Here is a 72089-nt window from a genome sequence, read left to right as displayed (position 1 = left end):
ATGAAGCTTACTGCTACTTCCGTAAACTTCGTTGATGTTGACTGCGCATGCTCTGAACATGTCCCAGTCGGCGTGGTCGAAAAGTGCGTCCTGTAGCGTAGCTTCTGATTGGGCAGACCACCGTTTCACCTCCCTTGTGGTTACTTCTTCCCTCTGTATGTTTTGTATATGTATAGCTTGGAGGCGAGAAAGAGATGATTTATCCAAGCTGGTAAACAGGGAATTACAATAATCTAAACGCGATGACACAAATGCATGGACAATTTTTTCCAGTTCAGCTAAGGAGACCATATGTCGCAGTTTAGAAATATTCCTTAAATGAAAGAAACAGGAACGAGACAGAGATTTTACGTGTGAGTCAAGGCCCAAAGAAGAGTCAAATATTACTCCAAGATTTCGAATATTTGGCTTAGCAGAAGAACAGAAAGGGGCAAGAACCTGACTGATTTTAGAATATAGATCAGGAGGAGCTATGATCATGGTCTCTGTCTTGTTCATGTTTAAAACAAGGTAATTGTTAGAAAGCTAATCAGAGATTTGAGTTAAAGCCTGGACTAGGGTGGACAGCCTATCCAGCTGATGAGGCTTAAAGGACATATACAGCTGAATGTCATCAGCATAGAAATGATAAGACAGGTCACTAAAAGACTGAATAATGCCAGCTAAAGGAAGCATATAAAAAGAAAATAATAATGGACCCAAAACTGAACCCTGTGGAACCCCGCAGGTTAGGGCAGCAGTGTTAGAGGAGAACCTATCAGTCCCAACAGAAAAGGTCCTGTCTGATAAGTAGGAAGAAAACCAGTCTAAGGCAGTGCCAGATATACCAGCAAAAACCTTCAGCCTGTTGAGTAGGATTTTGTGGTCAATGGTATCCAAGGCTGCGCTAAGATCTAGCAAAATGATCACGGAACAATTTCCTGCATCAGATGTCATTAGTAGATCATTATAGACCCTTAAGAGAGCGGTCTCCGTAGAGTGCTGCTTTTGAAAGCCAGACTGAAAAGTGTCAAAAATCTGCAATCGGCATAGTAAGGACCTGAACTGATTTTCTACAATTTTTTCTAGTAATTTACTTATAAATGGCAATCTTGAGATAGGACGATAACTACTAGGGGAGGTAGGATCTAGATTCTGTTTTTTTAACAGAGGCGTTACCTCAGCATGTTTAAAATAGGACGGAATACAGCCTTGCCTCAGTGAATTGTTGATGATGGATAGTAGTGTGGGACCAATGCTGGTGAGAGTCCCAGACAGGACAGAGGGAGGTAATATATCTAAGGAGCATGATGAGGATTTCATTTTACCTATTACTGCAATTAAGTCATTGAGTGTGACTGGAGAAAAAGAAGTAAATGACCCGGGACAACAAGGGGCATCGTCATAAGGGGAGGCACTTTCCCCAAAAGTAATGAGGGGAATTATCAGGGGACAATATCACTTGTGGTTTCAAGGTAAATAAAGACAAGTTTGCTAAAAGAGCAGAGCAAAATCCAAGCATTTTGGTTTTATAGGTTAATATTTTAATTCAGTTATATGAAAAAATGTGAGCTTAACATGCATTAGGCCCTAAGCAGTGGCCTAATGCATGTTAACTGATGTTATAAAATATCAGAACTATTTTTTTAATTGACTTTTTAGCTTTTCTTGATGGAGCCTGTGTTATATTTTGGTGAGTACGTATTCAGATTGATAAGATTTCAACCTGTTTACATGCTCCAAGTCACCAGTGAGCTAAAACACCAGGTAAAGTTAAAGTTACATTTTAAACACCTGCTAAATGTGCAATAGTTTCACAAACTAAACAGTGTGAAGTATTTTAGCCTTTGTTATCCAGTTTCCATTTGGCCGTGCAAAACAGATTAAACAGACATAAAGGCGGCACAGCCAGGGCGCCTGGGCATACCAACCAGCAGCACAGGAAGACATAGCTCCACAGGTTGCACATACTGAACTATAAATTATTTTAACTAATTAACTGTATTTTCCACTTGCCCAATTCTGCCCAATAGGAGACCAAGGGGCAAAGGCAGAGCCAACAAACAATCCTGCCCCCTGCAATTTCATCCCACAGACCCATTTTTAAAACTATGAAATCACTGTCATTTTTACTTTCCACTATTATTAGTAAACACAACAGTTTTCTGGAGACTTGTCTTTCTCTAAAGTACTTTGTGCCAGCTTTGGTTGCCTAGATATGCTAAAGGCTATATATAAAATAGATGCTACAGACAACACAAAAATGTTAAGACATTTTTCATAGTGCATGTCTGAGCTTAAAAATAATAATAATTAATTAAGCATAATTCAGTGACCGTTCCTATCATGCTAGTATCGACTAGCTACCAGCATTGGTAATAATACAATAGATATTTAGATCCATTCACCTCTACCATACTAGCAAACACCACAAAGGCCAGATCACACTGGGCACAAGTAGTAGCCTATCCCAGTTTCTGAAGGGTCAGCCCCCCGTGACATGCAAGCTCATGTGGTACAAGCCCCCCATCCCCAAAAGAAGCAAGGGAGGGGGAGAAGGGGCACCCAACAGTCACCCCCAAAAGCCCCAGATACCATCCACTGGAACCGGCTCAACCCCAGGTCTGCTTGGGCCCCAGAACCTTCTACTCAAGAAACCTGCTCTTGATCCTGATATTATTGCAAATTACAGGCCTATTTCCAAACTGCCTGTTATCTCAAAAATTCTTGAAAAGGTAGTTTACAAGCAATTAATGTCCTTTTTAGAATAACACGGTATTTTAGAAGTTTTCCAATCTGGTTTGAAAGCTTTACATAGTACCGAATCTGCGCTTTTAACAGTTTTTAAAGATGTGTTTTTAGCAACTGACTCAGATGACTGTGTTATTATCGTGCTTTTAGATTTAACTGCTGCCTTTGATACAGTGGATCATAATATTTTAATTTCCTGTTTAGAGCAGTTGGTGGGTGTTAGGAGTACTGCACTGCAGTGGTTTAGATCCTATTTGGCAGAGCGAACTTTATCTGTGAAACTTGGGGAGTTTGTATCCTCTGCTGCTTCTCTTCAATGTGGGGTCCCACAGGGTTCGGTTTTAGGCCCGCTTCTTTTCTCCCTATATCTCCTACCCCTTGGCTCTATTTTCAGGAAACATGGGATTTCTTTCTACTGTTATGGTAACGACTCCCAGATTTATTTCCCACTTAAAAAGATAAATGGCTTCTCAGTAGACCCTGTGCTCAGATGCCTTGATGAAATAAGGGCCTGGATAGCTTTGAACTTTTTACATTTTAATGAGCAGAAAACAGAAATGATGGTTTTTGGTGGCGCTTCTGAGACCACTACTATAGATCTTGGTTCACTGGCACAGTATATTAAACCAGTCATCACTAATCTGGGAGTTAAAATGGAGGCAGATCTTAAACTTGATATCCAGGTCAGAGCTGTTGTAAGATCTAGCTTTTTTCATTTGAGGCAATTAGCCAAAATAAAGCCCATCTTATCAAAACAGCTTTTTGAGACAGTACTCCGTGCTTTTGTTACATCTAGGCTGGATTATTGTAACACACTTTATTGTGGGGTTAGTGATGCATCCATTAGGCGTCTGCAGGTTGTGCAGCACGTCTTTTAACTGGAACAAAAAAGTCTGAGCACATTACCCCCATTTTAATTTCACTCCACTGGCTACCTGTACATTTTAGGATTGTTTTTAAAATTCTCTTATGGTCTGCCCCCCCCCACACACACACACACACACCACCTCTTGGAGCTACTTCAACCATATACACGTTACCGTTCCCTTAGGTCAGCCAATCAGCAGCTCCTTAAGGTACCAAAAACTAAGTATAAATTTAGAGGTGATCATGCTTTTGCTGTAGCTGCTCCAAAGTTGTGGAATGATCTGCATGTTAGGCAGGCCTCTTCTCTTTCTGAGTTTAAAACTCTTCTTAAAACATATTTATTCACTGAAGCCTTTGTTTAAGGGGGTTGACTCAACTTGTTTTAACATGTTTTATTTTATTTTAGTTATTTAGTTATTTTTTTTATTTTATCTTATTTTTATTTTATTTTTACTTTGATTATGCTATTTGCATATGTACAGCACTTTGTTTTATGTTAAAGTGCTTTATAAATAAAGATGGTATGGTATGGTATGGTATGGTACACAGCACCCCACCCGCACACCCAGGCAGAACACGATGAACAGTATAGCACCCATCAGAACCCAAGGGTCCCCCCAAGGTCAGAAGTAATAAGGAAATAAATTAACTTCCTGTGTGGAAAGACCCTGGGAGGGATAAGAAGATCTAATAATGCAAAACACATTTATACCAATAATGTCATTAATGTTAACTGTACACATAATATGTTACTTAATGTTACATCTGTACAGAGTGGAATTTAATGACAGGCAAAATCAGAATTATAGAATTACATTAAATGAGTTAAGAACAGAGACTCTTTCAGCTGATATGTGCTCAAAAAGGAAAGTCAACCAGTGATAAAATGCAACTGTTTATCATTCCAGTTACAAAGTGTAGTTTTCTTGGTGATGGCTACATTTGCCAGTTGGGTTTAAACTTCTGGGAGACAAGTAACAATAATGAGTCAGGGACTGAAAGTAATCTATAGACTGTACAGAGATGTAATTATTAAATTTTATTTATGGGAGAAAGAGTTGATGTATTTCTTATAAATGTGGGGTTAGGGTTAGGGTGTAACGAGCGGTGAAGCATAGAAAATGTTTTCCTGATTGTGTTCTTTAGTTGTCAGCAGTGAGTAACATTTCAGTCTCTTCTAACTAAATCTGCAAACCAGGTTTGTGGCTGACATGAGCTTATCTTTAAAGAAGTGACAAAGGTGTGCAATTCCTTTTGGTTCCCAATCGAACCCACAGTTGTGCGTTGCAGTCCATTTGTAATGTATGGTTAGCTGTTAGCTAAACAGTAGTACAAAAACTAAGTGTGCCCTTCACATTTTTCTGAAAAAGTAAAATGAAAGATTTTTAGCTTTTGTGTGACTTTTCCAGAGAAACTCAAAGGCAGACTGTCAAACAAACAATGGAAAGGAAAACTGAGGATTTAAATGCACTAATAAGGGAGGGAGATAATAAGGGACGGAAAACAGGTAGGTGGCTAATCATGGGAGAAATGACAAAGGAATCCAAACCAAAAACAGCGTCAGACAACAGACTAACAAAGTAAAGAACTAATCACAGAGTAAACGACGGATGAAAACTTGTCAAGGCAGCATGGGGAACACCAGGCGAGCATGATAACTGAAAACAGGATAGAAACTATAACCAGGGATTCTTTCACATTCTGGATTCTGACATATCGAACTTCTGAATGTGTTGATGTAGTGTTCAAAGTCAAACATCAGCTTTAATGAACTGGGATATTCCTCTTTGTCTACTATTATAACTAAATTAGAACCTATAAGATAATTTCCTTCTGATTTTAGTAGATAAGTTTCCTGTAGGTGGAAACTTTGTGGATTTAATATGTGACATACTTTAGAAATGTTTTTCTTTTTGCCTGTGAATAAATACTACATAATAATACAAAATAATAAATACTACACACACTCTCTGATAATCAGCTATGTACCACAGGCCTTTAAGCTGGCAGTAGTTAAACCTTTACTTAAAAAGCCATCTCTAGACCTAGAGATTGCTGTCTTAGTCTATAATTAGCTAAGACAGCTAATTATAGGCCAATCTCCAACCTTCCTTTCATATCAAACATCCTTGAAAGAGTAGTTGTCAAACAGCTAACAGATCATCTGCAGAGGAATGGCTTATTTGAAGAGTTTCAGTCAGGTTTCAGAGCTCATCACAGCACAGAAACAGCTTTAGTGAAGGTTACAAATGATCTTCTTATGGCCTCTGACAGTGGACTCATCTCTGTGCTTGTCCTGCTAGACCTCAGTGCAGCGTTCGATACTGTTGACCATAATATCCTATTAGAGCGATTAGAACATGCTGTAGGTATTACAGGTACTGTGCTGCAGTGGTTTGTATCATATCTATCTAATAGACTCCAATTTGTTCATGTAAATGGAGAGTCCTCTTCACACACTAAGGTCAATTATGGTGTTCCACAGGGTTCAGTGCTAGGACCAATTCTGTTTACATTATACATGCTTCCCTTAGGCAGCATCATTAGAAGACATAGCATAAATTTTCACTGCTATGCAGATGACACGCAGCTCTATCTGTCCATGAAGCCAGGTAACACACACCAATTAGTTAAACTGCAGGAATGTCTTAAAGACATAAAGACCTGGATGGCTGCTAACTTTCTGCTTCTTAATTCAGATCAAACTGAGGTTATTGTACTCGGCCCTGAAAATCTTAGAAATATGGTATCTAACCAGATTCCTCTCTAGAAAGAGAGACTAGAAAGAGAGAGCAGATTTCTCCTGTTTTGGCTTCCCTTCATTGCTCCCTATTAAATCCAGAATTTAAAATCCTGCTCCTCACATACAAGGTCTTAAATAATCAGGCCCCATCTTATCTTAATGACCTTGTAGTACCATATCACCCTATTAGAGCACTTTGCTCTCACACTGCAGGCTTACTTGTTGTTCCTAGAGTATTTAAAAGTAGAATGGGAGGCAGAGCCTTCAGTTTTCAGGCCCTCTTCTGTGGAACCAGCTTCCAGTTTGGATTCGGAGACAGACACTATCTCTACTTTCAAGATTAGGCTTCAAACTTTCCTTTTTGCTAAAGCATATAGTTAGGGCTGGACCAGGTGACCCTGAATCCTCCCTTAGTTATGCTGCAATAGACGAGGCTGCCGGGATTCCCATGATGCATTGAGTTTTTCCTTTCCAGTCACCTTTCTCACTCACTATGTGTTAATAGACCTCTCTGCATCGAATCATATCTGTTATTAATCTCTGTCTCTCTTCCACAGCATATCTTTATCCTGTCTTCCTTCTCTCACCCCAACCGGTCGCAGCAGATGGCCCCGCCCCTCCCTGAGCCTGGTTCTGCCGGAGGTTTCTTCCTGTTAAAAGGCAGTTTTTCCTTCCCACTGTCGCCAAAGTGCTTGCTCATCGGGGGTCATATAATTGTTGGGTTTTTCTCTGTATGTATTATTGTAGGCGACTGCTGTTGTGATTTGGCGCTATATAAATAAAATAGAATTGAATTGAACTCCAGGAAAACAGAATAAAGGGCATCAGAAAAGAAAGAGAATTTTGTTACGTGTGTGTAAACAGCACAAGATCTACATGTGTGTCTGTGTAGCAACAGGTAACATGCTATGTGTGTGTTATCATTGGATTGGTTTTCCCTGCTAAGCAGAGCTGGTCTTCACTGTGTTTTTCTGAAGGCAATCTGATAGTAGTGCATGGTTGTTTGTGTCAAACACCTGTTACAATGATGAAATAACTCATCGTTCGATGCCGTCAAGCATTTAGTACTGCACTGATTTTCTGAAATGCAAATTTGTGCATTTCCCCATTCAAATATGACTGATTGACACCTGCAGACATTGATCAGTGATTGTCTGAAGAAGCAACACCCACAGAAGAATTTAGGCCACCACCCAATGACTGATGAGTGCAGAAACAAGCAGTGAAATAGAATATGGTTAAAGACAACTGTTGGAGATGTGCTTCAGGCTAATGCATTCCAACTCCCAAAGTGACAGGAGAATAGCAGGAGCCACAATGAATTTATTTGCTTCTCCTTAAACACAGACCCTTTGTGGGTTCTATTTATGGCATCAACAGCGAGGGACCATTTCACAGCTGCCCACTGTTACAAACCTCGCTGTAAGGAATACCATATGTCTGCATATGAATAATGGGAAAACATGTAATTACATCACTTAGGTTCTCTGGGATACACCTTACAGTTGTGTTTAAATTATTTCTCAGACGCCCTCTGCTTGACATTTCTGTGTGGAAGCAGGAACCCCATCAGGCTCCCTCTCTAAAATAGATAAATAAATAAATAAAAATTGGGGGCATTTTTTCCCACCAGCTTTTACCTTACTACTATCAGCTCAAACCCAAGGTGTCCTTTTCTCGTTTACTGACAGACCAGAGGCCTCGGATGATTAATCACTGCTTAGACACACCAGTTCACACTAGCTGGAACAACAGCAGCTCCTAGCTCCTTCACCTCTACCAAAGTTAATTAACATCAGTGTCTCACTCTTAATTACATTACCACTTTCCAAGGTGTACATAATCATAAAAATATCTCACTGAGCCACTTGCTTTTCACCCATTTACAAATGTAGACTGCCTAAAGTAAATTATTAAGCAGGTCATGTGACCAGAAAATCAGTGAGTCAGGGTGTAACATCTGAGTGTCTGCGAGGGTTTGTGCTGATTCTGACAAACATCCTCACAAATACTTACAGGTTGTCTTTGGAAGATGGGTGGAGCCTTGCTTATGTCTACAGATAGCTTTTGAGGGTCCTGACTTTATTAGTTTAGCTTTTGTTATCTTTGTTTTTAAACCAGGCCTTAATAAGTTTCCAAGAATTTCTGGTAAAAATTAAATTAAATTTTATTTATAAAGTGCCAAATCATAAGAACAAGCTTTTTACATTGTAAGGCAGACCCTACAATAATACACCGGTGAAGAAAGGACAAAAGACGTGCTTTGGAAGAGAGATAGTGTCTGTGTCCTGAATCCAAACTGGAAGCTGGTTCCACAGAAGAGGGGCCTGAAAACTGAAGGCTCTGCCTCCCATTCTACTTTTAAATACTCTAGGAACAACAAGTAGGCCTGCAGAGCGAGAGCAAAGTGCTCTAATAGGGTGAAATGGTACTACAAGGTCATTAAGATAAGATGGGGCCTGATTATTTAAGACCTTGTATGTGAGGAGCAGGATTTTGAATTCTGGATTTAACAGGGAGCCAATGAAGGGAAGCCAAAACAGGAGAAATCTGCTCTCTCTTTCTAGTCCCTGTCAGGACTCTTGCTGCAGCATTTTGGATAAACTGAAGGCTTTTCAGCGAGTTTTTAGGACATCCTGATAATAATGAATTACAGTAGTCTAGCCTGGAAGTAATAAATGCATGAACTAGTTTTTCAGCATCACTCTGAGACAGGATATTTCTAATTTTAGAGATGTTGCGCAAATGGAAGAAAGCAGTCTTACATATTTGTTTAATATGTGCATTGAAGGACATGTCCTGGTCAAAAATCTGTTTTCATGGATAGATAGAGTTGGGCATCATATGAAACCTGACTGAAACGCTTCAAATAAGCCATTCCTCTGCAGATGATCTGTTAGCTGTTTGACAACTACTCTTTCAAGGATGTTTGATATGAAAGGAAGGTTGGAGATTGGCCTATAATTAGCTAAGACAGCTGGGTCTAGAGATGCTTTTTAAGTAAAGGTTTAACTGCAGCCAGCTTGAAGGCCTGTGGTACATAGCTGACTATTAGAGATAGGTTGATCATATTTAAGATTGAAGCATTAATTAATGGCAGGACTTCTTTGAGCAGATTTGTAGGAATGGGGTCTAAAAGACACGTTGATGGTTTGGAGGAAGTAATTATTGAAGTTAACTCAGAAAGATCAATTGGAGAAAAAGACTGGATAGTCATATTTTGGGGGGTTTAATAAATTGGTCCATATTTCTAGAAATGAGAGCTGCTCCATCCAAAGTGGGATGGATGCCGTCTCTCCTAACAAGACCAGGTTTCCTCCAGAAGGTTTGCCAATTATCTATGAAGCCCACATCGTTTCTGGGACACCACTCAGACAGCCAGCAATTTAAGGAGAACATGCGGCTAAACATGTCACTCCTGGTCTGATTGGGGAGGGGACCAGAGAAAACTACAGAGTCCCACATTGTTTTGGCAAAGTTACACACCGATTCAATATTGATTTTAGTGACCTCCGATTGGCGTAACCGGGTGTCATTACTGCCGACGTGAATTATGATCTTACTGTATTTACGTTTACCCTTAGCCAGCAGTTTTAAATTTCCTTCAATGTCGCCTGCTCTGGCCCCTGGAAGACAATTGACTATGGTTGCCGGTGTCTCTAGCTTCACATGTCTGAGAACAGAATCGCCAATTATCAGAGTTTGACCCCCGGCGGGTGTCCCGCCGAGTGGGGAAAACCGGTTAGACACATGAACAGGTTGGTGGTGTACCTGGGGCTTCTGTTTAGGACTATGCTTCCTCCTCACCGTCACCCAGCCATCATTTCTGGCATCATCATATTAGTATTTGGAAACCAGATATGATGAGTGAATAGAAGACCCCACATAGCAAAATTGGTATGGCACAGATCTGGCCTGCACATTTGCAGACACACTGCTGGCCCAGAACAGTTTCAGCTCTGGCTGCAGTTGTCAGCCTAATGTGTACCTGTAATCAAGCCATGCAATAACCACATGTGGCGGAATATGATGAAACTCTGTTCAGACAGTGAATAGGCTGATTCTTAAATAGCGCTTTTCTACTCTCCCAGATTACTCAAAGTGCTCTATACAACATGCCACATGCTTCCAATCACACACACTTTCTCTAAACTGAGTGCTTCCTAACTAAGAGGCAGGAGGGAGAGCCAGGGATCGAAACAGTAACCTTCCAATCAGTAAGTGACCTGCTCTACCTCCTGAGCTACTGCCACCCACTGGTAACTATCAGTAGACCCTCACTAGGTTTTGGATAAAGTGTACACTCACAAACCTGTCAAACCTGCATTGGAAACGTTGGCTACCATAGCAGTATAGTATTGCAACATGGCATTTGGGTCTTCTAACTAAAATAGGAAACTAGGAACATAAACAGTGCCATCTACACCATGTTTTCTTTTTGTCTGTTAATAATCATGTGGATCTGCACCTGATCATTTGCAGCTAGCAGGTTGTTAATGCTATCCATCAAATCTAAAAGCAGCATGTTAATACATGGAGATCCTGAAGGCTGCTCCAAAAATGATCAGATTATATTTTAAATATTTGTTCAGTTCTCTTCCAAACCCCAGCAGCTGTCTATTGTAGATTTTCAGTAATTAAAAATAAAAGTGTTCTAACATCTCACCTGTTACACATTTATTCAGACATACATGTGTACTATGTTTATTAATAGAAAGATGAAGCTTGTGTTTCTGTCATGTAGTGACTGTGCTTACCTGTATGAAGCTTATTAGACATTATGAAACAGATACGTAAAAGCAAATTCTGCCAAAGTGCTTAAGACATTTTTTTAAATTATCTTTTTTTTCTTAAAGAAATGTACTACATAATGAGTATTTTTTTTTATGTTATGTGTAATTTCCATTGCAAATATTAAGTTAAATTAATTGGATCGTTCTTCCAATTGTAGAACGACCGCGTTGCGTTCTCGGGAGGTCCAGACTCCATGTGAACTTACGAAGTCCAGACTAGCGAGAAAGCAATTATGGACTCGTGTACTTGAGTATTTAGAAACGGCCTAAAAGTCTGCAGTCTGTGAACAAACCTCAGCTAACGCCAGCTAACAATGTTAGCTCGGTGGCATATATCCTTCAGTAATGGAAATAAAAATCACACAGCAATTGTACATCGAAGATACTGAAGTTTTGCCCATCCCATTCTTCTTATGAAGTGGTGTTGGAAATGCATTCCTGCCCGTGCACTGCTGGCTCTGTTGTGCTGGCTCCGGGTCCATTTTGTAACTGACGCCACCAGCATTAACAGGACGCTTAGAGCGTCTTATTACGTGTTTTGTTTGGGTTTCCAGTAATCAGAATCAGAGAAACTGTATTAATCCCAGATGAAAATCGAGTTAAAAAAATTGAAAGAAGGGCCACAGGTAGTACTCAAACCCGGATCGGCCGCTCTCAGGCATGCGATACACGACTGAGCTAAACCTGTGCCCGACTGTGTTTAATCACCAAAACTGGAGAAGGCATAGAGAGGGGACAGCCTAACATATGAAACAGGAAAAGACCGCCGTGTAATCCATTTATTTCAACAAACTAACTGTATTCTGAATACCACCTATTTAAATGGTAACTGTAACAGAATACAGTTACTCATATTTTGTATTTTAAATACGTAACACTGGTACATGTATTCCATTACGCCCCAACACTGCTCCCCAGTATATCTCTGACATGCTGAAGTCTAATGCTTCTTCCTGAGCTCTTACGTCTTCAGGTCAGAGGTCACTGTTGGTCCCACATACTCGGCTCTAAACACGTGGGGATCGGACTTTTCAGGCAGAGTCCATTGTCTTTATGCTGTGCAGACTCCACTGACTCCTTTAAAAAGCAGCTGAAGACATTTCTATACAAACAAGGTTTTAATGAATTTTCTCACTGTTTCATATTTTTATTTTCTTTATATTTCTGGTTTTATTGTAAAGCACTTTGTGATTTTTATCTGTGAAATGTGCTATATAAATAAATCTTAGTTACATTACATTACATGGTCTGTGGTGTTGCTAAGTTGCTGTGTTTCTAAACACTTACAATAATACCACATACAGCTGGTGGTGCAACATCTTGGAGGGATCTGTGGCAACGGGGCTGAAAACACCTGAATTCACACATTAGGAGTTTTGGCCCAATAATTTGAGATTATTGGTATACACACTCAGTAATCTAATGCAATATCTAGTGATTAATCTTTTACTTACAGTTTTGTAAATACATTCATTACATATTCATGTAATATTTTTGGTGGTCCCCGAATCCTATACTGCCAACACGTAACAAACTGGCTTCAGTAACAACTATTGGATGGATCGCCATTATGATCTACTCAGTAACAGTCTTTGTGGACCGTAATAGTCCCCTGATGTTTCATCTTACACAATCACTGTGTAACAATGTCCACCTTAATTTTCTTTACACTTAGCATTGCAGTGTCATGCAAACATTTTTTTTAAAGGGACTGGTGCACAGGACTGATAATCCAGTGTAATCTGCCATCTCCAATAGCCAAACAGCAGAATACTGAATCAGTAACAGGCCAGCCTGATGGGTATTGATTGAGCTTACTTTGTAGCCGCCTGGTGTCATTTGCACATGACTTAATGAAGGTAAACACTGTGGGCGGTGGTGTGTAATAGCATTGCTTCTCCTTCGGTAGATACAGATTTATCAACATCTGTGCACCGTTTCCTTCAGACAGCTGCAGGGATTTAAAGATCTGAAATGTTTCATCTTTTTTAAAGCAGGTCTCTGTACGAGAATCGTTTGTACAAATATATAGATCAGTGCACACGGCTATACCGTGAAACCTCAGATGTGAACGCTGAGTTTCAAGGTCAAGAAATGTTCATGGTGTACAAAAACTGTCAGAGTTATCGGACCTGTACAGTTGTGTTTACTGTAAAAAAAAGAAGCTTTCTTGTTTGCGTTACATGAGCTGAAGAGCAGTGCAGGAAACATATTCCTGTTAAAGAAGCCATTTATATTACTTTGATAAGTCATTAAATCTGCTGTTGACTTTGGTCAAAGCTCGGTCATAATACTGAATGTGTGGAAACAGTTTTTTGGTTATAGTAACTCATCCATCAATTAGAGTGCCATAGCTAATTCAAACCTCGTCTCTCTGCGTTCATAAGACCACTGAGGGTGGTTAAACTGGGGAAGATTATAGAATAACTTCACTCTAATCAGAAATAACCAACAGCTCTGACTTCTGCCTGCTGTTCAGGAATGTTCGTTAAATGTGACTCCTGGCGACTGCCTGCTCTAAAAATAGACCCCGCTCGCTCCCGTACTGTGAATATGAGATTGCCATATCACTACCTGTTCCCATAACAATTAATCAAGTGTAGCTCAGCTATCCTCAAATGATATTAGCCTTTCCCCAGAAATCAGAATGGCTGACTCCATTGTGAGGAAATTGCCTTTTGAGAAATGGCTGCATCCCCCACCACAATATCTGAGTTTATCCTCAGAGTACTGGAGGATAGTTTGCTTTCTGCAACAAGGCTAGACTGTGTCGGCACATTCTGGTAGCATTTTTAATAGAGGGAGGCCTGTTCATGCAGAATGGTGTTATTTCAAGCTGAGGGATACATGTGCGCTGGCAGCTTGTTCCCAATCATCAGAGGGGAAAATTCCCCAATGAAGCAGCACTCAATACCCCTTTGAACAGATGAAAATAGTGAGCCGAAATGCTTGTTTTGATCCATACTCCCAATTTGGTCTAAATTGAAATGTCTTGCCATTCATGTCCATAAAGCACTCAGCCATAGTTTACACAGAAATATTTTTCCCTGAAAGGACTTCATACAGAAGAACAAGGTCGTTCTGTGTAAGTCGGAAAATCTCGCATTTACTTGTTCCTCACAAAACTGAGGTAGAAATAGAAAATCAGCGTTGCTTCTTGAAACACAAAATAGTTGTGGTCAACAAAAGAGCAATGCCCTTTGTAGGAATGTTGTCTCCTGACAAGCATCTGCACATAATCACTATCATTCAGTGCTTTTCCCATCACCGTGTGCATGCTCCTGCACTGTTTTAACACCTGAGCACCAGTGATGTTGCCATGGAAAGGGTCATGAAACAGAGCTCTGCTACCAGAACCAAATGTGGTTCTCTGTAATGGACTGCTGTGTCCGTCTACATCTCACAAAGCACCATTATCTAATAAAGCATGTTTCTGCTCAAGTAAAAAATCATTCTGAAAGTAAACAGAACCAAATTATCAATACAGAAAGTGAGTGACATTTTCCCATTTTTTAAGCATTCGCAGTAATCTAACCATAACCGTGTGCTTATTACAGATCATGCATACAATATACAGTACATGATAAAAAGTTTGATCACTGTGGATTCAGTATAACACGTGCTTTTGGAGCATTAGCTGGGACTATTAGGTAAGGTTTCTTATGCTCTGTTACCAACAAACTCACTGAGCACACAGGAGACATGTTACTAAAGCTTGATTGGAGAAGGAAGTGTGATATGCAATTAAATATCCTTTTATCCTAAATAAAAGAAACATGGCATAAAGATGGCATATGCACTCTGTGCACAGTTATTAGGCAAACTATTCTGAGGATTTGTTTTATAATTGAACAGTAGTTCTATTTGTTACTCCGAAATGCTGATTAAAGTCAAACCTGTATGTAATGGAGACCAGGGGTTCCATTACCTTGTTTGTATTTTTATTAATTGATTGATTGGGAATTAAAAAGTATAATAAAGAAAACACACATTAGTTCTTATGAATTCTTTATTAGGTTTATTTGATGTAGGATTAAATTGACAGCTTGTAAAGGTAGTGATGTGACGTTCTGTATCGAGGCTTCAAAGCTTGTGTCGAGTAATGGAGGGGGCGTTTCCGCGATGCGCGTATCGAGGCTTGCTTCATTTATGGGAGGAGCTGAAAATGTTGACGTCCGAAGCCTCGCTGCCCGGCTGTACCACGTGACTGGTTCAGGAAGTGGTTCAAACTTTGCTGCAAGCTATGACAGCGATATAAACCCCTCAGACTTCATTCATAATGTGGGTGTTTGATGGAGAGTTGCGGTTAGTGAGAGTTTGGAGGTTTAGGAGAGTGAGGAGAGAAAGTCAGGAGAGAATGGAGCCAGCTAAGAAGAGGAGGATGTCCTCCCCTGTGTGGGAACATTTTGATCTTATTCCTCCCAACAAGGTATGTAAATTTCTACAGAAGATGTATTTTCATAATACTGATGGTGCAATACAATTTATGTTAAGCTGTCTTTACTTTTGTACAAGGTGAAGTGTTTGCTATGTGCCAGGGAGCTGGGATATAACAGCAACACCTCATCCATGCTTAGGCACTACAGAGCTTTGCATGAGAATAAGGGGAACACCGATTGTGGAGCAAGACAGGGTGAGCCATCAAATGCCATGATAATATAGCATGCCGTAATGTTACTAAATGATATAACAATATTATACAACTGTAATAAGTTACGTGGGTGATATTTATATTTGTGCTTTGTTTTTATTGTCTTTCCTCAGGAGAACAATCTCAAATAGATGAAGACCTGGTTAGCATGGTGATTGAGGACTCCCAGCCATTTAGCATTGTGGAGGACAAAGGATTTAAAAGATTTGTTAAATCATTAAATCCTAGCTATGTTCTCCCCACTAAAAAGGCCATAAGAGCAGTGAAACTTTAGCTTTTACAGAATAAAATGTGAACAGGCAGGACTGAGGCTCAAAGCCTCAGTGTGTAGCTGTCCATACCCCAACCACACCTCACCTCACAGTAAATGATCATTTCCATTTTAAGCATTTCCAAATAATCATTTTCCATACTGCCAGTATAAATATACACAGCATACTGCCATCACTACAATATACATGTTTTACACACTCCTTTTGTTGTTGACATTTACAGGCTGTGTGCAAAATGCCACACGCTTCAAATTCATGCCAACTAATATTTTTACGTCCAGTAGATGTCCTACTAAAACAAATGAAGCTTCAAGACGCTTTGTGCTGGGGTGAACCAATTGGATGAAAAGCTTCAGTGCTTCATGAAGCTTCATCTGCCCATCACTACGTAAAGGTGAAGAGACAAGGGGACTGGCCATCCTACCTGTGTCAGGAAAGAGCCAAAGTTAGAGCTGCTTACATTTAATCATTTGTCAGTAACCTAAACATACGTGTAAAAAGAGAATTGGTAAAAGTACTCACCTGTCCCAGTTGCTTCTTGCAGGATGTGGAGCAAAAGAGTGAAAGCAGCTCAATCACCTGCTTAAGAGCCCCTGGAGCAGACCAGTGTGCCAGGTTAGGGGAGTCTGGTTAAGAAGGGTTTTAATTTAGATAGTAATGGTTGAAGCTTATGTTATCAATTTGTTTATAGTATGTATTGGAAATATGTATATGTTTGTTATGTGCTCTAATGTTATTGTATGTTTGTTTGCGTGGAGGGTTATGTTTTCATGTTGATTAGTTAACCCCCATACTTGGGCTAGTCCAGATGCTCACCTGAATAGGTGGAGTATAAAAGGAAGCCATTTTGTTTTTAGTTGGTTGACGTTTGTGCTGTTAACATGTGGCTTCTTTAATAAAATGCCCGTCCATGGATATATTTTATTCCAGTCTCACGTCATATTATTGGAAGGAACCTACGACCGCCGGCCAAAACTGACACTGTATATTAAAGAATGTAAAAGTGAGGTTTTGGCTCTGCATGCACAATGACTGGGCAACAATTAGTGTAATTGTTCCGATAAATGACAAATGCTCTGTTCTTTCACACAAGGCTGAATGGGTGAGGGTATCTTCAACCCCCCAAAATCCATCCAGCTCATCTTTAATAACACCAGCTCATACAAGTACCCCACTTTCACCTAGTAGCCACCCACATGTTGCCACCTGCGCCCTCTGTATTCCTCAAGTAGGAAAGAAGGAAGTAGGGATCAGCCCAGCAACCAAGCCTCGTTGCTACAACATCCCAGCCAGCTCCTTACCAACCTTCCCACCTGGGCAGCTGCACAACACCAGTCTCCAGGGTCGGCTGTCTGCTCTGCAATTCCCAATTTTCAATTTTGAAAATTGCAAAAATTTGTCAGGGATTTGGGAAGGACATTCTTGAGGCTAAATGTTAGGCTGCTTTACCCATTATAGACCCAGTTTTGGATCTTTATCCTGATGGAACACCTAATTGTGTCCCATCGTCCACATTTCATAACAACAGATGTAATGCTACTGTTATCATTTTGCATTGGATCTTCTTTGGAACAGGAATGATATCTGAGGTTTTCCAAAGACTGGGGGCGGTCTGATTATGGTGTTAGCTCCTCTCCACGGGTGTTTAAAAGAAAACCCTGAAAATCTGCTAGTCTGAGGACTACTTAGGCAGACATGTTTAAACCAGTACGTGTTGTGGATTAGTCAACAGTCTGTCATTATCACCATGTTCATTAAAAGACATAAAAAGGAATCCAATTCCCTAATGAATTGTACTGTGAAATCGCCAGTCCGAAACCACTCTTAACTGGGTTCACGTTCATTAGACCTTTCATTAGAGTCTTTGGGTACTCCAGGCTGGAGTTATATGACTTTGTTCTGGAATCACTGATAAATGACTCAGAAGGTCCATCTCTCTCAGAGACTGAGCATGTTTGACATATCTGAGCTTGAACAAGGGTCAAATTTTACTTTGTGAGGGAAGGACGGACTCGTGATTTGGGAGTAACCTTAACCAAACTTAACCATAACACTGTCAGGCTGTGACATGGATTTATTTATTTGAATCATATGTGTTCCCATAAAGTGGTTCTATGGTGCATTGCAGAGGGCGTGGACAAATGACATTACATTTTCCATTAAATTCAATCTCTCATTGAGACTAGTTTCAATCAGTCTCTCTGCAGAAGTAACACATGATCCTGAGGTCTGCATTTAACAAACTAAATGAAAATCTGCAGCACGAACTGTTGGGATTTTCAAATCATTCATAAAGTGATTAGTTTCAATTTTATTTATATTTGGTGCCAAATCAGGACAACAGTCACACTTTAAATTGTAAGAAAAAAATTCTACAATAATACAGAAAAACCCCAATAATTAGTCGATCCAGTTAGCGAGCACTTAGTGACAGTGGAAAAGAAAAACCTTTAAAAAAACGAAGCCTTGGGCAGAGAGAGACACACATCAATAATAATTAATGAAATAATGAAAAGTGATATATAAACCTAACATGTGAATAGAGAAAACACAGAGCCTTCAGCTTCCATAACGCTCTGACCCTGCTCCTGATTTGAATTCAGGAGACCAGCAGCTCTGCTATCCACGTTTGCTCCTGTTAGAGTTTTTCCTTCTCACTGTTTCAACCTGTGCACATGTCACAGGTGTGAAAGGGTGTGGAAACGCCATGGAGAACATTACACTGCCTGTAATACCATTGTGAATGAAAGCTTTTGTGGTGGGTCGGTAATGGTCGGGGGTCGGTTGTATGTATGTATATATATATATATATACACAAAGATGGCTGCAGGCTAGGCCATGGCACCTCAGCTGCCACTGGGTATCAGGATAATCATATATAGTTAATGTAATGATAGTTTTTGATGATAAAAATTGTATTTTGACATTTTGTTTATCTTTTCATAAACAAATCTCTATAAAATCACAGATACTATAAATACATGTTATTTTAATTGCACATGTTAAGTCACAGTCTGTGCAAAGCCCTGATGTTCAGTGCAGTTTCCACACTGCAATCATAAACAGCAGAGTTTCTAAAGCAGTCACATATTTGGTTTCTGGGACACTGGGAGTGCATGGGCCAGAGTTTTCTTCATCTTCTTTTTTCATGTTCAATTATTAGACTTTAATATCATTGCATCATGTTTTCTTGTATCCACACAATTATTTATTTTGTAGGTTTTAGCTGCTTTCATATAAAAGCACCATGTTGCCATCTCCATCTGTCTGCCTGCAGAGGGTCTCTGATCCCTTTGGCCTAAATGTGTTGAGCTGCATGTTAATTTAATAAAACAAACAGGAGCATGTATATAGTTACAAAGACTTTTTATTAGATTTCTTTCAAAGGAACCTGTTTAATGTGTAAGGCTAATGCACATTTAGCATCTCCACACTTAACTGACAGCAAAATGGAGCTGAAAACCAAATGAAAGAAAACATGAGAGGTTGTCAGCACCCCAGGCGCCATTCAGCAGTAAATAGTGACTCTGACAGTAATTGAGATGCATCAAAATGGCTCTGTAAGTGATCTGTCAGAGACTGGATATGGGAGTGTGTGTAGCACAAAGGGACACGGTGCAATCCACCTGACTTCTCGGTTGGCTTTCTGAATGCAAGGGAGCATCTCGGCAGTTTGCAATATTCCAGCTAAATTAGTTTGCTCTTCTCTCTGGGAAGCCAAATCTATAAAGCAGCTACTTTGGCATTTAGAAAATCCATTTACCATGATTGAAACTATCCAGCTGAAACCACTACAGTCAGTCTTTTCATTCCCAAGAGCTCGTACAGCTTACATGTGATGCTTTCAAATAATCTGGAAAGAGAAGCAATCTCCATATCATGCATGTGGCACTGAGCCATCGACTTACTCTGCCATCAGTTTTTGATTATTTTTAGCAAGTTTCACCTGTTTCTATTATCAGTTTAATGTCATGTGTTTTTAAGATTAATCCTACCAAATGAGATACCCGAGAGCCCGGAGCTATATGCACTAGCTAAACAGGGAGAGTTCCCTCCTCACATGGATGGTTTGATATTCTTTACATTTTTCACGTCATTTTGATATGTATTTAACTGCAATGACAAGGGCACCAACTAAAACATAAAACATGTTGATTTCAGTTTCAGTTCATTTACAGTGAGCTTTGGTTTCTGTAAGCGGACACAATGAAAGTGAGCTACATTTGATTTGATCCCTGTGGTTATAAACTCTGTTCTCATTGGGTGATGTTTCAGAAAGTGGTTTTTAAAAACCTTCCTGAATCACACTTTGTTTTTTAAGTACCAGGAGGGAAGGATAACTCACACTACAACACTCAGTGTTGTTGGTCTGTAAATAAGGAAGAGAAAGAAGCAGTGTGTGCTGATGTACGATCCCCAAGGTAACTTATGATGTAGACTGTTGTACATCAAATTGGAAGAAATCTGTAATTTAGTCTGCATCTTATAACTCTACGTACCCCTAATCAGAAGCATCACAGCTGTTATTATGTGGTGGCTTTTTGCTGGCTGAGGGCCTGATAGATACTGTTTATAAGCTACTGATAACCATTATTTATAAAGTGAGTGCAGTTCCAACAGTGTTGAATTTAAACAGTAGGTCAGACAAAGCATTTCCAATGACAAAGACAGACACAGTGTCAGGAGGCACGAATAACTACAGACTCTTTATCAGAAATTTAAGATTCTCGTTTTAGAGTCTCTTTTGTTTTTTTACATTTCAGGTTTTGAGTTATTCAGAGGTTTTTGTATTCAAGCAAGTTTGTCAGAGAGACCATCAAATTTATGAAACATGTTACTTTGTTTGTACCATCATGCGTATATTTAGAATCTCCATAGAGTTTGCATAGTATTTGTATACTGGGCCTGCCTCATTATTCTATGAGAGGAAACATGTTTCAGAAGCAGAGAAAGTGGTGATTTCCACAGGAATGATAACATTTATAAATAAATAAATAAAAAGACAGACTTTAGCTGAAATAATGAGAGTGCTGAATTTCACCAGAACTTCCTGCGGTTCAAATAAAAAGGAATCAAAGGTGAAATAAAAAAGAATAACAGACAACAAGAAACAGAAGAAACCAGTGGAGGACGAGTCGATGTAGCCTAATCTGTCAGGCAGGGAGCACTCTGACTGCACAACAATAATGTATGTGTGTGTGTGTATTTCACTCTAAAGAAATACGCCAGAAATATGTGGTTGGATGATTAATGCGGTCAGTAAACACTGCTGTAGGAGAGAAGACCAAAGCTTTGGCACTGCACTTAAAACTATTGGCAATCCTTGTTATTTGTTCCTTTTGAATAAATTGTCTGTCAGTGAGCAGTGATCACAGCCGTGCTTACATTCAGCTGCACAGCACCTGTGTGATTCGCTTTAATACTTTCAGGTTTACGGCAGGTTGAGTCCTGATGGTTCCTCAGTGTTTGGTCTTATCACACATCACTATAACCTCAAACTTATGTACAAAGTGATGATGTCAGAGCTCAGCCTTATTCAAAATTTGTGGACTGTGTTTAAAAGTAAGATCATTTAAAGAAGCGCTCAAGTATCCCAACACAGTTGTGTCAGTAGCTTGTTGATGGCTACAGAAAGCTTCTGATCACAGACATTTAACCAAATATTAGTGGAGTTGTATGCATATTTTTGACTCATGTGCCTGTGTAGATTAACAAGTATGAGTTCAGACTTCTGCACCCAGTTCTTCTTTTTTACAGACTTCCCCACAAAGTGAAGCAGACAATGAGAAGTAGTAACAGATGAGAAACAACGGGAACTACAAATGTCAAGATTATGAAACTTGAGCTGAACTTAACCACAATGACAAGCTAGAGTGCCAAGAGTGCGCTGTTTTGTCCTGTTTTATTACCGTGTTACACCAATTAAAAACAAAGCCAACAAAATACACCAGGAGCAACAGACTCATTGCTGTTGCCAGGCAACACAAACTGCAGGAATCCTCAGGTAAAAAGTTAAATCTCATGACATCCAAAATAAACAAGCAAATGTTAGTTATTCAGCGTTATGGACAGACCTCGTGTAGCTGTAAGTTGTGTAGACTCCTTTGACTTCACAGTGACCTCTGTCATTTATTATTTATTAGAGGTGTGGGATGCACAACTCTTGGAGTTGGTTCCTTACTTAATGCAAGCCCTGCAGATGTAAATTAAAGCATGATCCCAAAACTTCACGCCTCATTTCTCATCTCATACATTCTGTTGTGCCAGGGGCAGCTGCTGCCAGTTTACAAGTCTGCACCAGCAACATTTACTGGTGCAGTCCCACAACAATTTGTGCAATTTATCTAAAAATATACACAGGCACCCATTAACCACCTAAAGAAGGTCCCTGTTGAGATACATGTCCAGGTGAGGTCCACCTAACCATTATAGTAACTGTTGCTAATGCAACATTTCAAATGCTGCATTATTATTGGACTCACTGTTATTCTGATTTAGTCCATATACATTTACTGAGTAAATATTATAACTTAATTTATAAATTGCTCCTTTGGAGTATCAATATTTTTCATGTTTCCAATGGTGCTATATTTGACAGCACGAATCAGGTACTAATGAAATACTCACCTGTTTACTGTCTACGAGTACTTAAACATAGGTACAGCAGAAGGAAACAAGGCTGTAGGGAACAAGGAGGAGGAAAGGAGAGATAAATTATAAATAACCTCAGGTAAACAAAACAGGGGCCTTAGTTACAGGTGCACATCACACGCCACATGCTTTATTCTCACAGTAAGTTCTGACCGTGATGCACTGAGGAAATAACAGACTGATCTTAGAGTATATGTTTCACATTTCAAGGACACATGTTCAGATTTTAAGAGAGTTGAGAAAGTCAGCAGAAACCTCACTGAGAGCTAATAAACTCCAGTTTTAATATCTGAAATAAATGATCATTAATGTGAGTACCTGACAGGTTAGTTCCCCAAAGAACAGACAGACAAAAAGCTTGATATCAGACAGAACTGTCAAATCAATACAGTCTGACTGTGTCAGCCCAAGGCAAACACAGGAACAGAGAATTCAGTCTGTGTGTGTGTTTAACCCAACCAGTTAGATTTTAGTGGTTTAAAAATAACAAAGTAGGTTTTCATGCCTACACAGAACCAAGTCTTTCTAATAATAAATATTAATATTACTTTTATTATTAGTAGTAAAAAAATAAATAAATAAAAAAACATAAAAATGACTGAAAAGGATAAGCATGAATGTCCACGCCCGCAGCTGCATGGATGTTGCATGAACTTAGCCTCAGCTTTGGTGTGCAATGGTAAAGGTGTCCCAGGTAGAAAATGGAAACTTGCCAGTTCATAAAAACCGTGTGGTGAGTATAAAACAGGCACACAATCACAGCTGATGGTACAGCAGATACCTTACTGTGATCGGAGCGCCATTGGTAGTTTGTCTTTGTCAGTATGAAAGCACTAAATGGATCTGCTGATATTCAGAATAATGGAAAACACCCATGAACATCTAATGATTCATTCCAGTTTTCATGTAGTTTCAATAAACATGTATGCTGTACAACAAGAACAGTTCAAAGAAACCATCCAAAGCCCACAGTTACCACAGTTCATGGTGTGTGTGTGTGAAAACTTCTGACCACAACTGATTCTGATTCTGTTTTATTTTAAGCCAGTGTCTGTTTGTGGTTTGAGGATTATCTTGAGAAACAGGTTGCTGTCAAGTGCTTCAAATGTTATTTTTCAGTAATGATAACAAAAGAAAAATCATCTCAGCTGATGGCCTTATCTACAAGGTTAGTACCATTAGGTATTACTGGGGGTGCGTGCTGTTTTTGATGCATCTCTTTCACGGGGAATGAGAGTAAACAGCTGCCACATCCAGATTAACACTCAGCACATGACTCCTCTGCCACTAAATTGGATTAGTAATTGCAACTTTCACTGTAGCAGAGAAAGTACATGATTGCATTACTACGACACTACTAATAACCTCTCAGAGTGGCCTCAGTGGATTATGTGGTAAATATGGCAGATGAAACGGAAGCTGACAGCCTTTCCTTTCTTCAACTGCCTGATCACTTTTTTTATCCTGGAGTTTAGTGCAGTTTGACTCATCATGTCCTTCATGGTCTTCTGATGTTATTATCCTTGAGTTTTTTCTTTCCATGACTCTCTTACATCACAAATGAGGTTAACTGCAGAGATCTCTGAACTCCAGCAACACAGTTAAAGAGTTTGTTCGTCCACTGTTTGTGTTTCCTGTCTTCTACTCTTTCATGTAGGCTGACAGCATTGTGCATCTGGCTGCACTCTCTGTGGACATCTTCACCTTCATGCACAGTTTCCTGGCGGATTTTCATATTTTATAACTTCTGGTTTCTTTCCATGTTTAAGTTTAAAGCACTAATGTGCAGCCATGACCTCAGAAATAAACAGAAGCACCACAGCACACAGCAATAATTACCCAGTGTGCTTTTTTAACTCCTCTGTGTGCGATATCTCAAGAACAACTCTTACTGCAGCATTAATCTACTGTCTCACTTGCCACATTGTTGCATTTGACATTATATTTTTACGTCCCTTACAGGTTTATACAACCATCATCATCATCATCTGATAACATGTCTGACTGGAGTAAACACACTCATTTATATGCAGAAAAAGAGTCATTTGACCTGTTAAGTACAGTCCTGGGTACTCTTTGTGTTGTTATCATCTTTTTTGTGCCAAATCTTGTCAACAGGGGAAAGGTCAGGACTGCAGGCAAGCCAGTTCAGCAACCAGACTCTTTTATTACGAAGCTATAAGGTTATAATTTCACATTGTCTTGCTGAAATATGCAACGTCTTCTGTTAACAAAAATATTTATTTAGATGGACGCATGTTGCTCTTAAACCTGTATACTCTCTCCTTTTCACAAAGTGTGGCTCCATGTGTTTGCAGTTTTTCCAACAGGTGCTCTTTCTGATGCAACCCCACAGGGATTTGTCTCTTCCCAGGAATAAATCTTTCACTTGTTAGGCAGAAATGACATCACTAAACTAACGAACCACATGGCTGCACTCCACTTTAGTCTGAAGGATGCAGAGTTCATGTTTTCTAAGAGAAGTTTAGATTCATCCAACCATAGAACAGATTTCTTTTCAAATTTCCATGACATGACTGTTTGTGATGCAACTAAGAGCCTGAACATCCTGAGCATCCAAGAATTTTGATCTTGTCCCTAGCGGCAGAAATTTTTCCAGATTCATGGAATATTTTGACATGTACAGGAGATGAAGAGGTAGTCTGTGAGGAACATAATTCTGAAATTGTTCCACAATTTGTAAATGCGGTTCTCTGGGGATTGTTGAACTTTCACTATCCATACTTTATTATTTATTCCCAGGTATGTTACTGACATGTGTCCCAGTAACCAATCTAACAGCAACATGTTTGTCTGCTTGTTTCTTTTTATTACCATTTTTCAAGCTTGTGATGACTCCTCTGGGACAGTCAAACTTCTTCACACTCCACTCTGACTCCTGTTCATCACGTATGTTGGGGAAGGTGGTGAGGAAGACAAACTCTGTCTGTTAAGATGATAAATCCCAGCAGGCTCATTAGCTTGCTAATGCTATCTCTGTTTGCACACTATGTGCAAACGATCTCTGACCTCAGACCAGTGAAAGCCCAGGCAGCAGCAGCTTGTTAGTCCCCCATCAGCACCTTGTTGAATCCATGCAAATTAAGGCAGTTCTGAAGCTAAATGGGATCCAACCTGCTACTAACAAGGTGTACCTAATAAAGTGGGCAGTGAATATATATACTGTAGATAGTTAAAAGTGAAGTTGTTCAGCAAACAAGAGAATACCAATTAGGCATGTGTGCAAGTATTTGTTATTCAATGTTGTTTTTGTAGGTTTGCACTTTGTGAACTTGTAATTAAGTCTGTGTGCACCGAGTGCATATAAATGTCTGCTCTTTAAATAAAGAGTTTAGATGAAGTATTGTGAAAAGGGTTTTCACCTCTGCTGTAGGAAATTCATGTACCTGTACCTGAACATCAGCAACAGTCTAAAGGTAAAGGTTGGGGCTTTTTTCCCCAAGAGTGTTAAACAGTCAGAGCTTCATCCCACAGAACAATGAAAGCTCCTTCAACTAATTAACCAGTGATATGTGAAAACATCTCTTTAACTTCTGTGTGGTATGGGCTTTTAGCTCAATTCATAGCAGTTCAAACATTTAAAATCCATTTAAAGCAGTGTCGAGTGAAAATGAAACAAGAAACTGTGCAAAGACAGACGGTGGGGAGGGGCTAATTGGTGATCTAAATGGCCCACAGGTGTCAGTGTGGTTGGCTGGCTCTCACTGCGACCTGTCCCGAGTGTATCCCACCTCTTGCTCCATGGTAGCTGGAATAGGCTCCAGCCGGCCTGCAATCTGCAAATGAAGAACGAAGAAAACAGATGGATGGATGGATTCTGCACATAGGCAAATACAACCTTTAAACACGTGTGGAAACCCAAACCATGATCTTTTTTTAAAAACATAACCTGCAGTTTTACCCCTAAATGCCTTAAGTTTCCACCGTGCACAGAGATTACAATACACATTCAGACAGACAGTATTTCCCATGTGTTCACACAATGGTAGTGGACGCGATGATTATGTGTGCCTATGCCAAGAGGCACACATATTACTATTAGGGCGACCGTGGCTCAGGGGGTTGGGAAGGGCACCTGTAACCGGAAGGTCGCTGGTTCGATCCCCGGCCTCTCTGTCCTGGTCGTTGTGTTCTTGGGCAAGACACTTTACCCTACCGCCTACTGGTGTTGGCCAGAGGGGCCGATGGCGCGATATGGCAGCCTCGCTTCTGTCAGTCTGCCCCAGGGCGGCTGTGGCTACAACTGTAGCTTGCCTCCACCAGTGTGTGAATGTGAGCGTGAATGAATAATGTCATTGTAAAGCGCTTTGGGTGCCTTGAAAAGCGCTATATAAATCCAATGCATTATTATTATTCGTCGGATTTATTCTTCTTCTTCTTCTTATTATTATTATTCTCCATCACGCCCCGCAGTTTTGAGAAAAGCTTCATATATGTTACCTCATTTTGTGCGGCTGGATCAGGAATGATATGCTATGACTTTTGGTGTTCATGCCTATTATAGTTTTTTAAATATTTAGATTTTAGTGCAAATTTAGGCCAATTTCCATAGAAACAGACTTTATTTGTGGTGTATTGGCTCTCTCTAGTGGTATACTGGGAGTAGTACGTCTGAAAATCTGTATGCTTGTTACAAAACTCCATATCCCATAATTCATAGCACCCCTCTGCCGAGTTAAACAATGGCGGACACCACTTCGTTTTAAACGTCTTTTATTCGTGTTTCTAGGTCACAAAATAAACTTTTAAGATATTTTCAGGCGAGAATGTAGGTGTGTAAACTTCAAATATCTGCTCGTTTTATCAAGACATCCCATGTCTTGATAGCCGGCTAGCTAGCTAGCGCCGCTAGCATAGCTAGCTAGGTAGCGCCGCTAGCGACCCTTCGTGAAAAAGAACCCGGACTTGTCTTGCAGTGAGGCGCCTGAAACGTTTCACCACCCGATCGCTCGCCAACAGTCTGTTTTAGCTGGACTTATTTTTCGTTTATATGGGCCGATGATGCTGGTCGATGTGGAAAAATTAACTGAGTTGTTAGATGGTGGAGCTACAACCGAGGGCAGCAGTGTGTGACAGAAAGGACATGCCGCAAACGAGACATAAGAGGCAGTGAGGCGACCGCCGATCTACCGGTGGTTGCTAACAGGCAGGAGCGTGAGTTGAACTGAATTTCAGGTAAGAAGTTATGAACTGCACTCTATTTGGGTCAGATTCCACATTCAGAGAAAATATTACGATTTATTCTGTCTTTATGAAGCCTCCCCTGTCATTCTCTGGCCTGTTGCAACTTCAATCATGAAACTGATCAACGATCGGCTTTTCGCTCTTGTTTATCGCGCTAAACACAGCAGCATGTTTAAGCTTGATCAGCTGTTGTTAGAATTCATTTGCTTTTAATTTCTAGTATCAGCTGATGTTTGCTGGGGCACAGCTGTAGAAGCGGCTGGTTGAAACCAGGAGATGACCTTACTGAATCATCAGAGCTGAACTGGTGATGGAGAAACAGGTTTACCTTTTTTTAGGTGACATGAATGAGTTGAAGGAAGTTATGAACTGTTTCTAAGAGAAATAAACACCAAGCTCCTTTTTTATTTAGCTGACAGCTGGTAACTGTGCAGGGGCGGATCTAGCAAAGCTTTTGCCAGGGGCCAGGTACGGCATCTTACAACCAAAGTTTGTATAATAATACACAAGATTGGCTGTAGACCATTGTTAATCATTCAGAACACTGTGTAAAATGACAAAAACAAAAAGTGAATGCAAAAGTGCATAAATATTTATTTTACGTGGTTGATGTGTGTGGCGGGCGTGGTCTGCAGTGCCGCTGCAGGGAAGTGGACCCACCTGAGCGGCATCTGCAATCACGCCTCTCTGGCGTAGTCTGTGCTCTCTCGGCTGTTTTCTTGGTGTGTGTCGGGCTGTGAGTTGAAAAGCTACAGCCGGCTGTGTGGGTAAACCAACCATGTGTGAAAAGTGGTCCATAACATAATGCTTCAAAGCGTGTTCATGCAAACATTGTCGGGTCTGCCGTGGTACAATGGGACTTCTGCTCATGAACCTGTGTGCACAGCGTCTGCAAATCGGGGCTGTACAAAGTCACTTCATCTTTACACAAAACTGTAAGCTGTCATCTGTGAGGCGCGAGCGGTGTTTGTTTTTACCATAGTTCATGGTGGAGAATGGCTGCTCTGCTGAGTTTTGCTCTCTGTAGCTGTATGAATGGCAAACTACACTGATTACCAGCGGCATAGGCACACATAAAATTTCTTCTGAAATTTTCCCTTTCTAGTTACCATTATAACCCATTGTATTTCATATTTTTAAGCCTTCAACATGCCACCATGTTGTTTTCTTGGAGCCCCAAGTTACTTTGTTTGAACAAGGAGGTAGAAGCTACCACTACCAAGCTTGGTTAGCAATCTGCACGAGTAAACTACACTGGCACAACACAGCGAGTCGCTCTGTGAACTGGAGCTACCTATGCCAGCATGTGTGTGTATGTGTGTGTGTGTGTGTGTGTATCCATTTTTTCTCATTTGTATCTAAAGACTTTTCTTCTTATGATGTCTCATGTAACTTTTTTTTTCAGATAATTGTGACTAAATATAGTCCCAGCCCCTGTGAAAGACAGTAAGTAAGGCTTTATCGAGCTGAAGACAGACAGATGGAGAAACTGCACATAGTTTCCTGGCAAAACCTGTTCCAATAATGGCAGAAAGCCACACACACAGACTGGGATTTACTTCTCAGGATGAATTTCTGGTCTCCTGGTGTGAAGTTCTGCCTCATCTACTCTGTGATGAATCCATCACCGATTTCCAGGCTTACTGCTGTCTTCCGAATTCATAGAAAGACAACATTAGCATAAATGTGCAGGAACTTTAAATTGACACAACAGTGCTCTTTGCACACCAGGAAAAAGCTCTCTCCAGTGTGATATGATACCAAACCTCCATCCCACATAAGACACACCATGGACAATGTGATATTTTTGTTCAGTAAATGAGCTGTTAATAATTCGCTTGCATGCTTTTTCTTTTTTTGAATCCAGCTTGATAACGATGCATCCATCAGCTCTATCAGCTGCCAGAATGCGGACGCATTAGTAACACTACTGCTGATTTTTTTTTTCCATTTGGGATTTGTGATGAGGCCTCCCACTGCTTCTCTTTAAAGCAGCATTTCCCAGCCATGAAGTCACTCTCAGTTGGAAAAGCCTTTTCCAAATCCACAGTGGAGCTCAGTAAAGATTTAATAAGAATGCTTATTTTATGTCCTTTATCATCCGTTTTCAGGCTGCTGATGGCCAGCCACTGAAGATTGTTTACTATTTGAGGGTGTGAAACATGTTATCTGGCAGCCTAATGGAGCATTTGCAGAATTCATGCAATTATTCGGTGTCCCTGTGCACTCGCTGTTATCTCAAGGCGAGATGCTTTAAAAGTTGTGTGAGGAGCCAGTACAGCTCCCTGAGCCGCAGATGCTCAGATCAGGTTGCTATAATGGGGCGCAGAAGCTAAAGACAGCATTCCTTTGTTATCAGTGAGCGTGAGAACATTGTCTTCTGAGAGGATGTGGCTGCTGTTATCTTTGTCACTTGACACACAGGAACCAGCTGTGATACATCACCCCGCTTTATCATCATGCTTTTCAAACATAGTGGCCAAATCTGGCCACATTGCAGCTGCGAACAACATGATACTGTTTTTGCAACAACACAGAATCAGATAGCCACAGCTGACAGCTAGTGATTCATTGCAAAAACTTGCACGCTTATTATCTTTGACAAAGATCACGGAAAACATAACATATGTCTAGGTTCACATGATTTCAATCACCTGATCGTGCTGGAACCATTTATCAGACAACAGGACACATTTTTTACATTAATAACAGCAGAATAGTCGTGGCGCAGTGGCTGTGGAGACTACAATGCGTCCCTGAAATCACGGGTCATTAAATGCTGCTTTGTCTGATGCAGGTTGGCGTAGCTTCCACCTTCTCGGCCAAGAAAAGAACAGAGTCCACTGTGGCCTCCACCTTCTACAGCAGGGAGACGACGTTTTTCACTGTAAGATAAGCAAACTGTGTCTAATTTTCTTTGCAAATGTATAATTGTAAAGAAAGCCACAGGATTATTCGAGCTGGTGCCACAGTTCAAAATATGAATCATCATGTTCAACCTTTAAAAACTGAATTAATATAGAGGCCATAAAACTGTGCTACGTTAGCAAGACTGCTGCTCAAAGGTTTCACAGTAACAACAAGAGTGCAAAGAAAAAACATACCAGTGTACCAGTGACATTGTGGCGGTGCACTAGAGGGCTCCACTCACACCCAGTGTTGAGGAAGTGTGTTGCTGTGTTTTGTGCCGCGATGTGTTCGGTTGATGTGAGAAGAGGAATAAAGCAGGAGTGAGAACTAAGAGCTCTGTGTCGTCTGTTTACCTCCACAATGTGTGCATTTTTTCAGCATGGAGGTAAATCGTGTGTCACACATGTCAGTAAATCAGTTTGCACACTTCTATCCTCCTCACTGTACTGCTTTTGTATTTTTTTTTTTTTAGCTAAAAACAACTCCCAGAAATACATCGTACGTATGGAACAATAAAGACATTTAGTTCTGCACACTGTACAAGCCAAGAAGAAAAACCAAGAACCAGCCTGTCATAGTTAAAACATGGTTTCTCTGACCTGTCTTAGCATTGCCACTGGTAGAACTACAAACTGAAAGAGGGCATATATACAAAACTCTGAAATAGATAAATTAGTTTGGGACACTGTTTTCTGTCAGAAACAGAAAACTAGCCTTTGGTTACACACGTTTCATACAGGTAAACACACAATGTTGTTACACACACTCAGCATCAAATTACACACAGTTCTGGCTTAGTGTAATAGTTTGGGCATAAGACACTTTGCTGGCTCATATGTAAGTAGTGGCATTAACTACATACTCTCAGTGATGAACTTGAGTTTTGATGTGTGCTCCTGCTCTGTTTGGCTCAGTGGGAAACTACTGCCTCTTCAGGTGAGGCCCAGGTAAACGTGTCTGGTTATGTGACTATGAGCCTGCTGCGCTCTGGTGCAGATTCACATGCACTGAAGCTGCGGGGAGCCCAGACTGGCTAAAATTTTTTGAAAAGAGCAAAATTCTGTGTGCAACAGTGGGAAGAAGAATGAGAGCACCTGGTGGAGTGGCTTTAAATGTATCCAGATCAACTCTGAAGCCAAGACAAACTTATTTTAAATCGCTGGAGATTTCCAAAATAGTACATGTCCCACTTTCTGTAGCCATATGCTCTGATGTAAATCATTATGCACAGTGATTGAAGCCTATCAGTGGTTTATCCAAAACTAAACAGCTTAGACTGAATATTTGTTTAAATTCTCAAATATTATGAACTCACTGTGTCAAAAAAATTAAAAGTTGGTAGTTCTGCTAATGTTGTTCTGAAAGGATGAGTCACAAGAATTTAATGAAATATAGCAAAATAAATAAAATGATCTTTACTTTCTTTTAAGTTATCTAATCTAATCTAAGACCAATGTCACTATGGCTGACCTACATTTTAAAACAAGCATTCTTACCTGTAGACAATATTCAAAAAATTCATATTTTTTTATATGGAGCCCTTCATGATAACAGTCAGCTGAACGCTCTTTATATTTTTTTCATAAAGACTCTGCAGTACCAGACAAAACCAGAACCAGAGATGATCAGATAATCCCCTCTGAGCAAGATCTCTCCTTTAACCCAGAGAAAGCCAGCAGAACCAGGCTCAGGGAAGGGAAGCTGTCTTCCAGGTCCCAAAACATGAACGTTAGCTTAACGAGTGTTATCTTTCCACGTCAGGCTGTATTTGTTTAATTAAAATGAAATGAATGATTAAGTATGTGTTCCTTATGTGTACCACCTGGATCGAATAGAGCTGTACAGACAGATGTTCACACCAGATTATACAGTGTAAATATAAAGTGCAATTGTAGAGAGTTGAGAAAGCTTTCTAGTAAAATCTGGTATCAGAAATAAACTGGGGAAAACAGCCCCCCCCCCCCAAAGGTTATTGTTATGATTGTATTTTTGTACCTATCATCGGTTTTTTATCTACTTTTAACCGGATTATTCATCCAGAATTGCTGTGCGTTGCTGACCTACAGCAGACAAGAGATTCTGGACATCTGGATTCATAACTGCAACAGTTTTATCGCCGATCTCCGACTCATCCCAGAGATCTCCAGAACACCGGAGGCTGCCCACTCTCCCCGGCCGGGCGGAAGTGCACGCAGACGGCACCGAGAACGTAAACAAAGGCAAGGTAGGCGCGGAGGGCTACGGGCTAAGCTAAAGCTAACACCACATCGGCTGCCTTTACCCAGTATTTTCCTCGCCAATGTCCGTTCTCTGGCAAACAAAATGGATGAGATACGGCTCTCCATCACTAACAACAGACGGATTATGGACTCAAATGTCATGTTTTTCACCGAAACATGGTTAAACAACAGATGCCCGGACAATGCTATCGAGTTAGCAGGGGACGCCACACACACCGAGCCGACAGGCTAGCAGATGACTCGGCAAGACCAGAGGTGGAGGTTTGTGCATTTATATTAACAATGCTTGGTGCATGAACTCCACTACTACTGAGAGTCACTGCTCACCTAATGCGGAGTTTTAAATGGTCAAATGCAGACCTTATTATCTCCCCAGAGAACTCACTTCGATCATACTCACTGCAGTATATATCCCCCGACGCTAATGCTAGGTTGGCCATGAAAGAACTTTCTGCAGCCATTAACAAACACCAGAATAAACACCCGAGGCTGCTTTTATTGTTGCTGGCGACTTCAACCACACCAACTTAAAGACAGTCCTCCCCAGATTCCACCAACATGTCTCCTGCCACACCAGAGGAGACAAGACTTTAGACCATGTTTATTCCAACTTGGCTGGAGCCTACAAAGCAACACCCCTCCCCACACTGGACAATCGGACCATCTCTCCCTGTTCCTCACACCTAGGTATTCACCACTCATCCAACGTGTGAAACCTGCTGTGAGGACAATTAAAAATGGGCCAGAGGGACAGGCGCAGTGCTCCAGGACAGATTTAAAACACAGACTGGAATATGTTCACCCACACAGACCTGGACCAGTACGCCTCATCTGTACTGGATTACATCTCGAAACCACAGACAGTGTCACCACCCAGAAACGGATCACCATGTACCCCAACCAGAAGCCTTGGATGAACCGGGATGTTCGTCTCCTCCTGAAGGCCCGCAACACCGCCTTTAGGTCAGGAGATGCACATGCCTACAGTACAGCCAGGGCTAATCTAAAGAAGGGCATCAAAAAGCCAAACACCATTACAAAAGAAGGTAGAAGAACACTTCTCCAACTCCAACCCCGACGCATGTGGCAAGGACTCCAGACCATTACAGACTACAGGACCACCAAACCCTCCCCACATCCTCTGATGCCTCCTTCCTCAACGAGCTCAACAACTTTTATGCTCGTTTTGAGCGAGGGAACCCCACAGCCACAACCATAACAGACATGACGCCAGACCACCAACCTCTGACTCTCTCCCCACCGATGTAGGAGCGGTGCTGAGCAGGATCAATGTCCACAAGGCTGCAGGTCCTAATGGTATCCCCGGCGTGTTCTCAGAGCGTGTTCTGGGGACCTTGCAGGAGTCCTGACAGACATATTCAATCTGTCCTTGGCCCACGCTGTGGTACCGGCCTGCTTCAAATCCACCTCCATCGTCCCGATACCCAAAAACTCCAACCCATCTAGCCTCAATGACTACCGACCAGTAGCCCTCACCCCCATCATCACTAAGTGCTTAGAGCAGCTGGTCTTAGCACACTTCAAATCCTGTCTCCCCCACCCTGGACCCCCACCAATTTGCATACCGCCAGAACAGGAGCACAGAGGATGCAGTCTCCATTGCACTGCACTCTGTCCTCTCACACCAACAACAACAACACCTACGCCAGAATGCTGTTTATAGACTTCAGTTCAGCATTCAACACAATCCACCCTCACAACTCATCAGGAAACTGACAGACCTGGGCATCAGTTCCCTCATCTGCAAATGGTTACTGGACTTCCTGACCAACCGCCCCAACATGTCCGACTGGATAACCGCTGCTCATCAACAATCACAATGAACACCGTGTACCACAAGGCTGTGTGATGAGCCCTTTCCTCTACTCCCTCTTCACCCACGACTGCAGACCTGCTGATGGTTCCAACACCATCATTAAGTTTGCAGATGACACCACGGTGATTGGCCTCATCAGTGACAACGATGAGGTCGCCTACAGGGAGGAGGTGGATCGTCTGGCTGAGTGGTGCGACACAAACAACCTGCTGCTTAACACCGAGAAGACTAAGGAGCTCATCGTGGACTACAGGAGGAATGCTGACCCACATCCACCCATCCACATTAAGGGATGGCTGTGGAGCGTGTGAGCAGCTTCAAGTTCCTGGGTGTCCACATCTCCGAGATCTCACCTGGACGACCAACTGCTCCAAGCTGGTCAAGAAGGCTCACCAGCGCCTCTTCTTCTTGAGGACTCTGAGGAAGAACCACCTGTCCTCAGACATCCTGGTGAACTTCTATCGCTGCACCATTGAGAGCATCCTGACCAACTGTATAACAGTCTGGTACGGGAACTGCTCTGCCTCAGACCGGAAGGCGTTGCAGAGGGTCGTGAAAACTGCCCAGCGCATCGCCGGAGCACCACTTCCTGCCATAAAGGACATCTACAGGAAGCGGTGTCTGAAAAGGGCTGGGAAAATCATCAAAGACCCCAGTCACCCATCACATAGACTCTTCACCCTCCTGCCCTCTGGGAGGCGCTACAGGAGCCTCCGGACTAAGACCACCAGGTACCGGAACAGCTTCTTCCCGCAGCTGTCAGACTCCTGAACTCTGCCTCCTGACATCTGACCCACATTAAACTCATGGACTGAACATACACACACCCACAACCACTAGCACTTTACCACTACTGTATAGTTCTGTGTAGATAATCATTCTGTACATACGATAATTTTTAATCCCACAACTGTTTATAACTTACATAGTTCACATTCTGTATAACTGTATATCTCAGATTTCTGTATAGTTTTTATTTGATATTTATATCCTGTTCATAGCCTGTACATAGCTTGTACTCACTACAGCCTGTACATACTTATAGTTATAGAATATTCATAACATACTTCACACTGTGTACATTATAACATACCATAATAGACCCATTTCTGTAATATACTTACACATCTCTATTATTGCTAATTCATATTGTAATATATCTATATCACGACTAAAGCACTTTCTGGATGGATGCAAACTGCATTTCGTTGCCCTGTACCTGTGACATGTGCAATGACAATAAAGTTGAATTCTATTCTATTGAATTCTATTCTATTCTAAAATGCTACCCTACATCCAGCCGCTAGAGGGCGCATTACGCGCAGTGGTATCGAGTAGCGTTTTGGGGCACAGAGGAAGAATAAACCTTCCTGTTGTGAAACTGACATCAGCTCAACGTGTGTCCCTTTTCTATTCTTTATCACAGGTTAGTAAATGCATTTAAACAAATGTATACTGCAGACCTTACAAACAGAGGATGTTGTTTATGTGGGTAATGAGCGCAACTCGCTAAAGAAATGGATTTGTTCTGAGTTGTGTCTGAATTGCGGGTTAAGGCTGCAGGCTAAATGATGCTAATGCTAGCGGACTTGGCTAATGTGGGATACTGAGTGTGTGTGGGGAAGCTAATCTGACCTGTGAGAGACTTCTGGACTGTGAACTCTTAATGTATTATGCACTCTGATAAATGGGTTTTATACTATGTTTTATTCTTCTGGTTGATGTTGTGGTTACAAGAACAAGTTTGTGGTTTAATACAAAGACAGTAGTAGTGAACGCTGTTAAAGGAGCATTGCACTCTATATAGTTATGGGTTGTATAAGAACAGTGAATATGTTTGTTTTATGTCAAAGTCATTATTGTCTTGTAAAGAGTAAAATATTGTATTTAAAAAAACAGAAGTTACATTGTCAGTACAGTGGAAATACATTTCACATAAATAATTTAGTGCTGAACAAGAATTAAAATGTTTAAAAACGAGTTAATTTTATGATGTTGTAAATGTAGTTAAAAATGAAGTACAGAGTACACTATTGTGTTTTGTTTATCTTTGTGAAATAAGTATGTTTATTGTAATACATTGTGGATCTGATATTATCAATGGATTTAAGCAACATTTTGTTTGTTTTGTCAAAGCTGTATTGAGAGATTTATACAGCCTCTAGCTCAGGGAACTGTGGCCATGTATGGTAAACTGGACTGAAGCATAAGGCCATTTCTTTGCAGTTAGTGTGGTGATACCTGAAGCTGTTCTAAGCTGTTGTGAAGAATAAACCTTCCTGTTGTGAAACTGACATCAGCTCAACGTGTGTCCCTTTTCTATTCTTTATCACAGCACCACACGTTGTTGAACAGGAAACCAGTTGCCCCTCTGGTCATCATCTTAGGGAGGCAACATAATACAGTGATGTACATAAATATGAGTGACTCATAGAATGTACTAAGATGAATTAAATATTACAGCAAGCAAAACTGTTTCTCTGGTTCATAAGACACGATAAACACACACAACAATATAAGAATAAGAATAATAACATTGTATCACAAAGTAAAAAATAAAATCATATACAATCATCTTCCCAGAATCATGATGTTGGCCTTTTGTTCATGTTTCTGAAAAGGCATCATTTTAATAGTTTTGGTTAAACACTGTTAATATGAATACAGTTTTGAGAATAGCTAGCTTTGGGGTTTGTAATGAGGCGATGCAGGACCTCTGTTACTCTGATATTTGTGTGACTTATACGGGTGATGTAGAGGATTTTATGCTGTTTTCTGTAAAATGGTAAAACTGTGCTTCATGTTATTTACATAAATGTATTACTGTAAGTCACTATTTACTAACAATACAATAACAAGGCAAGTACTAAAAACACTGAGTTGGCCTAACCAGTATGAGCTGTCGTTGCTCATACTGGGAGTAATCCGTTTGTCCAGAAAATATGATGAAGCTCAAATAAAGCACCAAACTGCAATGACTCAATCAGACTCAGTCACACCAGCAACAAACTGTAGAATTACTTGCAAGTCTAACCACAGGACACAGCAGACTGACTAAGGAGCTGACTCCATTCATTCATACATTTTCTTCCACTTATTCAATTCAACGTTGCTCTGATGTTCAAAAAGCAGAGAAGAGGGAGGAGGAACAACAAGAGCAGACAGCAAAGTGGAAACTAAATTCACAATTAATAACCCAACAGGCTCCAGAGCATCAACAAAGCAACAACAAAGCCCAAGTGCACCTGTTTGACTCAATTAGTATGATTTACTCATAACCGTCTCACAGATGTAACATTATGTACAGCTACTTCCAACACTACTGATATTTATTTAGAATCTCTTTCTCCAATCGATCCTTCTTAGTTAACTTTAATAATTACTTCCTGCAAACCACAAACCAGTCTTTTAGACCCCATTCTTACATGACTCCTCAAAGAAAGCCTACCATTAATTAATATTTCATTGTTAAATACGGTCAATCAACCTCTGTTAACCCATTTAAACCAATGGTTTTAGGTCAAACTACCATAACTCGTGCACCTTTGGCACAATCGAAAAATTCCAGTGGTTCCTGAAAGCATTAGGTCTGTGCTTTTTCAGTGGTAATAGGTTCATTACAGTAATACCAGGCAGGACACCACATATTGGCAAATAATGCCGAAAACAGCACAGCAAAAAGCAAAACCAAAACAATAAAAAAAACACTAAAAATAATCCAAATGCCCAATAAAATGCCTTTTCCTTCTCTCAACCAATCGCAGTCTTCGTGGGGCTGCTGCCTGGAGTTACTATAAGGACCCTATTATCACTGAAACAGTCACTGCTTTCAGGGACCAATAAAATTCTTTCAATTGACCAAATGATTCAGGAGTTACGGGAGTTACAGATGTTGAAAAAAATGCAAAACATCTGTCTGATGCCAGCGACAGGTCAGGCTTTTGAAGGTCGATCAGCTATGTACCACAGGTGGAAGTAACTAAACCACTACTTAAAAAGCCATCTCTAGACCCAGCTGTCTTAGCTAATTATAGGCCAATCTCCAACCTTCCTTTCATTTCAAAAATCCTTGAAAGAGTAGTTGTCAAACAGCTAACTGATCATCTGCAGAGGAATGGCTTATTTGAAGAGTTTCAGTCAGGTTTCAGAGCTCATCACAGCACAGAAACAGCTTTAGTGAAGGTTACAAATGATCTTCTTATGGCCTCTGACAGTGGACTCATCTCTGTGCTTGTCCTGCTAGACCTCAGTGCTGCGTTCGATACTGTTGACCATAATATCCTATTAGAGTGATTAGAACATGCTGTAGGTATTACAGGTACTGCACTGCAGTGGTTTGTATCATATCTATCTAATAGACTCCAGTTTGTACATGTAAATGGAGAGTCCTCATCACATGCTGAGGTTAATTATGGAGTTCCACAGGGTTCAGTGCTAGGACCAATTCTGTTTACATTATACATGCTTCTCTTAGGCAGTATTATCAGAAGACATAGCATACATCTTCACTGCTAAGCAGATGACACCCAGCTCTATCTGTCCATGAAGCCAGATAACACAGATTTTTACTTCTAGTTTATTACTTCTAGGCTGGACTACTATAATTCAATATTATAAGGATTTCATAAAAACTCCCTGAAAACCCTTCAGCAAATGCAAAATGCTGCAGCAAGAATACTAACAGGGAAAAGAAAGGGAGAATGTATTTCTACAAAATTGGCTTCTTTTCATTGGCTCCCTGTTAAATCCAGAATTTCATTTAAAATCCTCATCACATACAATCATCATACAATTATCATCACATACAAGATCTTGAATATTCAGGGCTCATCTTATCTTAATAACCTTATAGTTTTGTATCACTCCATTAGAGGACTTCAGAATGCAGGCTTACTTGTGGTTCCTAGGTTATTTAAAAGTGGAATGGGAGATAGAGATTTCATGTGACCCGTGGTAGGTACCTATTTAAAATAGGACAGAGCCGTAGGTCAGTTAAAAAGGGTTTAATTTTAATACAAAATAAAAGTAACCGTGTAACAGTGGCACCTAAAAACAATTAAAAGCTTTACTTTATTAAGTAAGATAAAAACAAAAAAAATTGTATGATTGCCCATGAGACAGGATAAGCACTGCGGGGAATCGGTTAAGAACAAATCAACATATCACACACGTTAAAAAAGGGACGGCAACTCACACAGAACCCCAAATGGGCAAGATACTATATAAAAAAAAAAGCTAATCTTCAGTGCCGTCTTCACTCAGGCCCACCGCTGTGCATGCAAAAAGCGGCAAGACAAAAAAGGACTTGTTTTCCACGCAGCGCCTTCACTGTCTGCAACAATATACATATATTTTTTTAAAAAGGGTAAAAAACTAAAAGACAATCAATATCTGCGGTGCCTACTGATACATAAAAATAAAACAAGAAGCAAACAAAATCGACAGCTGCAGCAGTCACAGTCTGTCGAATTACAACAGGTTAAAACAAATTAAAATACACTGATGTGTCGGGTCCTTTGCCCGCAGCCAGAAATCCACTCGGCAAAGCAGCAGCTCGGTACTCTGTAAATAAAAGTAGGAGATGACTTACGCTGGACAGTAAAACGCAGCGGGAGTTTCCCTCAACTGTATTGTTTTCGTTACCTGTCCACAAGTTCGCGTCACACCCTAATAAATGTGGGTCAGTGGCGGTGAAGTCCACTATATTGTTTCTCACAGGAAAGCAATGTTTCCCACGGTGCAAAGGTGCAAATAACTGTAAATCTCTGCCAAACAGCCAGAACTCAAGTGGTACATTTTTCTATAACCTACCGTTCTAACAGAAGGCTAGGGGGCCCGCATCAAACTTTCATAGAAAGAAGTTAAAAGTGCCAACTTGCCCGGCTTGGGCCAAGCACTCGCAGCTTCAGGTTTGCTAGAGAATCCCTAATTGCCCACACCTGAGCTTATGAAAGGGACAAAGATCAGCTCCATCTACCAGGGGCGGTTCCCAGACTCAGGTCTCACCTGTCACATTCTCCCCCCTAGTTTTTGCATTGGCGACCCGACAATGAAACTTCAAAGCCACGGTCTGTAAAAAGCTGTAACCGAATGTACACTAGGTGGCCTGGCTTCAGCTGATTGGGGCAGATGGTGTGGATTGGAATGGTGGCCAGCTACTGAGCATGTCGTTCTTCTAACTGTACCGCTTTCAGCTAATGGAGTGGGGACACTACACTGTTGTGTCAGGTTACCAGGGTCAGTCCCTCTGGACTGTGGCCTCATTACCGTAACCAGGTCCTCTGGGGGTTGTTGGAGACAAGGTTCGGAAGCCGTTTGTGAACATTGAGGGTGTTCCCTCGGGGACTCCCTTCGTTGCCACACATAAAAGTCTCCAGCATCCTCAGACAGGGATAACCGCTCTGGTGAACTTCTAGGGTTAAGAGTTTGCTGGAACTCCGCTTTGATTTTCTCACAGATATCAGCAGGAATCGGCTTAATCAATTGTCTATTAACCTGCCTTTTCTTTTCTGGATCATGGAGTGGGGCCACTGTATACACAGGACCAGCGTCAGCAGGAGCACGGACAATACAATACAGTGTAGCGCCCCCAAAATCTTGGATTTTATTCTGACCCCGAATACTATGATCTGTCAAATACAATAACTGATGCAATGGCAAGGGGTCAGATGCTCTTGGACCCAAGTGTGCACCAGGCCTTGTGTGGGTTCCTCTACTCAGCCTAACAGGAAGTCATTGGGGAGCTGGAGCTCTTGGCCAAACATAAGAAAATAGGGTGACTCACCCGTATTTTGGTGGATCGTAGTATTGTAGGCAAAAGTAAGCTGCTGTAAATACATGGGCCAATGATGCTTTTGCATAGGGGGCAAGGTTCTCAACAGATCATGCTAAGTCCGATGAAAACGCTCACACTGGCCATTACCTTGTGGGTGGTAAGGAGTGGTGTGAATCTTTTCCACACCATATAACTGGCACAACTGCTGAACTACTGCTCCTTCAAAACTCCTCCCGTGATCAGAGTGGATCCTAGAGGGGACACCAAAGCGATAAAACCACTCATAAACCAAAACACTGGCCACAGTAGTTGCCTCTTGATTGGCCTGAGTGAACTTTGAAAACACATCAGTAAGAATCAATACATTTTCACGGCCATCAACAGAGGGTTCAAGGCATGAGAAATCAATTGCCAGAATCTGATTGGGCCTCGCAGCCATGAGGTGACTAGAGATGGACCGATCCGATATTACGTATCGGTATCGGTCCGATACTGACCTAAATTACTGGATCGGATATCGGCGAGAAATAAAAAATGTAATCCGATCCATTAAATATCAAAAAAGCAGCTCACAAAACTTGCAACACGGCGTAACTCGGCTCATAACCGTAGCACGTCGGAGCAGTATGCGTCATGTGATAGAGCGGCTGTGTGTATTTGTAGCCTCACTACCAAACCAGCATTTCATCTCTGAGGAAGTTATCCCAGAGAGACGTAAAGCAAGTGTGCAAGTTCATCTCTGAATGTTTGTAAAGCATTCCCGCATTAAGCTTAACAACCAATATATGGAGCGACTGCCTCTCTCTCTCTCTCTCCTGCCGCTATTTCAATCGTGAAACTGCTTAACGATCAGCTGATCGGCTTTTTTGTCTCGAGTCCGTCTCTCTTCTTTGTTTTTGGCCCACTTTGCACTAGAAAGAGGAAACCAGCGGCTGAACAACAGCAGCACGTTTAAGCTTGATAAGCTGTTGTTAGAATTTATTTAATATTACTTTCTAGACCAGGATCCTTTTCTACGTAGCTGACGGCTGGTAACTGTGCAGGCGGATCTAGCAAAGTTTAGCCAGGGGGCCGATAGGGCATGAACAGGGAAAAGGGGCACAAAGACATACTTTTCTTTCTTATTCTCATTTAAAATGTCTAGCTTTTAATAAATAATTATCTGAATCTTACACCCAAAGTTTTAATCTGATGTAAAATGTATAGAAGTCCATTACTGTATATAGTAACTCTTAAGTCTATATACCCTAGTAAGCTATAGTACTTTTCCTTTGGGAAGGTACCATCTGTGCAGTCTGCAATTCTGTTGAAGAAAGATGTTGAATCTATTTAATTATTCTTGAAAAATAATTTATTTCTGTGCGTTTTTTTTCGCCCTGCATCAAATTAAAGTTGATTACATCGATTAAGCATCATGAGGTGGAGGGTGGGGAGTGGTTCCCTATTTTTTTTTGCTGGGAATTTGCAACCCTATTAGTTAGGTTGCTTAATATTTCTGCTAAGTACTCTTTAAAATACCAGAATAGGGAGGATGGAGCAGGTTTAAGTTTATTAGATTGATCAGTGTTGCTGAACTATGAAATATTTTGGGCGCAGTGTATTTTTTACATACAGGTATAACAGAATAGCTTTAGTGTTGTTGTTTATTTAAACTTGAGTATGAACTTATACAAAATGCAGCAAGATATTTAAAAAACAGTTTTATTGATTAAAAAAAACACACACACATTCATATCGGTATCGGCAGATATCCAAATTTATGATATCGGTATCGGTATCGGACATAAAAAAGTGGTATCGTGCCATCTCTAGAGGTGACCCATGGTTTTTTTAGGTTTGGGATAAACTGCTTTAGCCTGCGCACAACGTTCACATTGCTGACAGTAATCCTGAACCTCTTTAAACATACCTGGCCAATAACACCTCTTGCGTATCAAGTCTGCAGTCCTGTCAGTTCCCTGGTGACCATTTTCATTATGCAAGCCATATAAAACCTCATTCTTGAGTCTCTGAGGGCGATTGTGGCTCAAGAGTTGGAAGTTCTTCTTTTCATTGGCTCCCAGCCAGCTCAGCCACCAGCTGGTGAAGCGGAGCAGCTAGGGATGCAAAATCTGGAACAAAGCGGCGATAGTGACTAGCAAGCCCTAAGAATGACCTCAATTCAGCAACAGAGCTAGGAGTTTGCCAATTAGACACAGCAGATATTTTATCTGGGTCTGTGGCTACCCCATCCTTGGAGATCACATGCCCAAGGTACTTTACCTCTGTCTGCAGAAAACAGCATTTTTCCAACTTGGCCTTCAAGTTTTGTACCCGCAAAGTCTACAGTACTGCTCCTAGGCACTGAATATGCTCATCTACTGTGGTAGAGAAGACAATCACATCATCCAGATACAACAACAATGATTGGTGATTCTGGGAACCAAACATTCGCTCTATCAATCTCTGAAAGGTGCTTGGTGCATTACAGAGGCCAAACGGCATGCGGTTGAACTAAAAATAACACGAAAGGAGTGCAGAAAGCAGTTTTCTTTTTGTCTGGCTCAGCAACAGGGACTTGATTGTAGCCACTAGCCAAGTCCAAGATGGAGAACTAACGTGCACCTGACAACACGTCCAAGGACTCCTCAATTTGGGGCAAGGGAAAAGGATCCTTCCTAGTCCTTGAGTTCAACAGACGGTAATCCACACAAAGCCTGATACTGGAGTCCTTCTTTCTTACTACCACAATTGGAGATGCAAAAGGGCTACAACTTTCCCTGATCAGCTGACTCTCCAACAGGTGTTGAATATGGGCCTTAACGCTCTCATACTCTGAAGGTGGAATGCGTCGATACCGCTGGCGGACTGGAGTCTCATCTAAGAGTGGAATCTCATGAGTAATTAAATTGGTACACCCTAAATCACCATCGTGAGAAGAAAAAACAGATTGGTAGTCACACAAAAGGGCTCTTACCCTGACACAAGGTGCCAAGCTGACTGCGAGGTGGCAATATGGCCTCAGTTAATCCCACATTGGTAACGGGGATAAATGCAGTGCCACTGACCTCTTGGACCAAAGCTGGAGAAGAAAGGAGACCATGAGGCAAACCGGCATCTAATGGTTCAAAAAGCGCTGTTCCAGTATGTGCTGAAGGGGCTTTTCGACATGTGGTAGGTACAAATTTCATTGTGCCTGCGGGTATGCAAATTTTTCTTCTACCCTTAACTCTCACTGGGCCACTAACCTGTGCTTCAGGCTGTGGCTGGGCTGTATGGCAACGCTGCAAAGCCTGCTGCCAAGGATCTTCCTGCACTAAAGGAAGGTCAAAAAGAGCAGAGCCATGTTCCAAAAATGGCTCCCTATAACACTCGCTGATCACATTCATGCCAAGTACTCCACATATTTCTGAGTTGGGGCTGGGCTCCAAAGGATCTCTAATAACTCTCACACTACGCTTCGGTATTTGCCTCCATAACACCTGGCAATCAAGCTCCAGGTAGCCAACATAGGGAACATCTAGCCCATTAGCTGCCCATAACCGCAGCTAATGGCATGCTTTCAGTTTCTCTGGACCCCAGTTCTTAAAATGTTTGGCAAAAAAACTCTCCATGATGGCAGTGACCATGGACCCAGTGTCTAATAAACAGGAGACATCTACCCCTCCCATACTAATAGTAACCTTTGGACAGGATCCTACCAACTTGGGTGGGGGACTAGACTTTTGAGCATTACAACTGTTGGAGCTAGTTATGTCCCCATCTGATATGTGGCTCAGCATAACAGAGGGTGCTAGTTTTCCGTCTGCATGGGAAACGTGCCCAGATCAGATGAGCTCCTGTTAGGGGCTGTAGACTCAAAGGCTACTACCTTCTCATTATCACAGTCTTTAGCAAAATGGCCAGGTTTCTGACACCGTCTGCAAATAACCTGCCTTCCTCTCTGTGTGAACCTAGGCTTACTTGACGTATGGGCAACTCTCAACTCATGTGTAAGCTGATCAATCTGGGCCTGCTGCTGTTTTAACATTTCCTTAACCTCTGCTAATTCTTACCCAGTAGCACCCTTGCTTGTCCTGTATGCTGAATACCGTAGACTGATGGGACAGAATAAGTCCTGAACCGGCCTGGTTCTACTCCTACTCTGCCTTCCCACTCCCACCTGAAGGCTTCATCTCTTAAAGTATGGAGGTAATAATCTGGATGTTCGCGAACAATCCTTTTAAGCTCGCGGCTCAAATTTCCATCCTTGACACCCTCTACAAACTGATCAGAAAGCAGTCTAGCAGCCTCAGGAATTTGCCTCTCGGGACAACTTTGAATCATTTTGTCCATGAGAGAGAACAATGCATGGGAGAATTCCCTCAATGACTCCCCTTCTTGCTGCCTTCTTGCATAAAAAACTTCCTTAACAGCAATAAAAGACATGGGGCAACCATACTGGCTAACACACTGGTGATGGCAAGCTACGTTTTAGCCACAGCCACCCTGGGGCGCACTGACAGAGGCGAGGCTGCCGGACACTGGTGCCACCGGGCCCTCTGACCACCACCAGTAGGCAACGGGTGAAGTGTCTTGCCCAAGGACACAGCGACCAAGACTGTCCAAACCGGGGCTCGAACCGGCAACCTTCCGATTACAAGGTGAACTCCCAACTCTTGACCCACGATCGCCACGATCGCTTGCCATCACCAGTGGGTGAATGTGTGTGTGAATGGGTGGATGGCTGGATGTGTAAAGCGCTTTGGGGTCCTTAGGGACTAGTAAAGCGCTATACAAATACAGGCCATTTACTGGCTAAGGAGAATATCAAGAATGCGGTCAGGATCTTCTCTTACTTGCTGGGACCTATATTTTATTTCTTCATGAACATCACCAGTCAAATGATCGTAGATATAATGGGCTCTATCAATAGTCTACGAGTGCGCATCACAGATTTTATTTCCTCCACCCAACTCTGGACACTAATTTCACCAGTTCCACTAGACAGGGAGCAAGACCTCTATCTAGGGATATAAACCAACCTCTCTCGAGGAGAGCCCTCCATAGGGGTAGAGTCATGAGGTCTACGGGGGCTAGAAATGCCTGATTGGGACTCCATGATGAGAAAGAAAAAAAAAAAACCTCTTCAGTAAGTGTGCCTACTGTGTTTAAATGCAGATTACACTTTGTTACCACCAGGAATTACCAGCTGCTGCTTTGCCTGAAAAAAATAAATAAATACAAATGTAAAACAGTTTAAAAACACACACATAAAAAAAACAAAACAAAAGAATTTTACACAAACCAACTGACTAATCGCTGTGTACACCTAGAGGCTCATCCTGTCCAACAACGCCAGTTTGTGACCCGTGGTAGGTACGTATTTAAAATAGGACAGAGCCGTAGGCACACAGTCAGTTAAAAAGGGTTTAATTTTAATACAAAATAAAAGTAACCGTGTAACAGCGGCACCTAAAAACAATTAAAAGCTTTACTTTATTAAGAACGATAAAAACAATAATACAATAATGTCACATTCAGCTTCTAAGCAGAGATGCCCAAACCAACCTCTCATTAGTCACCTCCTTCAGGTCTTCTGGGGGGGACACCAAGGCATTCCCAAGCCAGGCAAGCGATGTAATCACTCCAGTCTATCATGTGTCTACCCTGGGCCCTCCTCCTGTAAGAAGATGCCCAAAACACCTCACCTGGGAGGCCCCTCAGAGATATCCTCATCGAATGTTTGAACCACTTTAACTGGCTGCTTTTGATGTGGATATAGAGTGGCTCTACACCAAACTCCTCCCAAATGGCAAAGCTCTTCACCCTATCTCTGAGCACAACAACCCTTTGGAGGAGGTCCATTTCTCCTGCTTGTATTAGAGACATAAAAGAACTACTTCAGGCCTATAATGACTGTCCGTGTATCTACAGATTACAATACTATCGACCTAAAGATACGATAGAATAGTGGTCTATTGGTTGAAATGTCCATAGATACACAAAGAGCTCTGAATAGCTAGATAGTTGCTCGAGAGACTTCATGAGCAAATAAGAAAAGCTAATCAAATGATAAAGGAGAACGTCCAGAAAGTCTCCACTTGGATGAAGGACAGTTAAAGTTATGATGTTACAGCTAGAATTACCCCATTGCTCAGTGGAGAAAGGATTTTAGTCAGCAGATTTTCAGCACACTGAGAAGAAGACATATAGATTATAGTTAGTTAGCCAGATCCCACAAATCCAGAAGATAAAGATAGTCCTTTCCAAGTAGTTCAGTGCAATCAGTTTCAATCAAAATTAATTGCAAGTCCGACCCACATGAAAAGTCACAAACAGATTGAAGAAACCAAAGGCAAACCTTTGGTGGAAACACAGGCACAAAGAAGAAGTCCACCTTCAAGGGAAAATAGTTTTAATCTGGCCTGGCTGTTTTTCTAAAATATTTTTTTCTATTTTTTATCAGACGTATGATCAATTTGAGCTAGCTTTAACTAGCATTGACATTTACAGTTTTCAATATATAACTTTCAAACTTTGTGTTAGTTAACATCAAGGTCACAGCAAATGTGAAAATTTTACATTACCAACAATTTTTTTTATGGATGATCTTCATACTTCATACAAAAATATACCCAACCTTGGGGGACACGAGTCCCTAGATTGGCTAAGAATGGTAACTTGACCTTCAATGTCAGTGTTCTTGCAACAACCAGCATGCAACCTGTTTTATTTGCTCTAGCTTTTTTTCCCATAATTTAACCTTTCCGAATTTTTTTCTTTCTTTTACTTATTATTTACTTATTATTCAGAGTATTATTGTTTATTTGAGGGATAAGAGATTTTTTGTTCTCCTAGTTGCCACAAAACTGTTGCTTTCATTGCAGAAGGGACTGCGGTGCAGCAGCTACACACTCCATGCTTTGTCTCCATAGATCAGCTGATCGCCCTGATGCCAGCCAGCTTGTTGACCAGACCCAGAGACGTACGTAAAAATACACCGTGGATGCAGAAGTGGGGACAGAAGAGGACAAGGAGGGGGATGGCGAGACACCTGAGGCCTAAAGAGAGGAGGAGCTATAATTCATATCTGTCATGTATTATAATCGGGAACATCCAGTTGCTAGCAAACAAGACGGATGAGCTAACAATGCTAGCCTGGAGTCAAAGGGAATTTTAGGAGTGTAGCTTGATGTGCTTCACCAATGCATAGAAGCACCAGGATATTATTCCGACGACAACGCATCTGTGGATGGATTCCACGCTGTTCGGGCCAACAAGTACAGTGCCGCGAGCGGTAATAAGAAAGGAGAAAGGAGAGGGTCTTGCTATTCGTGTTAACAACCGGTGGTGTAACCCTGCTCACATAACAATCAAAGAGTGAATTTGTGGCCCGGACATTGAACCATGTGCTGTTGGACTCCAGCTGTATTATTTGCCCAGGGAATTTACCCATGTGATCTTGGTGTCTGTCTATGTTTCTCTCTCTGCTAACCTAACAGCTGCATCTGATACTATTCTCTCTGCCATAGCCCAGTTACAGACTCAGCACCCAAGTGCCTTCATTGCTATCTCGGTTGACTTCAACGATGTCACCTTGGACATTACACTGCCAACCTTCACTGCCAACCTTCACACAGTATGTGGCTTGTCCCACCAGGGGGGAGAGAGATTTTGACCAGCTGTATGTTAATGTCAGGGTTGCAAACAGTTCCTCCTCCATCCCACCACTGATTCACCTCACCCCCTGCTGTGTGCCTATTGTTAAGAGGGAGGCTGTGACCACTATTAGTATTAGGAGGTGTTCAAAGGAGGCCTTAGCGGTTACATAACCTGCACTGACTCCATTGTCCCATCTCAGACTGTCTATTATTACCCAAATAACAAGCCATGGGTGTCTCCAAAAGTTGAATCTGTTCATCTGGACGTAGCGTTTTGTGGGAGAAACATTTCGTCACTCATCCAAGTGACTTCTTCAGTCTCAGCTGACTGCAGGTTTTCCCAAACCTTATAACCAGTGCATTTGCATAATGACTGAAACCAGCCCACTGAAGGAACAATGGGCTGTGAGGTCAGTTCCTTAATCATAATTATGCAAATTCCCATGACCATTGATCAACAATCACTGACCAAAACCCACTGATCAAAGACCACTGATCAATGGCCATGAGTCCCATTCACAGAGAGTTGGGGAATGGCTGCAATCACAGCATTGTAAGATGGTGACAGATGTACCCTTAGGCCCCTCCTCGATTCAGAGGTGGTCTTTCCCTTTTCACGTAAATGGCCTCCTTGACTCCGGCGCTCAAACCAGCGTTCCTCCCTGTCCAGGATGTGTACATCCTCATCGTTGAAAGAGTGTCCACTGGCCTGTAGGTGTAAATAAACTGCAGAGTCCTGGCCTGATGAGGTCGCTCTTCTGTGTTGTGCCATCCGCTTCGCTAGAGGTTGTTTGGTTTCCCCGATGTATAAATCCTGGCAATCCTCCTGGCACTTAACAGCGTACACTATGTTACTCTGTTTGTGTCGGGGGACCCGATCCTTGGGGTGGACCAGTTTTTGGCGCAGCGTATTTTGGGGTTTAAAAGCCACAGAGACCGGTGTTTAGAAAAATGCGTCTCAACTGTTCCGATACTCCTGACACATATGGGATCACTACAGGTTTTCGCCTGGGCAGCGGTTGTCCTTCTCTCCTGGATCGGCTGGAGCTTTCTTTGAGGTGCCTTCCAGCTTTGACAAAAGTCCAGCTGGGATAACCACATTACTCAGGGCCTTCTTGATGTGCTGTTCTTCTGCTTCCCTGGCCGCTGTGTCTGTGGGGATGGTGTTCGCTCTGTGTTGTAGCGTCCTGATTACACCCAGTTTGTGCTCCAGCGTTCTTTGATCAGTGGGTTTTGGTCAGTGATTGTTGATCAATGGTCATGGGAATTTGCATAATTATGATTAAGGAACTGACCTCACAGCCCATTGTTCCTTCAGTGGGCTGGTTTCAGTCATTATGCAAATGTACTGGTTATAAGGTTTGGGGAAACCTGCAGTCAGCTGAGACTGAAGAAGTCACTTGGATGAGTGACGAAACGTTTCTCCCACAAAACGCTACGTCCAGATGAACAGATTCAACTTTTGGAGATTTACTTTCCTGGATGATTGAGAATGCATCAAGACGAAGCCATGGGTGGCTAAAGGCATCAAAGCCATCCTCAACGACAAGAGGAGGGCCTTCAGAGCGATAGAGAGGAAGTGAGAAAGGTTCAGGTGTTACTGGGGGGTGAGGTCTGAGAGGCTAAGGACAGTTACAGTAGGACGCTGAAGTGGAAACTCCAGCAGAACAGCATGAGAGAGGTGTGGAGTGGCATGAAGACCGTCACTGGATTCAGGCCATCCTACAGCAGAGGAGTGGAGGGCAGTGAGGACAGAGCCAGTGAGCTTCAGCTTGAGTTCTTCAGCAGATTCGACACTGCAGTGAATGCCCCTGTAATCCCCCCTGTAATCATCACTGTTATCCACAGCCACGCCACCCTCTCTCCTTCTTTCTCCACATTGCGCCATAGCCTCCTGTGAAGGCTTGTACCCCTCCCCCACCTACCAGTTTCACTCACAACCAAGTTCAGAGACAAATGAGAAGACTCCACTCAGGCAAATTTGCAGATTTGCAGACCAGACGGGGTGAGTCCTCATGTTCTTAAGGCCTGTGCCCCCCAGCTTTGTGGAGTCTTTTATATCCTCTTCATGATGAGCCTAAGTCTGGTACAGGAACAAGGCATGATGTCTTTCACAGCACTGGGACCCTCTGCAAAGGTGGCATGCCCCAGTGGCCCCCAGGTTTACAGACCTGTGGCACTGACTTCCCACGTGATGATGTCAGACCCAGGAAAGACTATAAACAGGCCACATCAGGATTCCCTCCAGATCACTTTCCAGTGCCACCTCAGAGTCGAGGACACCATCATCTACCTATTCAATCGTGTACATCCATCTTCGCCAACCAGTGAGCAGAGGCCAACAAATTCAATAAACTGATCACAAGGCCAGTAATGTTGTGGGGATGGAGCTGGACACTCTTAAGGTGGTGTCGGAGAGGTGGATGTTGTCCACGATAAGGACAATGTTGGACAATACCTCCCACCTACTCCGTGACGTGCTGGCTAGTGACAGGAGCATGCTCACTGACAGACTGAGATTACCCATAATGCACCACTGAATGACACAGGAAATCATTCCTGCCTGCGGCCATCTCCCTGTACACACACCTTGCAAACCCTTAATATCTGCACATTCTCTACAGTGACAATAACAAAATAACAAAGTTCTACAATTTACAGTTAACCATATATATTTAAATTGTCTTACGTATAGAGATATGTGTAATTGAGTAATTTGTATATATTAGAGCTATTTGTTATATTTTGTTATATTTTGTAACTTTGTAATATATTGTGTTTTTTATGTAGTTTAATCAAGTACTGTTCTTACTGTCTTGAAGCGACTGTAACCACATCATTTCCTCAGGGATTAATAAAATATTCTGATGATGGACTCAATATGTGGGAATCAGAACAGGTGCAGCGGCAGTGCATTTATTTACAGTGAAGTTAAAGAGCAACAATGACAACAGAATGATGTGTGAATGACATGGCCTCCAATATTTACAAATCCACAGATACTTTTCTTTCCGGGGGAAACTCTCTCTCAGTAACACTCAAACACAACCAGAATTCCTGCACAAACAAGACAAAAAAAGTCAGAGCATGAAAACTTAGAATAGAATAGAATAGAATAGAATAGAATTCAACTTTATTGTCATTGCACATGCACAGGTACAGGGCAACGAAATGCAGTTTGCATCCATCCAGAAGTGCTTTAGCCGTGATATAGATATATTACAATATATATTAGCAATAATAGAGATGTGTAAGTATATTACAGAAATGGGTCTATTATGGTATGTTATAATGTACACGGCATGAAATATGTTATCAATATTCTATAACTATAAGTATGTACAGGCTGTAGTGAGTACAAGCTATGTACAGGCTATGAACAGGATATAAATATGAAAAAAACTATACAGAAATATGAGATATACAGTTATACAGAAATGTGAACTATGCAAGTTATAAACAGTTGTAGGATTAAAAATTATTGTATGTACAGAATGATTATTTACACAGAACTATACAGTAGTGCAGTTAAGATAAGTGAGATATGTGGATAATTTCTACAGAGGCTATATAAAGTGCTAGTGGTTGTGAGTAGTGGTTCAGTCCATGTTATTATTGTGTGTTTGAGGGCACGGTTGTCCATTGTGTGTGTGTGTGTAGTGGTTGTGGGTGTGTGTATGTTCAGTCCATGAGTTTAATGTGGGTCAGATGTCAGGAGGCAGAGTTCAGGAGTCTGACAGCTGTGGGGAAGAAGCTGTTCCGGTACCTGGTGGTCTTAGTCCGGAGGCTCCTGTAGCGCCTCCCAGAGGACAGGAGGTGAAGAGTCCATGTGATGGGTGACTGGGGTCTTTGATGATTTTCCCAGCCCTTTTCAGACACCGCTTCCTGTAGATGTCCTTTATGGCAGGAAGTGATGCTCCGCGATGTGCTGGGCAGTTTTCACGACCCTCTGCAACGCCTTCGGTCCGAGGCAGAGCAGTTCCCGTACCAGACTGTTATACAGTTGGTCAGGATGCTCTCGATGGTGCAGCGATAGAAGTTCACCAGGATGTCTGAGGACAGGTGGTTCTTCCTCAGAGTCCTCAAGAAGAAGAGGCGCTGGTGAGCCTTCATGACCAGCTTGGAGCAGTTGGTCGTCCAGATGAGATCCTCGGAGATGTGGACTCCCAGGAACTTGAAGCTGCTCACACGCTCCACAGCCGTCCCTTTAATGTAGATGGGTGGATGTGGGTCAGCATTCCTCCTGTAGTCCACGATGAGCTCCTTAGTCTTCTCAGTGTTAAGCAGCAGGTTGTTTCTGTTGCACCACTCAGCCAGACGATCCACCTCCTCCTGTAGGCGGCCTCATCGTTGTCACTGATGAGGCCAATCACCGTGGTGTCATCTGCAAACTTAATGATGGTGTTGGAACCATCAGCAGGTCTGCAGTCGTGGGTGAAGAGGGCGTAGAGGAAAGGGCTCATCACACAGCCTTGTGGTACACCGGTGTTCATTGTGATTGTTGATGAGCAGCGGTTATCCAGCCGGACATGTTGGAGGCGGTTGGTCAGGAAGTCCAGTAACCATTTGCAGATGAGGGAACTGATGCCCAGGTCTGTCAGTTTCCTGATGAGTTGTGAGGGTGGATTGTATTGAACGCTGAACTGAAGTCTATAAACAGCATTCTGGCGTAGGTGTTGTTGTTGTCCAGGTGTGAGAGGACAGAGTGCAGTGCGATGGAGACTGCATCCTCTGTGCTCCTGTTCTGGCGGTATGCGAATTGGTGGGGATCCAGGGTGGGGGGGAGACAGGATTTGAAGTGTGCTAGGACCAGCTGCTCTAAGCACTTAGTGATGATGGGGGTGAGTGCTACTGGTCGGTAGTCATTGAGGCTAGATGGGTTGGAGTTTTTGGGTATCGGGACGATGGAGGTGGATTTGAAGCAGGCCGGTACCACAGCGTGGGCCAAGGACAGGTTGAATATGTCTGTCAGGACTCACATATATAAAACTTCACATATAAGCCAAGAATAAAGGACTGAATGAGGGAATTCTCCCAGCTTAAATAGTAGACGGATTACCGTCTGTTTACCAACAGGTGAGTTTGTTAACTTCAGGTGTACTGTCAGCAGAGGAAGGACACACAGCATACACACAGACAGAATGTGAAGAGGAAAGACAGAAGTGGGTGAGAAGAAACTGGAAGACCATGGAATTTCAGCACACTGTTTTTCACAGACAGGTTTGCAGGCATCCATTTAATACGCAGCTCCTTTAAGGTCCTGCCAAAGCATTTCAGTCTGACTGAGGTCCGGACTTTATGGTCGACAGATAATACATGGAACTTGAATTGGCTGATTTTTATTTCGACAAACATGGTGCTGTGTGCTATGCTGCAGTGTCTTTTGAACATGAAATTACTAACTGAGGCCTGTTGAGTCCGAGATGTAGCTTTTAGGTTTGAGATTTCTCTGGTCTAACCTTGGGGTAAATCTGCTGGGATGTCCATTCTCAGGGAGACTGGCAGCTATCATGAATGTTTTCCACTTGTGAATAATCTTTCTCACCATAGAATAAGTCACTTCAAACTGTTTTGAAATGGACTCATAACTAGGGATGGGTACCGGTGTCCGGTGCCATCTGACATAAACGGTAGTAACCAGACCGAAAAGCAGCGCACATTTCGGTGCTTTATTTCGGTGCTTTATTTCGGTGCTTTTTTTTTCCTGAGCCAATCATTTTACGTTTCCGAGGATAGTAGGCAGGGCCAGGTACGTACGTTCTTTTAGAGCAGAGCTACAGATTAAAAATGCCAAAGGCGAAGCGGTCAAAAGTCTGGCTGTACTTCACAGCAAAAGGTGCAAACTCAGCAGCCTGCAACAAGTGCTTTAAGCAGATACTGTGATACTGTCAAAGGAGGTAACACCTCAAATCTGATGAAACACCTGGCGAAGCATAGCGTTTTTTTTTTAAAGCCGAGAAATGCGCCGTGTTTGATAGCTTGCTGCGAGACCTCACACCGTGCACATCTGCGGGTGTGGTGCCTGTTATCGGACCCGGAGTTAGCAACATCCCCCAAAAACCCGAAGAGTAGAGTCCTGGCACCTAGCCCTGTCAGCGTAGCAGAAATGATGACGGATAATGATGGCAGCAGCAGCCGTTCTCCTCTGCGTGAGTAGCTTCATGTTGTTCGTGTGTAATTAACGTTGAGTACGCTAACCACATTATTACATTAATGCATGTACGGTGAACTAGCAAACACCGTCGTAGTTACATGCGGCTGTCTTCTTGTTTGATGGCAGATACTCCCTTCACCCTGGCCAAAAAGGCTAAAATGACCAAAGAAAAAGTGGAAAACAGTTAAACATGAGAGGTTTTTGGACAAAGTTTGTGTTTTTCCATTGATTAAGCACTGCTTCCAGCCAAGAGTGAGACCATATATGCCCTATAGCTGCAGAAAAGGCTAACATTTTTATCTTTTTACAAAAAAAACAGCTGAACATGAGAGGTTTTTGGACCAATTTTGTGTTCTCCATTCTTTAAGCACCGGTTTGAGCACCGGTTTGAGCACCGTTTAAGCACCAGCACCGTTTCAAAAGTACCGGTTTGGCACCGGTATCGGATAAAACCTAAACGATACCCATCCCTACTCATAACCCTTCTGAGACTGATAGGTAGGAACAGTTGCTTCTCTGAGATGACTCCTCTGTGTTTCGTCTTTTGGCAGTGTGTTAACACACATTTGAATGCTTCACACCACCAAACCTACAAAACTACTTCTTTTACAGAAGTTGTCACACTTGCTGATGATCAGTTATTCAAGTGCATTTGGTTATCAAAACCAGACTGCTACAACTCCTATGGAAACAGTAAGAGTGCACTTAGTTTTTCACACACTTCTGCTGTGATCAGCTGGGTGTGAGGCGAGAAAGACACGCTGTGGAAAAGAGCCAAAAATGAATAACTAATGATTAAATGCAGTGATGTATAAGCACATAGTTCAGGGTTCAAGGTTCAAGGTTCTTTATTCGTCACATGCATAGTTATACAGGTATAACACAGTGAAATGTAACCTGACACGCTCCTCAACTTGTGGAAAAAAAAAAAAGGGGGGGACATTATGTATAATATATACTATATACTGTTGTCTCTCCCCCCCCCCGATGCACTGAGTGTAGAAGAAACACTCACTGGTAATTTCATGGTATTTCAATCTGGCCCCTACCTAGAGTTTCCAAAACTAAAATGGAAGGTAGAGCCTTCAGCTATCAGGTCACTTTTTTGTAGAATCAGTTTGGCCTCAGAACTGACACCCTCTCTACTTTTGAGATGAGACAAACTTTCCTTTATTAAAAAGGTTATAAAACCATATTTCCAGAAAAGTTGGGATGTTATGTAAAATGTAAATAAAACCAGAATGCAATTATTTGCAAAGCTCCTAAACCCATATTTCATTCATGATAGAAAAAACATCAATATAAATAATAAAACAAAATGTATAATAAATATATATAAAAATATATAAATTTAAGGGAAAAAATTAAGGTCATTTTGAATTTGATGGGCACAAAAAGCCTGACAAAAGTTGGGCCAGAGGCGGCACAAGGATGTAAAATTAATTGGTGCTAAAACGAAATGACTAGAAGAACATTTTGCAACTAATTAGGTTACCCAGCAACAAGTCAGTAACATGACTGATTATAAAGGTAGAGTTTCCTAGAAATAAAAATGGGCATAAGTTCATTGTTATTATTGATTTGGTAGAATTTAAAACTTGATGAACATGACTGTCAGGCCTTCAAGAACATTTCTGTGATTCTATCAGAGAAAGAAAGAGACCCCTTTTGGTGAACACAGTTCACCATGCCATCCACAAATGCAGGTCAAAGGTCGATCTTACAAGAAGAAGTCATATGTGTGCATGGTCCATAAACACCCTCATCTTCTCTGGGGTAAAATTCATTTAAAATGGAGTGAGACGAGGTGCAAAACTGATCTATGTTCAGAAAAATCATCATTCTAAATTCTTTCCAGAAAACATCCAAGCTCCATCCTCCAAAATAAAGAGAGGAAGGACCATTCAGCTTATTATCAGTGCTTAGCTGAAAAGCTTTCACCTCTAATGGTATAGGGTGATCAGTGCCTATGAAATTGGCAGCTTTCACACCTGAAAAGGTACAAAGACGATAATACACAAACCTTTATCAAATGATGACGAAAACGTAAGCTATTCCCTTCTGTATGCCAATGCATTACCTGTTTGTGTTGCAAGCACCACTAGTGCATTTTAGTACCTCTGTTTTAGGCTTCAATTAAGTGATTCACATTTCCTTTCAGCAAGCTCATCAGCATGTAAGCATCCAATTCAGTCTCATATATTATATACACACTTTAACTGTAATGTCAGACACACGTCAGACTAACACAATGTATTTTCTCTTGGGAAGTGAGATGATTACATATGTACCTTGGAGAGACCGCTGCATTGACACCTTTTCAACATCTAGCTAGTATACATCTCCAGTTACCTCCCAGAGAGCTTTGAACAATAACATTTCAATACAACAGGAATTCTTCTTGAAAGCACTTTCACCAGCTTCCTCGCTCTAATCGCTATTTTGTACAGCAATAACACGTAAAGTAAATATAAATAGGGTCATCACAGCATTTCAGGTCGAAAGACCATTAATAACATCACACATAAAGTTAAAGCAAGCAAGTAAGCAAGTTTTTACTGTTTTCTGTGGCTCCTGTGGTCCCTCTGTTTATTATTGGTTTCACTTTCTGTTTCCTTTCAGATTTTTAATTTTAGGCCATCGTGTGGCTTCTACATCCTCCTTTGTTTTTTTCACACCCTGCTTGAGCTCACCTCTAGGTTATTTGTCATCCTGTTAATTAATATTTAATTAATAATATTTTTAAATATTATTTAGAAGTGGCTTCTATCTCCTCCTTTGGCCAGCCTATTACCCCAGCAGGGTACCTGATCACAGGCAGGGCGTAGCTGTTGATAGCCCGGATCTTGTTCTTACCGTTCAGCTGACTCCTCAGGACTTGCCTGACCCTCTGCAGGTACTTGGTGGTTTCAGCTTTCCTAGTGGCCTCTTCGTGGTTTCCATTTGCCTGCGGGATCCTCAGGTACTTGTAGCTGTCCATGATGTCTGCAATGTTGCCTTATGGTAATTCGATCCCCTCAATTCTGTCTACTTTCCCTCTCTTCATTAACATCCGACTACACTTCTCTAGTCCATACGACATTCCAATGTCATTGCTATATATCCCGGTGGTGTGGATTACTGAATCCATGTCTCGTTCACTCTTGGCATACAGCTTGATTTCATCCATGTACAGGAGGTGGCTGACAACTGCTCCGTTTCGTAGTCGCTATCCGTAGCCAGTCTTGTCATTGATCTCACTGAGGGGGTTCTGGGGGCCTATGCAGAACAGCAGTGGGGACAGAGTATCTCCTTGGTAGATCCCGCACTTGATGGTGACTTCTGCTATAGGCTTGAAGTTGGCCTCTAGTGTTGTACACCACATCCCCATTGAGTTCCTGATGAAGGATCTTAGGATCCTTTTGATCTTGTATAGTTCTAGGCATTCCAGGATCCAGGTGTGGGGCACTGAGTCATAGGCCTTCTTGTAATCAATCCAGGTTGGTCAGCCTAGTCTTACAGTCTCAGCTGACTGCTTGATCTACCAGTAACTGGTGTTTTGCGCCTCTGGTATTCTTGCCAATCCCTTTCTGTGCCCCGCTCATGTATTGAGCCATGTGCCTGTTTATCATCTGAATCCTCCCTTAGTTATGCTGCAATAGGTGTAGACTGCTGGGGGATTCCCATGATGCACTGAATATTTCCTTTCCAGGCACCTTTCTCACTCAACATGTGTTAATAGACCTCTCTGCATTGAATCACACTTGTTATTAATCTCTGTCTCTCTTCCACAGCATGTCTTTATCCTGTCTTCCTTCTCTCACCCCAACCGGTCGCAGCAGATGGCCCCGCCCCTCCCTGAGCCTGGTTCTGCCGAAGGTTTCTTCCTGTTAAAAGAGAGTTTTCCTTCCCACTGTCGCCAAAGTACTTGATCATAGGGGGTCATATGATTGTTGTTTTTTTTTCTCTGAATGTATTATTGTAGGGTCTACCTTACAATATAAAGCACCTTGAGGTGACTGTTGTTGTGATTTGTATCAATAAAATCTGTATCAATAAAATTAAATTGAATTGAATTGAATTGAATCTTGGCTGTTATGATGCCTGACAGAAGCTTCCATGTACTGAGGCAGGTTATTGGCCGGTAGTTGGATGTGACAGGTCCCTTCTGGGGGCCCTTGGGGATCAGGTCTGTCCGGCCTTCAGTTCATCATTCTGGGTGTCTCTCGTCGGCTAGCACCTGGTTCATTTGTACTGCTAGACGCTCGTGGAGTGCAGTCAGCTTCTTCAGCCAGTAGGTGTGAACCATGTCATGGCCTGGTGCTGTCCAACTCATACTGGAGACCCTTTCTTGGATCTCTGCCACTGTGATGGTTACTGGACCCTGTTCAAGGAGGTTGCTGTGGTCTGTTCTTAGATCAACTAGCCACTGACCATTGCTTTTATGGGTTGCGTCCTTCTCCCACATGCTTCCAGTATTGCTCCATCTCCAGCCTTCGTAGTGCTGTTCTCATATTGTTCTCCTGCCACTGAGAGTACAGCTTGGACGGATCTGCGGAGAACAGCTGGTTTATTCTCCTGCCTTGATCTCTCTGGTGTACCTCTTCAAGTGGCTGGCCAAGGCTGTGAGTCGTGGTTTGGCAGTTTCCAAGGTATGGATAGCTTGCTGTCCTTCTTAGGCACTTTTTTCATTGCACCTTTCTGCAGCTCCGATAGTTGGCTAACCTCTCTCCTCGCTACTTTCATCTTGGCCTCCAGTCTCCTTCTTCATGGAGGGTACAGCTCCTTGTGGCTGTTCAACTTGTAGCCAAGCATCTCTCTGATCAGCTGGTTAGTCTCGGTAATGGTGGCAGTAGGTATCGTCCGTAGTGCTGCATTTACATCATCTAGTAGATCATCTGAGAGTACTTCACGTAGTTTTGGTAATCAGCTATGGAGGATCCAGGTTTCAAGCTTCACCATGATCCTATGTCTCAGGTCAGTTCCTCTCGCACTTAATAATCCTTCTATTGCACTTGGGGCTTGGTACCCAATCTGGGGTGGGGGTGATGATATGTCCCCCATGACCTGTCATCCTGGCTCCCCCTTGCTGTAGTGTGTTGTGTTGTACCTGTGAGTACCTGTGAGCTCAGTCCCTGCTTCCGAATGTTGGAACACTAAGCTACTCAATGTGGATGTTGGATAGCGAAGATTCCATAGGTCCCTCACCCTAACCCTTCTCCAGGGGTTACTTGTGTAGTAGAATCAATGGTCTTTGATCAGTGGTTGCTGATCAATGGTTAATGGTCATGACAATTTGCATATAAGTGGTCAATGACCTCACAGCAAGTTGTTCATTCAGTGATGCTAGTTTCAGTTATTATGCAAATGTACTGTTTATACGGTTGGGGAAACCTGCAGTCAGCTGAGACTGAAGTCACTTTGATGAGTGACGAAAGATTTCTCACTGAAAATGGCACATCAAAATGGCACTGTAGCTTGCCTCCACCAGTGTGTGAATGTGAGAGTGAATGGGTGGATGACTGGGTGTGTAAAGCGCTTTGGTGTCCCAAGGGGGGACTAGTAAAAGCGCTATACAAATACAGGCCATTTACCATTTACCATCAACAGAATCAACTTTTAAATTTCAGCCATAACTTTTGCTGACTTAGCATTATTGGGAGCCTTCTACTTGAAATAAGTCATCCTTTAAATAAGACGGCTGTATGGGTGGTTCTCTGAGTACGCCTACATAGGGGGGAAAAAAAGAGTCCAATACAGCAAAACTTCTTAGTTTAAATTTAATTAAAGTGTGATGAAATAGTACTTATGGCTCTTCTCCATACAATGATATTTGTTCATACAAGTGTAAGGTATACTCCAAGCTTTGACCAGCCAGCATCTTTGCTATGGTAAGAACAAATCAACAAATCGACAACAAAAAAGTTCATCAACTTAACTAATGTAACTAAATTTGAAAGACTTCATCATAATTTCAGTATCCAATAGAATGGATTGTATCAAAAAAAGGAAAAAATATCAAATACATCAGAATAATACATTATTATTAACTTAGCAATCTGTCTCAGCTACTGTGGTGAACTCAGACAGTATGCTAACTTAGTGAAGTGACTGTGTTAGCTTGTTAACTGTTAGTTTATTAACTGTTAGCTAATGGTGCCACTGATTGAGAAATACTTTGCTCACATTTCACTAAAATAGCTTGGAAGAAAGAAAAATCTGAAGGAAATTAGAATACTTACTGTGACACAGTGATTAATGCAGAGCCACCTTATGACCAGTGTTTCTGGCTTTTCAATGACTCTTCAATCCCGCCCCCTCTCACAACTGCAGACAGTTGGGCGGGCCTCCATATTTGACAGGAAAGTACCTCACTAGTATGATCTTTATTAGAAAAAAGAAAGAAAAATCTAAAGGAAAAAGTTCAGTTGACTGTTTTCAAAGCTTGCAGTTTATGTAGATTTTTTATTGCAGTAAATTAATCATTTTTAAGTCAAATTAGTTTTTTAAAAATATTTATGTAATGTTTTAAAAAGAAATAAAAGCAAATACAACGCAAAAAAACAAAAATCAAAAGCAATTTGTTACACTTTGTGCATAATATTAGTACAAGAACCGCAACTGATAGAAGAAAAGGACACTTTATAACTTGTATTCCATTGTCTTTTCTCTGAATCTAAATCAATCCAGCTGTTATATCAGACTAAGGACTGATATCTTTTACGATTTCTTTATTATAATGTATTTAAGTACTGAGCATTAAGTTTTACAGTGTGTGTGCACTATTAACCAAGAAATTTTAACGTCATTAAATAAATCAGATAGGACAAATGTCTTGTTTTTTTTCCCAGTGCCAGTGACTGCTTTTGAGTTTATAGGTCATGTGAGCGCAGAGTAGTATATTTTCAGAGTACCTGTTTATTTTGTCTGCATTTACTGTTGTCTGTATTTCTCCATCCAGCATCGACAGTTAATGTTCTGCTCTACCAAACTGATCTATAGATGTGCCATTATATTTTCAGTTCAGCTGCTTAGGTTGTGTATGTAGTGGTAGCAGAGCACCAGTGTCGAGTGTTGCTCCACAATTATAGTATAGGTGTGGGATATTTTAAGCATTTTTGCTAGTGCACCTCAAAAACTGTATACAAGATGAGAGTAATAAATAATAAAAATTCTGCACTTATCACTAAGTGCAGAATTCCATTAAGACATGGTTACACTATGCCTGGCTAAAGGTACAGAATTAAATTATCCACTGTTTCTATGGCAGTAGATACAATCAAAACTATGTCAAATGAACCAAAAAGTATTTTAGTTCTCTCAATGTGAACTTTAACTGTAAATCAGGCTTAAACACAGTTTTAAGGTCACCAGCCTTGTAGGGTTTTCAGTGTGTCTTTTATCATATTCATTTCATTTGTTGGTTTGGTAGAAACATAAAAAATAACTGATTTTTCCATTTGCTTGGGAAGAACTCAATAGTTTTGTGTTTTGTTTCCACTCATAAAGCACTTTGTATGTTGACTCCTTACTTACAATCCATGTTCTTCCACACATTACATGAACAGCATGAACATAAACTTTTAATATGATCTCATAAAGCTTTTACCTGTTACACAATGGACATTAATTTAGATATTCAGAACAGTGAATACTGCACCAATACTAAAAATGCAGTTTGTCACTGTTTTACCTTTGCCTCGTTCGATGTGTGGAGATATCATCTGAATTTCAGGAGTGGGACCACTCCTCCTTCACGCCCCCTCTGGCCTCAGGCTATAAAACCCCCCTTCTCCAATACCCGCTGTTCTCATTTTCATGCAAACACTCCTCGTCGTCAGACGCCTTGCAAATCCTAAGAGCTTGATTCCTACTCACCCTTCGGCTTATCACCATGAATTCCCCATCGCTCAACCCATCGGACCAAGGCCTCGCTCCTTCTCCGCCTGATTTTCCCCTGGCAGTGCGGGATCTGCAAACTGATCTTCCTAGCGGAGCCGCCGCGGAGTGCCCTATTTCAGCTGGCCCATCCGGCGCGCCTTCCAGCAGCCGTCCTCGCTGCACAGCCATCAGCTCTGCCATTCGCATTCCCCGGAACTCCTCTCTCCGCTCCATTCAACAATACAGCGGCTCCGGTCACTCCCCTTCCCCATAACACTTCAACTTCCGATCTGCCAGAGGACGATCCCCTCCCAGTAAAAGTCCTCGGCAGAACTCCACACCGGATCGCCCTGAGGCGCGTCTCCAGCCCCGCGGAGCTTCCTGGAAGCACGATCGATCTCAGCGTTCAACTCCGAGGTCTCGTCGCCGTTCCCACGCTCCAGTGTGGTCTCCCGAAGCTCCTTTGCCCACTAATATCTCTGACTGGACCGTCGCCTGTCTCCAACGAGTCCTGAAAGAGAGAGGCATTCACTTTCGCCGATCCGATAACAAGGCTACTTCATTCCATTTCCTTTTAACATCTCAGCGCTCCTGCTCTCATTCCCCGAACACAGTTAATTCTCTTCCGGGCACAAATGAAGCTAGCGCTTCCATTAACAACCCAGCCAGCTACAGCCGCAGCTCGCCACCACTTTGCATGCTCCCTCCTCAGCTGCTCCTCCCACTCAGCGTGACACTCGTCTAGGGTTGCCAGTTCTGCGTGCCCCTATTCCCCCTTCGCAACCCGCCCCACAAACTCTCTCGGCACCGAGTTGCGAAGCCCTCAGCCGAAGACATTCAGAGCCTTGGGGCCCTACGCAGAGGCAGCTCCGACCCCAGGTCCTCCATTTTCAGCCACGTCTTTCGAGATCTAAACCCCAGCATTGCAGAACTCATCAGCATCTCCCAAGAAGTGATTATAAAATAACCTTGCAGCAAGCACATTGTCCTCCTATTGGACTGCTCAGAACACGTTCCATTCATCGCATCACATCTTCAACCTGCCCTTTCCGTCACTCGACATCGCAACAGTTTCCAGCTTCATATCTCATCCCTTCCGGTTCCTGAGCATCAAAATTCCCTCTATAAAGACATACTTCAGCGGCATCAATTTCTTCGCTAAACTGCTCACAGGTCCACCATGCCCAACCATTACGTCACCCCAGATATCACTACTCATCAACAATCTCCAGCATCAGTCACCTGTCATGACCCTACACTGCTTACCCCTAACTTCAGATCTTCTACATCGCTGCATCTCTACCCTCCAGCTGAAGCATAGCGATTACTTCCTGGCGTGCACACTCGAGGCCATGTTCCTGCTCGCTTTCTTCGGCTTACGCTGTCCCGAATTCACTTCCTCATCCTCGAAGTTCCATCCAACTCTTCACCCTTGCATGCGTGACATCCACCCAGTCTCCGAAGACTGCTTCATTTTCATCCTCAAATGAAGCAAACCAATCAATCGGGCAGCCCCACGCCTACATACTATTTAAAAATAAACTCTCCTTTAAGACCCTTCGAATCACTAACCCTTTACCTCGACCTCAGAAAATCTCAGCACACCTTACCTTCAGATCCTCTGTTCACCACCGAATCTGGCCACGCCCCAATCAGGACATGGCTCCTCTCACACTTTCGCCAAGTGCCCTTGTCTTCTGGGATTCCTCCAAATCACTTCCCTGGCCATCTTCCTCACCGGCATCGTGACTTCTGCCTCCCGCAAAGGAATCCCTGACCACTTAACCAAGCTCCTGGGTCGATGGTCATCACAAGCCTACCTGGTATACATTCACAACATTCTCCATAACCTCTGTTATGCCCAGTCTTCGCTCCTGCAGGGGATGCTGTCTTTGGGGGTTCTGCCCGGCCCGAGAGCCATTGCCAGTCCCCTTCAAGGCCTTCCCCAAACTGCAGCACTAATCACACTTCCTCATCCCTCATTGCCCATCGTTACCAAGGGAGTGGTCCCTGCTAATGAAGTGGAGATATCATCTGAATTTCAGGAGCGGGACCACTCCTCCTTCACGCCCCCTCTGGCCTCAGGCTATAAAACCCCCCTTCTCCAATACCCGCTGTTCTCATTTTCATGCCCCACCCTGCCCCCCCTTTTTCTTTCCTCTCATCTCCTGTTCTCTCCTCTCTTCCTTTCCTCCCTTTATTTCTCGTTAGTACAGGGGGTTCTGCCCGGCCCGAGAGCCGTCGCCAGTCCCCTTCAAGGCCTTCCCCAAACCGCAGCACTAATCACACTTCCTTATCCCTCATTGCCCATCATTACCAAGGGAGTGGTCCCTGCTAGTGAAGTGATGTTATAAGATAGAAATGTGATGTGTTCCATCTCACCCCATCTCTGGTACATATATGTTCAGTGTTAGTTATTTACTGTTTTATTTTGGTAGCTTCCTGTCTCTTGTGCTTAGTGTTCTACATACCCTGCCTTGTCATCTGTCAGTTCTTTCAGCTGTGTTCCTACCTTTTCCCTCGGCATCCTGTGTGTGGGTGTGTCACAGGACCAGAGAGGTGCATGTGTCATGTAGAGTGCTGTGGCAGGATGGGTGTGGACCCAAATGCAGGACTGATGCATGAACATAGAGACAAGAGTAACTAGAATACAGGAGAAGAAACAAAACCTAAATCCTAGAAACAGCACAAAGTCCTTCGGTCGATCTACTGTTTGATAAAGCTTCGAAATGAAAGAGTGGGTTTCAAGAAGCCATCATTAAAAAAGGGAAACACAGAGTTTTGCCATCCCACTGTCAGTATGACAAGAGAGGCACCACAATTTCAACTTTATATTATATTAAAATTTTGTGGAATATTTAGGGGTATGTATATGCTAGAGTTATTATTTTCTAATATTTTGCAAAATATGTTATTATTTTATATCAGTACTTTTTTCATTCTGTTACAATGATCTCATAATTTCCTCTGAGGTTAATCAAATATTATGATTCTGTTTTCTGTGTATGGTTGCAAAGGCATGGGAAATAAGCAAACTCATATGGAAAACATTTCACCTGTTTCCTGTTTTCCTGCCAAATAATGAAAAAATGATTGGTGGCTCAAGGCTTTTGCACAGTACTTTATAAGTGTGTAGCATATTACACAGCTGAGCAAAGTTTCAGCCCAGTTTCAAAGTAAACAGAAATCATCACAAAAATGCAACAGTTTGGGTTCATAGACAGGAGCTGTCATGTTTTTTTCTAACAGCCAATAAGACTTTGTAAGCAACAGAATTATGTTTTGTGTCAGTAGCACTGTGCTTTGTAGATGTTATGAAGATGTTATGGACTTCTTCAACTTCAAGGTGAGAATTGAGCCCTTTGAGGGCAGCTGATATTTTATCAGCACAACATTCAGAGGAAAAGACTCCCAAACACAAGCAGTGCAGTCCACTGAGGAGACCCCTACACTGAAAAACCAAACAGCCATTATAGAAACACATGGCACTGCATAGAAGAGTCACACCGACAGGGCAATGCTCAGATGCACCTAAAGGGTTACCGGTAACACTTTTGAGAATGCCAATGTTCACATTTGGACCAAGAATGCAGACTGCTGGAAAGAGGAGTAAAGGAAGCCATCATTGAGTGGATGGCTTACAACACCAACTGTCAGCCACCTACAATGCAGCCCTTCCCTCGTGCCTCAACCTCCACTCATATTGTGCATCACATGACCGCAATAGGTCATATGATAAGTTGAAGTCTCACAGTGGTTTCACCCGAAACCTCTAGTGGTAACGACCAACACCTTTACTTCACACCTTAGGTCATGAGATGTGGGACATGATGAATAGCGGGCCAACGAACCAACACAAGAATTTAAATACCTGGGACTCTCCACCGTTTGTTTTAGGACTGAATTAAAGTTCATTTGCAATTCAGAAAAACTGTCATGGTCCTGAGTCTGCCGACTCAGTGTTTTGTGTTTCTTTATGCTTTTGTTTATTCTGATTATGTATTCCGTTATGATTTGCCATTTGTGAGGTTTCTGTTCTGTGCCTGCCCTGGTTCCACTTCCGTGTTCCCTCTGTCTGTCTATGGCGTCACACTGTCTGCTTGTGAATCTGTCTGTTTAGTTCAGTGTCTTGTCTGGTTCTCTGTGTCTGAGTTTCCTGTTTTATTCTGAAGGTCCCCGTCTAATGTGAGTGTGTTCAATTTACGTTTCCCCGTCCCGTCAGCTCTGATTTCTCCCAGTGTGTTCCCCTCCTGTCTCTCATCCCCTGATTACTGGTGTGTGTATTTAAGCCCTGTGTGTTCTCCTGCCTGTTGCCGGTTCGTCTGTGTTCCACGGTGTCCTGTTCCCCGTCCGTGTCTCTCTGCCTCTCACCCCATTCTGGTATCCTCTCAGGTTTGTTATTTAGTTTTCCCAGTTTAGGTTTGTTCTGTTCATTCTCTTCCCTCACTGCCTGTTGTGCCACTCCACCACTTGTAAATAAACGTCACTCGTATCATCAGTCACTGCCTGCATTTTGGGTCCTCCTTTCCTACAACACCACACGGCTCGCCTCGGCAGCCGTGACAAAAACTGTATTAAAAATCATGATTGTATTAGATTCTTGTTGATGCCATGCCTCCATTAATGTCCACAAGTTTCCACAGACACAGGTGAGCTGTGCCACCCTACAAAGGGAAAATGAACACTGTGGCTGTAGCAAAGGTGGTGGAGCAGGCCACCTACTAATTGGAAGGTTGGTGCCTTGATCCCTGTCTGGGTAGGATACTAACTCCAAGTTGATCTGCGATGCATCCATCAGAGTATGAATGGGTGTGAATGTTAGATAGGAAGCACTTACAGAGAAAGAGCACAGGAAAAAAGCTTTTATGAGGCACGTAAACACTGAGTAGAAAAGCGCTACATAACAACTATTTATTATTTAACTGTATTTGATTATGATTTTTTTGATGAAAGAAGGCAGTCATAGGTGTCCAACTTCCATTCAACCTTTTTACTTTCAATGCAAACAATATGGTGCTGTGTTTGTGTGCTACATCCATTGTTTATATACAGTGTATGAGTGATTTCAATATTACAGATGCAAGCACCATTATTACCAAGCATTTCTTCTATAAGACGAGCTGTATTGTCTGGCTGAATTGCTGCTATGCTCTGTACGGTCTCCTCTTCTATAGTATCACAGCTTTGCTGAGTAAAGTGCTGCCTGTGCCTGCTGTTGATTGGCACACTCTCTCCTCCCCACAGTTATCTGATCTCACAGGCCAGGTTCCTGCCGACAGCCAGTCAGCAGCAGCGGCAAAAACCCAACCACTTTGTCATCCAAGACGCCTCTCTCAAGTTCTTCATCTTAATCACATCTTGTAGCTGGCATTTTGTTTCTGATAGCACTTTAACAATTCCACACACATTCATTGGTATTTAGTGCACGAGTATAAGGCAGCACAAAGATCGGGCTTTTGGTCAATAAAGTCTAGAAGAAATATACTTCACCATACGCTGATGAGAAAATTGGATCATTAAGTGCATTTATGCAAATGAATCTGCTTTGTTTGAGTAATAGCAGGCAGGGATCTGTAGCAGCATAATCAGGCATGTAAGGTCATGAGAAATGATAGAGCAGCAATTCTCTCTCCCTCTGCTTCTATAAGAGTTTCTCTGCTCAACTACAGGATGGAGTGTGCCACCTGGCTCATCTATCACAGCTGGAACTGCTGAGACGGTGAGTGCTGCCAATAAACAATCCTCACAAAAATGGAGCACATAGAAAATCCACTTACAGGCACAGAGAGGGCCTCTGTGGATCCCATAACACCCCGTGTACCGCTATGAATACACTGCAGTCATTTACAGGACCAATAATGCATCGAGTGTTTTAAAGTCTATCAAATATTAGATAGTATATAGGAATATATGAACACATATTTTAGGTTGATGTTAGGCTGTATGTGGCTCGGACTGGGTTCCTTTGTCTTATTAACCCCGTTAAAAACCTTCAGCCTTAAAAACCACAAACTCAGTCAGTAATAGTTTGACAACTTCAAGTGCAGAATGAACAACCTCTGGCTTTATGGGCACTTGGCAGAAATTTAGCATGTAGTAAACTTCTTTGTCCCCATTTCCAGTCCAGATTGAGATATAAAGAACTTCACTGAAACCTTTCAATACGTCTTACCTGTAACACAAAAAAATACCAATTTTATACGAATAAATTGGCCGACGGTGATAGTACCAAAACATTTTTCTTGGTTTTGGACTTACCTCCGTTCTATGCATCTTTGGAACTGAGTAATTAAAGCAGTCTGAGGTCTTGGCTTATACAATGTGTTTTTTTCAACATTTAACATGTTGTTTGCTATCTATAGAGTTTAAATGACTGGCTGTTTTACTTAGACATACTTTCCCAGCTTAATTTAGCCTCAGTGCCCTGTAGGTGCCACTTGTGATCTAAAACGTGTCTGAGGTGACTTTCTCTTCACTGTTATCATCACCATCTTGTAGCCGTAGTTACGGTATATTAATAAGAACAACATTCAGAATGAACAATCAGAGTAACCATTACCCCCGGCAGAGCGGGGGTGTAGCTTACTGGGCTTAAGCCCGGGTTGTTTTTTCAGAAGCTCGGGGTCTTTTGGAGTGTGATTCTTTTCATAGTTAGATGCCTGACTGACAACTGTATAAAACTAAAACTACACACAATATTCGAAGCACATAGTGCACACTGTGGGAATTTACGACTCTGCGTAAATTCCCCCTAATTTTGGTATGATCCGAGCTCAAGCACTAGACGACTGAGCGCTGCACTTACGCATGTGAGCAAGGGGGGAGAAGCTGCTGCCTGCGAGTTTACTGCAGACAGAGGAGAGTTTAAGTTTGACCAAGTACCAAAGCAAATCATTCATACTGTACAAATAATGTAAATATGACGGTGTATCACAAAAGATTGATACACTGTAAAAAAAAAAGTGCTGTTTTTACAGGAAAACGCTGGCAGCTGGGGTTACCAGGGACTTCCTGTAAAAAATACAGCAGCACAGTAGATAGCTTTACATACAAAACATGTAAACTGATTTACAGTGAATGGAACTCACAACTGTTAAATCTACAAAAAAAAGAAGTTAATTTCACACAATAGTTGTATATTCATAGAATATTTCCTGTATTTTTTACATGTAATAATTGGCTATTGTGGATCCATAAATTGTAAAATAAACAGGGAAATATCAAACAAAAACTAATTTGAGTTGGTAAAACAACTGTGAAACTGTGCATTTTAAAAGGAGCTGCTCTGTATATTATACATAAAATTTATTACTATGCTGTATTTTTATGTTTTAATCTAAAATTTTAAATCATAAACCTGCAAACTTCTTACTGCTATGCCTACACCTAAACATACAAAAATACACATCTTTTTTTTTTTTTTTTTTTTTTTTTTTTTCTAACCTGTCCCGTTTGGTTCTTTTGCCATCAGCATTATTGTCTAAAAGGCGAAGAAAGATGCCCAACGGATTTACTTTACCAAATGGACCATCCCAGCCTTGCCGTAATGGTCCATTTGATTCACCTTTATTGTTTATTTTATTTTCACTTGCTGAATACGGGACAGACTTGACTGGTGGAAAGAAAAGGGAGAAAGAAAGAGGAAAGAAAAACAGCTGAGAAGAGGGACGGGGAGAAGGGCAAAAACCAAAAACCAACAGAATAAGCAGACAAAAAATACATATATCGATCACCTGGATCACCTGTTAAGAAAAAAAGAAAGCAAGCAGAAGAAAACGAGAGTAATAAACAACATCACAATGATCTATGGAATATGACAGTAAATACTAAATATTAAACATTATTGTGCAGCACGTGAGATCGACAGCGCACAGTGTGCTTTGAGGTAGGAGCCAAAAAGGGTGTAGTTTGTGTGTGTGATCACCCGTGTGTGCACCTGTGAGCATGAACAGCGCTTGTTTTTAAAAGGTTCCTTCATGTAATGATCTGCTAGAGGGTGTGGGGGCCACTGCCCCATCCTCCAGGGCATGAAGCAGGTATGGAGGAGATCAAAACTCCAGACATCCAGAGGCCCCCAGAACACAAGAGACCAAGGAAGACCAACAGAGGGCAGCAGCGCCACTATCCCAGAAAGAGCTGAGGAGAGTCCCAGATGAGGGGTCACTCAGCAGCCGCGGAGCAGAAGCCGGGGGTTGCAGTGACGTGCCCGTGAGCTCCGCCCGGCAGCCAGCTGTGCCTGAGTGACCGAGCCCCGGCCGAGGCCGAGGCACCCCATCCCCCAAGTGGCCCGAGCGAGCCCCAGGCTCCAGGCCCCGATAAGCAGCCGCCAAGGAGTGAGCCGGTGGGTACCTGGGCGCCCACCCCGGACACAAAGAACCACCAACGCACCGATGTCTGAGGCGTCTGCCACCGGCAGGGGAAGTGGTGGGGAGATGGGCCTCAAACCTTGGAGGGCCTGAGATGTCCCCAGAGAGGTGGGGTCTGATACCCAACCTGACATATAGACACAGACAAACAGGCACACACAGATACAAACATCTATTCCCACCCTCATGCTCTCATATACAATTACTCAACACTCACCCAACGTGGAGACGGACATAAAGAGACGCTGTACACACAATCACACTCCCCAAGCGTACTCTAAGCCCCGGGTCTAGGTACCCCTGCCCCTGGAGGGGGAAACTGCACCCAGACCCAGGTGATGTTACCCTTTTCCCTGCGGTGGGAGAAGCAGACTGCCCCGACTCCGCAGCAGCAGGGAGGCCCCACATTCCAG

This window comes from Oreochromis aureus, linkage group 16 (genome assembly GCF_013358895.1).
Source record: "Oreochromis aureus strain Israel breed Guangdong linkage group 16, ZZ_aureus, whole genome shotgun sequence".
Classification (NCBI taxonomy): Eukaryota; Metazoa; Chordata; class Actinopteri; order Cichliformes; family Cichlidae; genus Oreochromis; species Oreochromis aureus.
The sequence above is the reverse complement of the archived record's forward strand: the minus strand, read 5'-3'. Positions refer to the sequence as shown.